This window comes from Xyrauchen texanus, chromosome 1, assembly GCF_025860055.1.
Source record: "Xyrauchen texanus isolate HMW12.3.18 chromosome 1, RBS_HiC_50CHRs, whole genome shotgun sequence".
NCBI lineage: Eukaryota > Metazoa > Chordata > Actinopteri > Cypriniformes > Catostomidae > Xyrauchen > Xyrauchen texanus.
Genome location: NC_068276.1, coordinates 63,906,477 through 63,978,565, shown reverse-complemented (window position 1 = coordinate 63,978,565; position 72,089 = coordinate 63,906,477). Strand labels below are relative to the sequence as shown.

The window sequence follows — 72,089 nt, the reverse complement described above, 5'->3', positions numbered from 1 at the left end:
TTAGTAATATTGTTATTTAACATTGTTCTTTAGGTTTTGAAACCAATAAAGTATTAATATTAGTTTTCCTGAGAAACTTTTGTCTCATATTCTACTCGCCATAGCCTGACGTGCACTTCTTCAAAAATGTAACTGTACGTTGCATCGATGCATATCACACGTCTCTGGTTACAAAGTGCACCAATCACAGCTGATGTGGTCCATTATATAGGCCTTTATCACAGCCCGTGTCGTCACTTCCAGCTCTGAATAGAAGCATAACCAAACATACAAACATACATTATCATTGTACTTAAACACAAAGATATAACTTCCTGTTTCAAAGGGGTATAAATATGAGGTAACACACAGGCCAAAATTCCCTTAATCATCAATCACAGTGGGTTAGACTAAAGAATATAGTTCTGATGTGCGGCAAAAGCTTGTTGAGCTTCACAAAATGGAAAATGGCTATAATGGCAAATGTAAGAGAATGTACGTTTGTTAGTTCATACAAAATCTCATGATGTCATGTTGAAGGGAGATGCTTAAAGGAGTAGTTCACACAAAAATTCACTGTCCTTTTTACGGAGCCATTTTGTTGTCCGTCCGACGTCTACTCCAGTCCGACCTACACCACACAAGTCTTGTTTCTGCTTTTATATGGATGGCTGTCTACTTGCAAGTTCTCTTCAAAATTAGATGTATGCAAATATAACTTGAACTGCAAAAGCAAAGATTTGATCTAGTTGCAGAGAAACTCTTAAAGGTGCAGTGTGTAAGATTAAGAAACCCGTGTTATTAGTGACACCTGTGGCCGTTAGGTGAACTGCAGCAGCTCCTGTTGCTCGTGATCACGCACACACTCAACAGAGACACGAGCATCGACCAAAACAATGACGTAATGTCATCATTTTCTCACCCTTATTCCATCCCAGATGTGGGACTTTCTTCTTTTTTTTTAAGAATATTTAAACTCTGTAGGTCTGTACAATGCAAGTGAATGGTGGCCAGACTTTTGAAGCTCCAAAAAGCAGATAAAGGCAGCACAAAAAGACTCCAGTGTTTAAATCAATGTCTTCTGAAGTGATTCGGCCAGTTTTGGGTTTGAACAGACGAACATTTAACTCCTTTTTCTCTGTACATCTTGCCAGTGCAGTCTCTATGCAAGACAATGATTTCTAGCTCGATTACACTGCCTAGTGCTTGATGCATGCACAGAGCTCTAGATGGCGCTAGGAAGTGTAATCGATCATGAACTCATGATCGTCAAGGAGACTGCTGATGTCAATTTGTCTCACGCAAACCGATTGGATTGCTTCAGTAGATGTGGATTTAAACACTGGAGTCTTTTTGTCTTTTATGGTTACTGCACTAAAATCATCTGTCCACTTACCACTCAATTAAATAGAAAAGAAAGATGCAAATAGTGACTGAGAATGTCAGTAGATTATGTAGATAAGTTAAAATGAGACGGTGCTTAATGCAGAATGGACCACAAAACAGCGCCGTGATAAGCAGAAGAGGACAGCGAACACCCCCCCACCCCGCACAACGACCTTTGGGCCAGTGGCCATGTAAAATCCGGGGTGATTTCTTATTTCTATAAATAATCAGAATGAACTTTATTGCCAAGTATGAGGTTGCAGATTCGATCTCGGCCTTCATTAATATTATCAGTGCAACACTTTAGTGTCCATTTGAGGTGTAAGACAGCAAGTATTTAAGGGGGCATCTGTGTATTCACATGTGTGTGTGTTCGGTGTGAACTGGAACATATAATCCAGCAGAGTGTCCATGTTAACTTGTGCCTCAGTTTACAAGCTGACGGTCTGAAATATGAACGTCATTTTCTCAATAAAATAAAAATCAATAGACAGTCAACATAACTTGAATTACATAACTGAACTTAAACATAAACACAGTGTGGCCGTGTGCGTCTCTCTCTCTCTCTCTCTCGAGCAGGCGTCCCTGGCTCCTCTTTATCCCTCTCCCGCTGATTGGGCTGATTCAGCATCGGGCGTCCAACGTTACGGGCCGGCCACGCCCTCCTCCTCATCACAGAAGTATATGTTTCTCTGCAGAGCCTCGGTCTTATAACCGTAAAATACGCTTTGTTTTGTTTTTTTCCCAGAAAGAGACTGTAATAATTGATTATATAATGCAATATTGGAATAATATTATAGAGAAGCTTTGGCACAAGGTGTGGTCCTTGCCTCGAAATTATCTGCTTATAAAGTAAGAAAACATTAAGTTTAAGTTGATCATAATAATAATAACATTTTATTTTATTGCACTTTTTAGCAAATTAGGACAAAGTGCTTCACAAATCAAAATCAAAACACAGATCCACAAGTTCTAACCAACTAAAGCTTTTATTAAGTGATGCAAATCTGAAATTGATAGAACTTGTGTGGAGCTAAAATCATGACTAAAGTCTTCGAAGCATAAAAGCATGTTGAATTGCTCTAATAATAAAAAATAAATAAATACTTTGTATTATCAGTGCTTGCATTTAAATGCGTTTGCAACATGACAAATCCGGGGCCCCATTTAGAAAAGATTTCGCTTAAAAAAAGTACATTAAATTGATTTTAAATCATAATTTTTTTAATTATTCTAAAATTACCAAATTAAACAGTATGTGTAAAAAAATGATAATAAATAAAAGCAAAATGACATTTGAACATTTTTGATATTGCAATTGCATTTATTATTAACGCAGCAGAACTTCATGACAATACAGAAACAGTTATATGCACTTATACTACCAGTCAAAAGTTTGGACACATACTCATAACACAAACAGAAGTGCGGGACACACACACACACACACACACACACACACCCGCTCAACAACTATTGACACACCACACGGCATTTGTGTCATAATGTTGATTACCACAAAAAAATATATATATAAATAATATTAACAATAATCTTTTGACTCGTCCCTCCTTTTCTTTAAAAAAAAGCAAAATTCTTGTTTCCAGTGAGGCACTTACAATGAAAGTGAATGTGGCCGAATGTTTTAACATTGAAATACTCACTGTTTCAAAAGTACACTGAGGTAAAGACAGTTTCAGGTTGGATATTTGACGGATATTCACGCTGGCAAACCTCAGTAACCTTCAAACCAGTTGAGCCACATAATCCAAATAAGTGTCGTGATGTTGGATTATTGTGCACAACATTGTACAGGTCTTATTTTCATGATTCTGACATGAATTCACTTTCAAGCGCTAATAAAACATGTGAAGATGTGAGCAGCTTTCCATATTCCTCGTTGAATTCATTAGGGATCGTAATTTCAATTTCAGTAGCTCCTTGGTAATGTGACCTACTGACCTCAAACAAGAGACCATGAATTTACATTTTATTCATGTGAGATGAAAAACGACAAACTAAAGTGCGTGCAATATAAAAGTGTAGTCAGTGTATACTCTGAACCTTGTTTGAGGTCAGTAGGTCACATGGCCAGAGAGCCAAAGAAATTTGCAACTATGAAAAATATATAAAAATTAATGTAAAATCACCCAAGATGAAAATGCACAAACTAAAGGGTGTGCAATATAGAAGAGTAGTCAGTGGATGTTCTTAAAGTAGTTTGAGGGTTGTAGGTCACATGACTAAGCAGCTATTGAATTTAACCAATTTTAATAAATCATTTAAAACAAAGTGTGTGCATTATGTTTCTCTTTCTCGGAAAGTTTTTGGAGTGATGGGTAAAGAGCTATTGAAATTTGAAACATCTGATTTGTCACTATGTTGACGGTCCTTAATTGCTGTTGGCGAATATCCATCGAATATCCACCTGAAACTGTCTGTACCTCGGTCAAATGTGTAGACCATAAAGATATGAGTTTAAAAATGATTGAAAATCACTTTCTAGTCTTTTTCTGTGTAAAGTTATTGCCAATTTTACAACTTCGTTACATGAAGATGTAATATCAACAAACCCAGAAATGACTGAACAAAATTTGATTTTAACAACTTAATGTAAGTGCTTGTATAAAATTATAAGCTTCAAATTTCCATTTAAACCCTCTAAAAACTGTCCGCATGTAATTCAATAGAAAAGATAAGTTCTTGAGGCAGTGATGAAGACCCAGGTTGTCGAAACGTTGTCTTTTCTAATATAAATACATGGGAGCATTTATTTCAGTGTGCCGTTCTGTCCATGTTTTATGAATGTGTGCATACCACTACTTAAGAAACACATTGTAACAATTGTATCTGTTCATATTTATTTGCACAGATTCTTAGAAACTTTATTGTTCTGATACCACCTCCTCTGAAAGACATTTTCCCCAGACATTCTCCATGACATAGTGACACCTTCTGGCAAACCGACCTCCTTCAGTTTCTGATCTATCTGAAGACCATAAACAAACTTTTATTACTTTTGGTATGTACAGAATCAATGTATAATCAAATATATCATCAAAATTAATACAGATCAGCCACAACATTAAATCCACCTGTCTAATATTGTGTAGGTCCCCCTCATGCCTCCAAAACAGCACCAACCCACGTCTCAGAACAGCATTCAGAGATGATATACTTCAGCACAATTGTACAGAGTGGTTATCTGAGTTACTGTAGACTTTATCAGTTCAAACCAGTCTGACCAATCTCTGTTGACCTCTCTCATCAACAAGTGTTTCATCCACAGAACTGCCGCTCACTGGATGATTTGTGTTTTTGGCACCAATCTGAGTAAATTCTAGAGACTGTTGTGTGTGAAAATACCAGAAATATTCAAACCAGCCCATCTGACACCAACAATCATCAATGTGATTGTCTAACCAGACAATCGTGTGGCAGCGGTGCATAAAATCATGCAAATACAGGTCAGGAGCTTCAGTTAATGTTCACATCAACCATCAGAATGGGGAAACATGTGATCTGAGTGATTTAGAGTGTGGCATGATTGTTGGTGTCAGACGGGCTGGTTTGAGTATTTCTGGGATTTTCACACAATGATGCCTATAACACAAATCATCCAGTAAGCGGCAGTTCTGTGTATGAAACACTTGTTCATGAGAGAGATCAACAGAGAATGGCCAGACTGGTTTGAACTGATAAAGTCTACAGTAACTCAGATAACCACTCTGTACAATTGAGAAGAATATCATCTTTGAATGCTGTTCTGAGATGCAGGTTGGTGCCGTTTTGGTGGCACGAGGGGGACCTACACAATATTAGACGGGTGGATTTAATGTTGTGGCTGATCGGTATCCTGGATATATATATATATACACAGGGTTGGGAGAGTTACTTTTGAAATGTATTCCACTACAGATTACAGATTACATGCTGTAAAATGTCATTTGCAACGTATTCCATTATATTAGATTACTCAAATTCAGTAATGTAATCTAAATACTTTGGATTACTTCATGGATCATGAATGTAACTGTATTCTAATTACCAATTATTTAAATTGTAACTGTAGTGCAATACAGTTACTTATATTTTGTATTTTATATATGTAATCCATTACATGTATTCTGTTACTCCCCAACCCTGTATGTACAGTATATACACTCACCTAAAGGATTATTAAGAACACCTGTTCAATTTCTCATTAATGCAATTATCTAATCAACCAATCACATGGCACTTGCTTCAATGCATTTAGGGGTGTGGTCCTGGTCAAGACAATCTCCTGAACTCCAAACTGAATGTCAGAATGGGAAAGAAAGGTGATTTAAGCAATTTTGAGCGTGGCATGGTTGTTGGTGCCAGACGGGCCGGTCTGAGTATTTCACAATCTGCTCAGTTACTGGGATTTTCACGCACAACCATTTCTAGGGTTTACAAAGAATGGTGTGAAAAGGAAAAACATCCAGTATGCGGCAGTCCTGTGGGCGAAAATGCCTTGTTGATGCTAGAGGTCAGAGGAGAATGGGCCGACTGATTCAAGCTGATAGAAGAGCAACTTTGCCTGAAATAACCACTCGTTACAACCGAGGTATGCAGCAAAGCATTTGTGAAGCCACAACACGCACAACCTTGAGGCGGATGGGCTACAACAGCAGAAGACCCCACCGGGTACCACTCATCTCCACCACAAATAGGAAAAAGAGGCTCACCAAAATTGGACAGTTGAAGACTGGAAAAATGTTGCCTGGTCTGATGAGTCTCGATTTCTGTTGAGACATTCAGATGGTAGAGTCAGAATTTGGCGTAAACAGAATGAGAACATGGATCCATCATGCCTTGTTACCACTGTGCAGGCTGGTGGTGGTGGTGTAATGGTGTGGGGGATGTTTTCTTGGCACACTTTAGGCCCCTTAGTGCCAATTGGGCATCGTTTAAATGCCACGGCCTACCTGAGCATTGTTTCTGACTATGTCCATCCCTTTATGGCCACCATGTACCCATCCTCTGATGGCTACTTCCAGCAGGATAATGCACCATGTCACAAAGCTCGAATCATTTCAAATTGGTTTCTTGAACATGACAATGAGTTCACTGTACTAAAATGGCCCCCACAGTCACCAGATCTCAACCCAATAGAGTATCTTTGGGATGTGGTGGAACGGGAGCTTCGTGCCCTGGATGTGCATCCCACAAATCTCCATCAACTGCAAGATGCTATCCTATCAATATGGGCCAACATTTCTAAAGAATTCTTTCAGCACCTTGTTGAATCAATGCCACGTAGAATTAAGGCAGTTCTGAAGGTGAAAGGGGGTCAAACACAGTATTAGTATGTGTTCCTAATAATCCTTTAGGTTTATACACACACACACACACACACACACACATACATAAATACAGATCCCTTTTAGTGGACCCCATTACCTTCTTTAAAATGTCAGTCTTCACACCAGGATCATTTACATTTTGACTTGATTTCACCTCCACTCTCACCAACTGTCTCTTCCTTTCTGTGCACACACACACACACACACACACACTTGAGTAGTACATGCTTTCTTTTTCACAGAGGAACTTTATCGTACCCAGAACAATCCAACATCCATTTATCCATCCAACATTGGCACAATGGCGTGCATGAGGCTCATGATCACATCCTTGATCACGACACTAGACCACTTGCCCTGATTAATTTCAAAATATGTTGTGATCTTCACCTTTCTGCCATTTTTTTTAAATTTTTTTAAATAAAAGTGCTTCAAAGCAAACTTCCCTGTTAAACAATAAAAAACAAACAAACTAGTGTGTGATTTTTATAGCACAGATGTTTTCTTATGGTATTTCATTTAGTCAAAATAACCCATAAAGAATGCTTTTTTCACTCAAAATCTGAGGTATATGAGCTCAGGTCAACGAGGCCTATGGTCAGTAAGTTCCCAACAGAAATACAAAACCTGTCCTAATTGCAAGACAACAAGTTGACAAAAATATTGAATCCAATATTTGGTGATAATATAGCATAACAAGAGATTTATAAGCCATTTTTAACAGGCCGGTCATTTTTGACAAGGAAGAAAAAACGAGGTTAGTATTTAAAGACAGCACAAGGGTTAATAGGATCCCAACAGCAAGTAAGTAACCCATTGTCCAAATGGAATTAATGATGCCTTCGAGGGCCCTTTGAAGGGGTCATGCTGTAACATCATTCTCAATGCAAAACACTTAAATAGTGAGTTACGAATGATCATAATGTTTGAGCCCCACACCTTTCAGCCCTCCAAGCACTTCTTCAAGTCTGTAAGTTGGGAAAGTTATACAAAATGAATTTGTAATGTCATGTGTTGCACTAGTCTACATATTTATTAAATGTAGAATAACATAAATTCTCAATTATTCAGTACTAATAGAAAGAGAGCATTAGCACAAAAGAAACATTTACTTATTTGTGTGGCTGCTGCACATGGGGGTTATTTAAAAATGTCTTAATACTCACCACCGTAGCAGACAGATGCGAATGCAGTTGCACAGTGCAGATCATTCAGGAATCCAGAAACAGGTAAAGCTGCCACACATAACTGCATTCCATTGACATTGTTGGGCTGTCCATAATCCCACTCTCTATACGTGGAGTTGCTCTGATCAGACCAGATCAAGGGAGTAGTACTGCCCATTCGATAAAGTCCAGTCCACATATAGTTCATAAAATTGCTGGGTATAGCTTTTGTCATCTCATTAACATCTGCCAGGCCATCAATGGTGGCCAGATCGGTATATTGTTGCCTGCAGTACTTCTGTGCAGCCGTCCAGTTCATTGGCACAGACACAAAGTGATATACACGAAGTGGAGAGCTGACACGGGGGCTCAGAACTGTGGAAAGATTATACATTGAAACTGACCTGATAACAGCACAAAAAGATAATCACTGCTCATAATGCTGCACAAATACAGATCACATGAATATACAAATACTTTAACTTCTCTTTACCGAAAGGCTGTGTGTCTTTTCCACTTTGCAGATTCTGTTTCATGAGAATGTGATGCTCTCTTTTTTTTTAAGTGACGGTGGCCCATCTTGGTTCAAGTACGCATTTCCCCCAGTGAGCCTTCTTGCACAGGTGCTGTGCAAGGTCAAGGAGGACAAGGAACAAGTCACACTAGTGGCTTCCTATTGGCCCACCCGGGCCTGGTTCTCAGACCCCGTACTCCTCGCGACAGCTCCTCTCTGGTGAATTCCCCTGAGGAAAGACATTCTTTCTCAGGGGCAGGGCACGCTCTGGCATCCACACCCAGACCTTTGGAACCTCCACATCTGGCCCCTGGATGGGACGCGGAAGATCTAGCTGGTCTACCACCTACCGTCGTAGACACGATCAACCAAGCCAGAGCCCCTTCTACCAGGCATCTTTACGCCCTGAAGTGGCGCTTGTTCGCAAATTGGTGTTCTTCACGGGCCGAAGACCCGTAGGGGTGCGCAGTTAGGTCAGTGCACTTATTCCTGCAAGAGAGGCTGTCCCCTTCCACCATAAAGGTGTATGTCGCTGCTATTGCGGCCCACCACGACGCAGTAGACGGCAAGTCTATCGGTAAGCACGACTTAATAATCAGGTTCCTAAGAGGCGCCGGAGGTTAAATCCCTCCCGGCCAATCACACCCAGGCCGTGCCCCCCCCCCCCACTCCTTTGCAAGTCCGAGCCCACTCAACAAAGAGTGTTGCATCCTCTTGGGCACTGTCCAGCAGACATATGTAGAGCAGCGGGTTGGGCACCACCTAATACCTTTGCGAGAGTCTACAATCTCCGGGTTGAGTCAGTTTCGTCCCGTGTTTTCTCAGGTCTGAGGCAGTAGAACTCGGTAACACACTGACGGACTGACCGGGTGGATCGCTTGCGCCTAGTGCCCTTTCCCTCGCTGAGGTAAGATTGTGCAATTTTTCTCCCAGGAGATCCCACTCCTCGGATCCCTGGATGATTCTTCCCTAGCCCTTGTGGGTCCACAGTTCAGCAGAGGAATTCGCCGACCCAATCCACTGCGGGTACTTAATCTACCCTGTACTGGAATAGGTGCTCCACATGGCAGGACTCCTACATGGACTCCCACTGTGTGTATTTTCCACGGTACGGTCCCCTTGCGAGTGGACCCGCGTCTCCCTTAGGCAGTCCCAGCTGCGGTTGCCGTGTTGTAGCAACTCCCCCCACCTAGTGAGGCTGGATCTACCACTGCGCCATTTCCACATGCCGCCTAAAAAACCCATGTGTTGTATTCACCACTCTTACCTCCCCTTCAGGGTAGGTGTGGTCTCCGCAGGGTCTTTTCCCCCTGAAAGAATAGGAAACCGGGTAAGACCCCTTTCCCTCGATGCATGTAAGGGCCCCGGCCGTTTATTGCTCTATGGGGAGAAACATAGAGAGAAAAGAACTCTGCCCGTTCTCAGGTTGGCAAGCGTCACCTTGTTCCCCTGTTTAGGGTAACCAGAAGGACTCCGACGACATTGGTGCATTGGGGAAGGGTACGTGCAGTCTGACACAGCCGGTTGCCTGTGCACGTCAAAGACCTGCCTGCTCCTGTGTCAGCAGTTCACATACACAGCTCAGCGCATGGCTTGATTTAAATTGGACCCCTAGTGACGCTTCTCCGACACAACATCGAGAGAGCGACATGTCTAGGTTACGGATGTAACCTCCATTCCCTGATGAGACGTTGTGTCCTCCCGGCCACGTCACTGAGCCGAGCCACTGTAGTGGCAGGGCCATTTCCGGCTCCTCAGAAAAATCCTGAATGAACTCAACGTATTTCTCGTATGTCCGGGTATGCAAATACTGTCTGCCAACTTCTCATTGGCCTTTTTTCATAGATCAGAGGCATATTCGGCGCTCAAGAGAGACCCCTAGTGTTGCTTCTCCGACACAACGTCTCGTTCCCTCTATCAGGGAACGGAGGTTACATCCGTAACCTAGACTTATATTTCTATAGTACAATGACCTTGTATATGTCAAAATTAGGGATGGGAATTTTAAGGATTCTTTCAGTAATTTCGAGCATAATAATTTGGTAAGGTTCCTACACAGCAGATTTAAGAAATCAGATATAGCCTAACCATCACGCAGTTCTTGTAAAACTGTGTGTAACTCCACGCACATAACAATACCAGCGCTCGCTGCCTCACGGAAATGTGAACCTGCCCGGGCAGAATTAAGCATTTTCCATTGATTAAGAATACAGGCCAATATGTTGCAGGCAGTAACAGACAGTTTTTGTTTGACTTTAATGTGATTTTATCATTTGAAAATCTTTGCACTTTATTCCCTTCTAATTTGATTTTGTATTTGACACATTCATGGCTACAAACTTTCCAGGTCTCGGCAAATAACAGGATAACCATGTGTGAACTCTAGCGGTTAACCAAATATCGCAAACGGTACCGTGCACATAGTTAGGCTATTAAGCCATCTTTTGATTTTTCAGTTAAAATGTAATGCATGGATGACATTATAAAGCCCTCCATTTAAACCATCAGCTTTGTACACAGCCTGGATAGACTGCAACTTGTCTCTCTGTTCGGAAGCGGTTTGTGAATCTAAAGCCGTGTCTCATTTCTAAGGCGGCGTTCTAGGTAGGATGTGTCCTTTGAAGGCTGCAGTAACAAGCCTAGTTTAAACGAGTCGGCCTTCATAGGACAAACAGAAACGTAACATGGTTGCTACGACAGCACACCACTCTTTATCAAGCGCGAGCACTTTGAGCAAGAGGTGAACAAAGTTTTAATTATATATTAACATAATTAGACATATTCTATACTCTGCACCCATCTACTGAGGTACTTCAACTTGGGAATTATCATTACTTGCATTTGAACATCATATTTACAGGCAAATTGGAGTCATGTTTTTGGACATTTCCGTTGAAGCAAAGAATTGTGGGTTGTGAATGCCTACGAAGGATACATCTCATGCATCCTCCGAATTTCCGTGAAAGAAGGTCGCATTTGAAGTGTCTTACTCGCTTTTTTGACAGCCTCAATGATGTATGCAGCCGATAAATGCGACGTCCGCAGGACACAACCTTCCAAACGAGACACAGCCAGAGGTTGTTCTCTGTAGTCCTTCAAATAAACGTGCTGCACCGGTGCGATTTCCTGAGTGCGTACTCAAGTTCCTGTGCTCACACCGCTGTCGTCCAGCATATATTCGGCCGACCAAATGCTATTTCATATAAAGCTGACATTTATACCCTTGGGTTAAGGGGCCTGTACTATTTATTTGAAAATAGATCAAGTTCTAAACAAGATTGTGTAAGTAATAGCACACTCTTAAGAAAATGAATGGCCTAATTAAAACTGTATTAAACAATTGTGATATTTACTTTGTTGTTTAGTTATAAATCACCAGCAAAATCGTTTGAAAATATTAAGTATTCTATATATTGGCAGTGTATAGAAACAAACTGTATTTAAGGTTTGTGCTTGTGTTTGCAGTGAGTTTTAATAGTATCAATCTCTGTATGGTTATTTTGGTAAAATGAAAACCCATCACCCATGCAGATTTAAAGATGCACAATTCAAACTTTATTCTTGTTCATTAATTACTTATTCATAATCATTATAACATTTAACCATTTTTAACATTTGAGGTTAAACAAACAATTCCAAAACAATGACACTGACCTGAGAACAGCACAATGAGCAAATCACTCCTCATGATGAGACACCAACACAAAACAGATCACTAACCGCTCTTTACAGAAACAAGAAAGGTTGTGTAGAGTCTTTTACACTTTGTGAAAGTCTGTTTCATGAGTGTGTGCAGCTTTCTTAAGTAACAAATGTTTGTTAACACCTTTTTGCATGTTTTACATAGAAAATAGAACGCAAATATTGTCTGCTGACACAAGGAGGAGATGACAATGTCAGTCAAAGTCAGCCAATTTGGAATGCCCAATTCTCAATGTGCTCTAAGTCCTCATGTTGGCGTAGTGACTCACCTCAATCCGGGTAGCGGAGGACGAATCTCAGTTTCCACCACGTCTGAGACGTCAACCCACACATCTTATCACGTGACTTGTTGAGTGCGTTACCACGTAACGCGGAGACATATAGCACGAGTGGAGGCTTCACGCCATCCACCGCAGCATCCACACACAAGAATGGTCTGAAAAGGTTACTGCTGAAATTTCAAGAAAACATATATTCCCACCTCAGGCCCAATCATGGGAAGTGTAGTGCTTGACAATTGACAAGTGAAACACGGGGCAGACAACAGGGGATCGTGACAGCATTATTATTATTATTATCTCTGTCTTGTTGCTGTATTGTACATGTTGTGCACTGGAAGCTTCTGTCCCCAAGACAAATTCCTTGTATGTGTAAGCATACCTGTCACTAAAGCTGATTCTGATTCTTAATATGAATAATTTCTTTAAATTATTTTGTGTAATCATTAGAAATCTTCTGGTGTATATGTATTGGCTAATACGTTGAAAATCAAGGATTTTTATGTTTTTTGTTTCCCTTGCAACAAAGGCAAAAATGTAATGACAAGAAGGTACACGGATCCTGGTTACACTTTGAATGTTATTTTCAATGCAAAAAAGATGTCCACTAAGATTGGTGCCACTTACATAACCAGAGCACATTCTTGTGAATCAAAGTATTAGATAAAAACATTATTCAGATGTGTTTGCTTTGGTTTATGCTTGTGTACCTATAAATACTGCATGAGTTACAATGCAAATATTCAAAGGAGGTGAGAAGGGTCATCGAGGTGTTTCTCACCTTCACTTTTATGAATGTTTAGAATTCAGACACCCGATTCCATCAGCATACTGGCATTGGCAAACTATATAGAAGAGAATTATGCATATTCAGATGAGTCCAGTGTGAGATTTAAGATTAATAAAGTGCAGTGCTGATGTACGTATATTGATCATGAGAGATCAAGAGTTCAAAAGTCTGATTGCTTGGGGGAAGAAGCTGTCATGTAGACGGCTGGTGCGGATCCTGATGCTGTGATATCGCCTGCCTGATGGTAGCAGTGAGAGCAGCCCATGACTCGAGTCTCTGATGATTCTCCGAGCTTTTTTCACAGACCGCCTGTTATAGATGTCCTGTAGGGAGGGAAGCTCACCTCCGATGATGTGTCAGGCAGTTCGCACCACCCTTTGCAGGGCTTTGTAGTTGTGGGCGGTGCTATTGCCGTACCAGGCGGTGATGCAGCCAGTCAGGATGCTCTCTACAGTGCTGGTGTAGAACGGTGTGAGGATGTGGTGGTTCATTCCAAACTTCCTCAGCCGTCTCAGGAAGAAGAGGTGCTGGTGAGCCTTCTTCACAACGGCCTCAGTGTGGACGGACCATGTGAGTTCCTCAGTAATGTGGACACCGAGGAACTTGAAACTGCTGACTCTCTCTACCGGTGCTCCATTGATGGTGATGGGGCTGTGTTCTCCGTCTTTCCTCCTGAAGTCCACTACAAGCTCCTTGGTTTTACTGACGTTGAGGGAGAGGCTGTGCTCCTGACACCAGCATGTCAGAGTGTGCACCTCCTCTCTGTAGGCTCTTTCATCATTGTCAGTGATCAGACCTACCACCGTTGTATCGTCAGTAAACTTAATGATGGCATTGGAGCTATGTGTTGCCACACAGTCATGTGTGTTCAGGGAATACAGGAGTGGGCTGAGAACACAGCCCTGTGGGGCTCCAGTGTTGAGGGTCAGTGATGAGGAGATGTTGCTGCCCATTCTAACCACCTGACGTCTGCCTGACAGGAAATCCAGGATCCAGCTGCACAGCGAGCTGTTTAAGCCCAGAGTCCGGAGTTTCACATCAAGCTTGGAGGGCACTATGGTGTTGAATGCTGAGCTGTAGTCTACAAACAGCATTCTCACATATGTGTTCCTTTTTTCCAGGTGGGAGTGAGCAGTGTGTAGTGTAGATGCAATGGCATCATCAGTGGAGTGGTTATTGCGGTTAGCAAACTGCAGTAAGTCCAGTGAGGTGGGCAGCACAGAGCACCTCTCAAAGCATTTGCTGATTATGGGGGTCAGAGCAAAAGGATGCCAGTCATTTAAACAAGAGATTTTGGATTGCTTTGGTACAGGCACAATAGTGGACATTTTAAAGCATGTGGGGACCTCAGACAAGGAGAGGGAAAGGTTGAAAATGTCCATAAAACACCAGCTAGTTGGTTTGCGCATGCTCTGATAAAATGGCCAAGAATGCCGTCTGGACCCGCGGCTTTACGGATATTCAACCGTCGGAAGGATCGGGTTATATCCGCTACAGAGGTGGAGAGTGAATCAACCTCTGTAGTTTCAGCTGCAGGAGTTCTCTCCATGAGGGTGGTGTTATTTCCCTCGAAATGAGCATTAAAAAGTATTAAGCTTTCATATCATCACGTCTCGACTGCTGTAACTGCCTCTTTACTGGCCTACCAGCTAAATCTATTGCCTGATTTCAATACTTTCAAAACTCAGCAGCGAGAGTTCTCACTAACACCAAGCGTTCTGCACACATTACTCCCATCTTGTTTAGTCTTCACTGGCTGCCTGTCTCATGTCATATTAAGTTTTAAATTCTTCTCCTGACATATAAAGCTCTCAATGATCTGGCACCTTGTTATATATGTGATCCATACACACCAGCAGGCACTCTTTGTTCTTCTGATTCCAAAATGTTGTCTGTCCCTAGATTTCGTCTATCCACTTTTGGTTGGAGATCCTTCAGTATAGTTGCACCTAAACTGTGGAACTCTCTACCTCAGAGCCTCCATGACCTCTCCTCTATTTCTATCTTTAAATCTCATCTTTTCTCAGCAAATTATCTGTCTATTGCTGATTGATGTTTTATTTCCCCCTTTGTAATTAAGATTGTATCTTCTGTTGAAATGTATATTAATGTACTTTGTCCTGTTAAATGTATATGTAGTGTAAAGTGTCCTTGAGCTTGTGGAAAGGCACTATATAAATAAAACGTATTATTGTCATTATTATATTATTTCTTCTTTTTATTTAGTGGAGGTATTTCAGAAAAATGCATAAGTGTCAAAAAACATATGGAATATTTTAAAAATATAGGGGCGAACTTGCCTTAGCTACAGTAGTGCCATATTTTTTGAGAGCTACAATGAAGGGGAAATAAAATTTCAGTCTGTTCCTCACACAAAACTATCGTATGGAAACTATGTTTGGAATCAAATACTAGCTCACTTCTTAATACTAGGCAGAACATTTTCCCTCCATTTAATTTTGTAAAAACATTCACATTTGTTCCTTTATAATGTATGTGTATTTCTACGGTGTATAATTTTGACAACATATTTCCCCAAAATAATATTAAAGTTAAAATTATTAAACAGGTCACATTGTAAATGGTTATTGTACAATTGTACAATTATTAGGACCAGAAGTTCCACATATGTACTCAACTGTATGCCAGGTTATAAGGCTAAGGCGAGTTAAAAAAAAAAAAATCTAAATGACTAAAAATACTGACTGCTTTATTAGTATTCAAATATTACAGGATTTTATTGTACTTTCTTCTTGTACACACTGCAGGCACTGTATTAAGCAGCACATAACCTTTTCAAATGAACAATGTTTCAATCATCTGAATTCCACTTTGCCTACAATAAAGCAAACATCGCACAATCGTCCATGACTGATGTAGGTTCAGCATGTGAAGAGAACGCAAATAATAAAATATTATTATGTGTGACATGTGATTTAAAATACATTAAATGTGATATTTACATAGTTAATACTGTGTATACCATAAAGTGAATTTGTACGATTTTTGATCAGGCACTGAATAGAGTACCCATTACTAGCTGTTTGAGCCAATGGAATGGCTGTGATGTCATATGGGGACTCGATTTACCAGGCGGACTCAGTTGATCATGAAACCGGCAAATCAAACACAAGGGCTTTTTAATAATACCACCAGCTGTCACATACATGCCTTTAACTTCAGATGTTCACCACCAGAATTATACAGGATATAATTTTGTAATAGTTTATTGTTCAATGTTTACTTCCATTAGGCTTGTCTGAAATGTTGCTTCCTCACTAGTGCATGCATAAATGATCTTCCCCTTTGACATCCAACAACACATCAGTGTTAAGTATGTATTTCACAAACTTCAAAAATGCATCTTTAAAAAATAGGGCTATTGGTTTAATGCATTCATTTTGTGTGGTTAATTATATGAAAAATAGTGCATTTAATACACACACACAATGAATTATGCCCCCAAATTGTACACAAATGATGTAATGAGTAAGGTTCCTACCACTGAAGCAATTCAAGCTTAAGATACCACCTTGATGCAGAAGGGGGCAGTCAGAGATCCATTTACATGCAACAGACCAAGTCAAACCAATGAGCAGCCAGCACAGCCTTCCACAGAAGCGCTTTTGCACTCAAAGAAATCTGGACAGAGGACTGCATGTTTGAGCAAAGTCATGGGAAATAACCACAACATTCCTAGGTTTTTATTCAGTACAGTTGCAAAATTAACAAGAAAAGCTTCAACCGAACCAGATATTTGATGGCAATACATTAGTAATGACTTTATACATTTCTTAACTGATCAAATTTAAACCATCACTAGTTGAGAGCGCTCTCACAAAAGGATGATCAATGCGCTAGATGTAAATGGTTTGTCAAAATGACAGACAATATTGGAAATTATCCATCAATTTTTTACATTTCTTTAATTCATTTAATGACATAAAAGATGCGCTAGTTGCAGATGCACTCAAATTCATCACATAGATGACAAATGCCTTGCTTTCAATGCCAGACGATGACTGGAAAGAATGAAAGAGCAAAAAGGACTTTAAATAGACCAGTTGGTGATGTGAAGTGAATCTGTCAGCTAGTGTTTACATACAACAGCTCTACTTGATTGCTTGTATTACTACTACACTACTAAAGCTGGGAATAGCTTTAAATGGCTTTAAACGAACAACTTCAGCATTAAGGCTCATTACAGCTGATAAACTCAAGGTGCTTGCTCCAGTTCTGTCGTGTATAATTGTACTAAATGGCCCTAAATCAGCCCTGCTGTAATTACCTATGGTACTCTCATTGATTTAGTATTTAATATTTTTTTATTTCTTCCATTTACTGGTTTCCTGGTATATTATATATTTTTTTAACCCATGTAGTATCGTGTCATTTTGTTTGTTTTTTCAGATGCAAATTATATGCAAATAACTCACAAAAAACAGCCCTTCAGCTGGTTTTAAATCAACCCATTACCTCAAATCAGAAACTAGGATTGTGCAAAAGGAAAACTGCACTGTATTATTGTTATCATTATTATTATTATTAGTGCAATGCACATACAATACTAGTCCAAAGTTCGGACACAACTACTCATGAGCTTGTTTAGTGTATATTCCAGCTCTGCACACTGTTCACTCTCTCAAGCAACTTCCTGAGATGCTTTTTTAATGGTATTGAAGGAGTTAACATGTATGCTGGACACTCGTTCTCTGCTTTTATTTCACTACTTAAACTAAAACATATTAAAAATATTAAAATTTAAATGTTCAACATTTGGCATATGTCTAAAAACTAACGTTAAGCGTTTAAGCATATGTCTCAAATCAAAAGGATTTTAAGATGATAAGAACATTAATTCAGTCGAGTGTTTCCATCTGCAATATTATCAGTTATTGTTTTTCTGGCACAGCTTCTTAGAAACTTCATTCTTCTGATACCACATCCTGTGAAAAACATCTTCACCAGACATGTTCCACGACACTGTAGCATCTTCTGCCATACCGACCTCCTTCAATTTCTGCTTTATCTGAAGAATAAAACAGATTGTATTATTCAATACTCTTGGCAAGTACTTCCCCTATCAATATATGTTCAATGTAATGTATATGCATTTACTCACCGTCTCTAAAACCTTTGCATTCACATCAAGACCATTTACAGTTTGACTTGATTTCACCTCCACTCTCACAATCTGTCTCTTCCTCACTGTGTGAACACAAAAACACAAAGGGGACATCGACGGTTGTTTGTAGACAAAGCTAATTATATCTCCTTTTCATCAAATTAATAAAATTACATTTTCATTCAGACAATAATTAGTATGTTTATAAAGCTTTTTTTCTATGTGGGAAATTTGGCTGCTCCCCCGATGATTTCAGGTGTTTACATCCTCTTGGTGTATATTTGCTTACACAATCTAGGCCAATCTGAAGCATTTACATGTTTCCATTGATCGTGGTTTATATAATTGTGTTGGGGGGTATTTTCATATGTAATAAAGCATATGGGGGGGTCCTAAAGAGATGAGGAGGGGTTGATGGTATTCCACCATTCTTGGAGGAGATTTATGCTGGTTCCAGTCTGTAAAAAACGTCTTATAATATTGTGTTACTCCTTAAAACAGTAACTAAATTCATTAAAAACTGACTTTTTCTGGAAAGTAAAGCACTACATTACTTTTGATTTTTTTTGCATTACTTTTTTTTCTCACTGCCACTCTCTTCTGCAATGCTATGCATTCTATACAAATACAAGAGATACGTAGAGATATTACAGTTCATGCTAGCTAGCCAGAAAAACATTTCGTGGACCAGTGATTGTCCAACCTTTTTCACCACTCATAAGTTTGTATCCTTATAATTTGCTGTGCCATTGCAATGATTAATTTACAAGAACATGTCTAAAAATTAGAAAAGAAGCAAATGTGTTGTTTTTTCATCACTCAATTAGCGCTCTCGCCACCTGTGACCTCATTATACAGCATACCTACGTGACTTGTGTTTGTTGCATTGCCGAATTTTAAACATTACAAGTAAACATTCTACTGAGACAGACAGAAAACATGGTCTTTCTTAAAAATGAAAACTACTGACGATGGTTATGTGTGATACTGGTGTGTCATGGTACTTCTTATTTGTAAAAAGTGTGCCAAGGCAGAAAAAAGGTCGGGAAACACTGAATTTGAAATTTGCACCCTTAGACTCGTAAGCCAGGGCGATCACATCACCGCTCCAGTGAGAAACTCTTTCATGGAGACGGACCTCCATAGCACACAAAGAGCTTGTCAGACAGTCTGAACTGGTGGGTGCACTCAACGTATGTGTGGAGCGCTCTCACAGAGTATAACAAATGCAAGGACTGTTCCTCATCCGATTTCAATGGAGGAGGGAAAAAGGCTTGAAGGTGAACCACCTGAGCTCTAAACGGCGTGGATAAAACTTTAGGCACACAGCCTTTTCTGGGTTTGACAGTGGCTTCTGAAAGACCCGGACCAAACTCCAGACTGTCAACTGATCGCACTTGCAAATCACCGACCCATTTCACTGAGGCCACTGCCAGCAGTAATGCGGCCTTAAGAGAAAGCACACACAATTCAACAGAGTCCAGATGCTGGAAGGGGGCCCAGTGAGTTAGGTCCCAAGTCAGGACTGTGGGGCGAGGACGATTTAGCCGCCTCGCTCCCTTAAGGTACTTTATGATCAAATCATGTTTGCCTATAGAGGTGCCGGCTTCAGGTGCGTGACACGCAGAGATAGTTGCTACATTAACTTTGAGCATTGACTGAGTGAGCCCTGCGTCCAATCGCTCTTAAAGAAGTGTAAGAATTTCAGGTATGGGTAAGTTCACTGGGTCTTTGCCACGTGAAAAACAACAATTAGTGAACACCTTCCTTTTCAGTGCATAAAGGCTCTTATAGACGGCACTCAGTAAAATGGTGTTCATAACCGAGTCAATTCTGGCACGTTTTGCATGCTCCGTTCAGGGGCTACAGATGCAGGTTCCACAGCTTGTACCCTGTGCTTGAGAGAGGAGTTCCCTCCTCATCTGTATTTCCCATTGAGGGCCGTCCAGAATCTCTATAATTTCTGGAAACCGGGACTGATTTGGCCAACTCGGTGCAACCAATAGAATTGTTTTCATGTCCTCTCTGATTTTTGCATATGACAGAGGCCATTTTTTTTCACAGGCCATTTGTGGGTCCTTGCATCCACTCCTAGCAGAGTTAGGGACTTGGAGTACCAGAAGGTACAGTGGCCATTCTCCATGGAGGAAAATAGATCAATCTCCATTTTGCAGAATATTTCCCATATCCTCAAGACAGTACGAGGATGAATTCTCCATTCGTCCGGCATTGATCGTTGGCATGACAAATGGTCCGCACCATAATTCAGACGGCCTTGGACATATGTGGCCCACAGGGAGAGGAGATGGTGGTCGCTCTACAGGAGGAGGCGCCTTGCCATGCTCATCATTGACAGCAAATAAATTCCGCTCTGGTGATTTATGCACCACCTCCATGTTGTCTGACTGAATCAGCATATGGTGACTGTATCTCAGAATAAAAAGCCTTCAGGGCTAGAACGACAGCTAACAGTTCCAGAGGGTTGATGTCACGCCTTCTTCGCATGTGTCCAGGTGCCGAAGGCTAGACGTCTGTCACACAACGCACCTCAGCCTGCATTGGACATGTCCGTGGTCACTAGTTTCTGCTTGAAAACCTAACCCAGCATAACACCCTGATGGCAAAAGGCTGGAGTTACGGCAATGCGGTGCTATGTGTGCCACGGCACATGAGGAAAAGTTTGCTCTTCGCTCAGTTGAAATTGAGACCCAGACTGTTCAATTGCTGAAATACTAGATGTCTATGCTTGCACAATAGAGCCTCTGATTAAGCTAGCATTAGCCAATCAGAAGTAATTCAGAATGTGTCCACTGTTCAGTTTCAATGAGAGTGCCACATTGATGCACTTCGTGAACGTACGAGGAGCTATGGACAGACCATAGAGCATTACAGTTCTAAACAATCCATATTGCATTTTCAGTGAAGAGATTGTTAATTTTCTGCACACCGCACCATCACACCCCATTTTTCAATGGGACTATGAATAATAGGACACCATTGGTGAAATATGACCTTTTTAGCATTCCATATTTGAGCGTGTAGCACAGGGGTTCTCAACCTTTTGCAAGCTGGGCCCCCCCAAAGCTGGTTCATTGCAGTTGGGGCCCCAGTGCCCCCTGCCCCGCCCCATGCTTTATTGTTGTTATTATTAGTATTATTATTATTATTATTATAATTGGCAGTAGCACCAGACTTCTAATGTGAGCTTGCAGGCATTATTATTATTATTATGAGTAGAAGTAGGCCTATCATCATTACTAGGCTATTGCTATATAATTATATGAGGTTACATGCTTTATTGTTGTTATTATTATTATTATTATTATTATTATTATTATTATTATCATCATCATCAGTAGGCCTATTATCATTACTAGGCTATTGCTATAATTGGGAATTGGCACCAGACCTCTGATATAAATTTATGCTTTATTATTGTTATTATTACTAGGCCTAATAGTAGGCATCATCTGCATTTTTACAGAAGCTTGCTGGTAGGTGATGTTAATGTGAGACCTGAGCCTGCTTTGCCTTGCAAATATCCTCAATTCTTGGCTCAATGTTTGATAAACATAGCCTCAAATCATCCTCGATTTGTGCATGATTGCGGTATTTCGTTTTGAGTGCAGTCATTTTTGAGTATCCTGCCTCACACAAATATGTCGACGCGAAAGGAAGGAGAATCTTCAAGGTGACGTCACAGAGTTCAGGGTATTCCTGCATCAATGCTGCCCAGAATGACGAAAGAGGGCAGGAGCTAAAGAGTTCCTTCAGTCTACTGTCACTCTTCAGCTCAATAAGCTGTTCCTGCATATCAATTGATAGCTCGTTTGCTGTGCACACAAACAGATCTCGAACCCACGCAAAAGAGCGATAATATGAGTTTCGCGGCCTTGCAAAGACAGGTTGAAATCAAACAAATGAGCGCCGTTTTCTAAAGTCTATGAGCGCAGCACACACAAATAAACTAAATTAACATACTGCAGTTAAATTTCAAAATGTGGTGTTTTTATATTTATAACATTTGAATACAGTTCAGCAACATACATCACACGACCTGACGACCAAGAGAGCTGACAACTGACCATCACTTAATTTACCATCACCTCACGATTGAAAATGTGACACTGATTTCATATGACAGTTCAACAAACAAGTTAATAATATTAAGTCACTTACATTTTAGACGAAATAATGACTGTTTTGGTCTATTTTAGCAGCGAAAATAGATCCGATGAATCCAAACAAAGATCACAGATAGCCATAGCGCATCTCACAGCAATACTCAATCGTGTTTTGAATGATTCAGTGTTGTGAACGAATCGGTTGAGTCAAAGATTCAATGACCCATTCACAAACATCTGTCTCATTCTTGATGAATCGGCCGTTTGAACGAATCGTTTGAATGAACGACTCAATGACTCGCTTAATGAAACCGCTTATCACCTGCATTTGCGCTCACTATCGACAAACCAATCAAATTTGTTCAAAACTTTTTTTTTTAAATCAGTCCAAACACATTTCAATATTTATTCAGGAGTTATGTATATACAAAACTATAACTTTTTTATGACAGTAGTTTAGTGATAAAAAAAAATGTGCCCAAAAACTTTTTTTCCAGTTTTTTTTCCCTTCCATCGTAGCCCCCCCGGGAGAGTGTCCGTGGGGTGTGCCCCACCGGTTGAGAACCACTGGTGTAGCAGAATGTGTGTGCATCTCATGCAATGAGTGATTTGCTCTTTTGTGAGAATGTTCTTATTGAACACAATACACACAAACAACAATTTGAGTAACATCCTGGTCCTGGAGGAAGGAAATAATAGGGATGTCACAGACCACACAAGCATCCAATATAATCCTCAAGTGTGATTAGTAATTATTAATTTCCCTACTTAGTGAATTCAAAATCAAGCAGCCGTGTCAGACCATCTTTAAACCCAGTCAGACATGGCGATGAGGGCCCGCCACATAGCGGGAAACTGGCATGTCGTCTTGCTCGCTAGATGAAACTGAGTGGCGCTCGCCACCAGGAAGCAGTTGTGCACAATATTCATTAATAAACCTCAAGTGTGATTAATAATGATTCATTTCCCCACCATGTGAATTTGGGAGGGAAGACTAATATCAAACTGTGGGTGGCCGCCGTGCAAACTGAAACGTGTTGACCCACCACACATTCGCAGAGCAGAATAAAGGGCGCGTCGGCTTGCTCTCTTGATGAGACTTAGTGCTGCTCGCCACCAGGAAATGGTTGTGCACAGTACACATAATTTTAGGAGGGAATCACTCGAGACTCCTTCAGGGCCCATTTTTAGTCTCTGATTCTGCGAGTGATATGGCATCATCTTCATCGTCAGAATCGCTAAACGTAATGAGGTCCCGCACTCCAACAGAGGACCGGAGCTCATCACGCATATAATAAATAGGTAAAGCTGCTTCAAGAGAATATCAAAATATTTTTTCTTCAAAAGAAATGTTTTGAAAAAGGGTGTTTGCGCACCCACTTATATACTGGACAGCTTTGCGCCTAAAAGGTCTTAGAATTGCTGTTATTGCAGAAGGGTTTCAACTAGGTCATCGAGAAAGGATTTTCTCATATACGTCAGCATGACACAATATCAAGTGAACTGAATCGTAAGGTAACAAAGTGAAAGCAGTGCAAAGCCCAAAGTATCCAACTTATTTCCCAACGTGGAAGCAAGCGGCATCGGCTGTCAAGTGTGACAAAGTTCCACTGTCATTGATCACAATGTTAATAATAATAAGAATAAGGATAAGGATACCAGAATTGTATGATATGGGCTTATAAACTATCACACAAGTACAGGATGTGCAGCAGAATAAAATCCAAATGTAGGATAGTTTTCTAACATCAGCATTTATAGTAATAGAGTACCTGACCTGCATTCACTTGTTGCTGTGTGTTGCTATTGAAGAGAAGAAAATAAAATCAGCTTCTTACTTAACAAGAGCATCACAGTGCAGTCTTTTAATGTCGCCATGTGAACCTCTTTGTATTTATCTGCAAAACTTCCGATGTTGCCTTTATTTATTTCAAAAGGTGGCCAGCGCCTGATCTCTCATTCGCTCTGCCTGTGCAACAGTGTGTGATGAAACGATGGCAAAATGCGATAAATGGACAAACTATTTCCACAACAAACCAAGGTGTTAATGAACATAATGATTAATGATAACAATATGATGACATATATTACCAGCCTGCAATATAAAGCAACATAATGTAGTATTTTTGTGTCCCTAAAATAGCTTGAGGTGGCTTATACAGGAAGAGGTAAACATTCAAGGAGTATAATGGCAGCGCCCTAGTCACACTGAAAAATAAGTACAGGACATCTGATGCAAATCTCATCATCAGCACAATGCTTAAGCACTGAGCGCGTGCAGCCCAGTTTTTCTAACCGTGCGTCTTTGAACGCGCATGTGCCTGGAACTATTTGCACAAATTAGTGGATACACAATGTGGCAACACTCACTGTTGAGCCTTTGCTATCATGAAGAAGCTAGAGGAAGATGTAATCTCCAGTAAATAAAAATAAATGAAGGTAAAAACTACAACAGCAGATGTGCAGGCCAAGAGCACGTGTGTGAGCAGGTCAGGAAATACCTGCATTTGTATAACTTAAGTCTGAAGGAATATAAAGACGTCTTTATGAGTCTAAACTCCAGAAGATAAATAGACCAGTGTCTTATATCAGTCATCCTATGCATGCGTCAACCGCCTGTGTATTTGCGCACTGTAAAATGGAGTATACTTTGACTTGCTTTCGACTGAATGCAGACGTTGAATGTCCACGTCAAAATCATATTATTATTGGGCTTTAGTTTATAGAGGTCTAAGGGACCTTCGCTTTGAAACTCACACATGCTTTGTACGTGTCCATTAAATAAAAAAGTTTCTAACGTGCAATTACAATCAAGATGCATACAAGTTTAATGTCCATGAGGTAAGCAAGGGCTGACTTGACACTGCATTTGGCCCAGCCTTTGCCCTTCCTGATGCAGTTGGGGGCAACACTTGAGTGAGCATTTAAAGAGCTCAGGAGAATGACTCTGTAGCATGAATATAAATAAATAAATACTTTTTTTTTAAAGCCATACACACATACACAACAATTGGCATTTTTGTTTTCATTATATTTTATATCCAAACCTGCCTTCTGATTACTACTAAATCCAATGTTAAATGTATTAGCAACTTAATACATCAAATGAAGCTACAACAAATTCAGTTTTTTGCTGTTGTTCATATGCAGTATTTTCTATTTTTTTCCCCAATTAATTTAAAATAAAACTGATCATTTTGTATTTGAAGTATTCTACATCATATTCTTCACATTAACATTAATATTTTACAGTAAATTAATTTGCATTCGCATTGCCATAACTTGCAGATGTCTGGATGCTATTGCACCAGCAAGCGGTTCTGTCAGTACGTTCAGATGGACACCAGAAAAGCGGGTTATTGTGAGAATGTGGCTTACTGTGAGAAAGCTGAGTTCCTGTTAAATGTACTGGATAAACGGTGTACACTTTACTCTCGTATATGTGCAGCTCATAAGAAAGCAGCGTCCCCGTAGCAATGTAATCCCCATGAAATTTCTGTAAATAACAAACATGGCATCCAAGAAAGACTTTGCTAGCTGAGGTAAGGGACATCCCATCATTTAAACTGGTGTGTATAAATGAGTATTAGTTTTTAAAGAGCTTAAATATTCGAATACCAAATTATTGATGAATGCCCATCACAACTTACAAGCTATCAGAGCTGCCAAACGCCAGCATAGGGACAAGATTGAAGGACAGTTCAACAGCGAATCTAGAAGCATGTGGCAGGGAATTAATATCATCACAGACTTCAAAGGGAATCAACAACACCGCCCTCACTGAGAGAGCTCTCATGGCCAAAGCTACAAAGCATAGTTCACACTCTGTCTCTGTAGCAGACTTAACCTGATCCTTCCGACGGGTGAATAGGCGGGATTCTGGGCCGTGTCATCAGAGCGGGAGTGAACCAACTGGCTGGTACTTTTACAGACATTTTCAACCATTCCCTATCCTTGTCTGAGGTTCCCACATGCTTTAAAACGTCCACCATTGTGCCTGTACCAAAGCAACACAAAATCACTTGCTTAAATGACTGGTGTCCTGTTGCTCTGACCCCCATCATCAGCAAATGCTTTGAGAGGTTAATCAGAGATCACATCTGCTCTGTGCTGCCTGCCTCACTGGACTCATTGCAGTTTGCTTACCACAACAACCACTCCACTGATGATGCCATTGCATCTACACTACACACTGCTCTCTCCCACCTGGAAAAAAGGAACACATATGTGAGAATGCTGTTTGTAGACTACAGCTCAGCATTCAACACCATAGTGCCCTCCAAGCTTGATGTGAAACTCCGGGCTCTGGGCTTAAACAGCTCGCTGTGCAGCTGGATCCTGGACTTCCTTTCAGGCAGACATCAGGTGGTTAGAATGGGCAGCAACACCTCATCATCACTGACCCTCAACACTGGAGCCCCACAGGGCTGTGTTCTCAGCCCACTCCTGTATTCCCTGTACACACATGACTGTGTGGCAACACAATGCCATCATTAAGTTCTCTGATGATATGATAGTGGTAGGTCTGATCACTGACAATGATGAAACTACAGAGAGGAGGTGCACACTATGACACCCTGGTGTCAGGAGCATAACCTCTCCCTCAACGTCAGTAAGGCCAAGGAGCTTGTGTTGGACTCCAGCAGAAAAGACAGAGAATTCAGCCCCATCACCACTAATGGAGCACCAGTGGAGAGAGTCAGCAGCTTCAAGTTCCTCAACGTCCACAATTAGGGCAGTATGAATATGGCTCACCAGCACCTTTTCTTCCTGAGATGGCTGGGGAAGTTTGGAATGAACCACCTCATCCTTGCACGGTTACAGTGGATTTTTATTGTATACAGTCTACTTATTTTGTGTATACTGTATATTGAATATTATTAGGTGTATATCGTATATTGTGTTGTGTAACAAGATGTGTAAGATGTGTTATGTGTAAATACTTGTCATACTGCTATGATGTTTGGAACAGCACCCAAGACTTTCACCAACCGTTGCACTTGTGTATATTCTTGATTGACAATAAAGGGAATTTTTTTATTTATAGAATTTTCCTTTTTTGAGCTTCTCTGAGATGGTACTGGAGTGCCTTTTGTGTTTTTGATTTAATAAAGACTCTGACTGTTTATCCTCTCCATTTGGGTCCTGTTTCCCCAGCACTGTGAAAGAATGATCTGACTATACATGGACCCAGCGGAGGGATCATATCTACGCTCCGCCCTCTTGCAGCGAGAGGCCCAGCTGTGGCAGCACCACATCCATATCTCCACTCATTCTGGGGAGTGTGGCATCGCAGCTGGCGGAGCTCACCGTGGCGGTTCAGCGGCTCTGCCCATGGTATTTTCCCTGGCTCGTCTCAGGACACACCCACTAAAGTTTCAGAGGCTCCCTTTGCCCCTTGGGGCAATTTCCATGACACTCCCTATGGCCAAGACCAATGAGCCAATGCTTGAAACCTGGTCCATCCCAGAGCCCACACTTGAAGCCCATTCCATCCCAGAGCCAGCACCTGAAGCCTCAGCTGTGCCACGTTCCAGCACTCAGAGCCATGAAGGCTGTTTCACTGCTGCCACTGCCAGCACCCAGAGCCACGAAGGCTGTTCCCCTGCTGCTGCTACCAGCACCCAGAGCCACGAAGGCTGTTCCCCTGCTGCCTCTGCCAGCACCCAAATCCATGGTGGCTGTTCCCCTGCTGCCGTTGTCAGCACCCAGAGCCACGAATGCTGTTCTCCTGATGCCACGGCCAGCACCCAGATCCACGAAGGCTGTTCCCCTGCAGCCGCTTCTCGCACACTTAGCTCCTAAGTCTGCTACAACTCCACTCCTGCTCCCTCCTGATTCCTGTCATGCGGCTGCCACCCTGAAGTGCCTGTGTTTCGTGAGAATCACTCGCCTGGGCTTGAAACTCACACACCCATCTCAAGGACTCTCGTAACCTTGCCCGCTTAGCGGTTTTCCTTGCTGCTAAGTGCTGGTCACCTTTTGTGTTTTTTTATTTAATAAAGACTCACTTCTGACTGTTTATCCTCTCCATTGGGGTCCTGTTTCCCCAGCACTGTGAAAGAATGATCTGACTATACATGGACCCATTGGAGGGATCATCTCTACGCTCCGCCCTCTTGCAGCGAGAGGCCCAGCTGTGGCAGCACCGCATCCATATCTCAACTATGAGCCTCATTCTGGGGAGGGTGGCATCGCAGCTGGCGGAGCTCACTGTGGCGGTTCAGCGGCTAAAGCCCATTCTGGTGAAGCCCATTCCATCCCAGAGCCAGCACCTGAAGCCTCAGCTGTGCCAGCGTTCCAGCACCCAGAGCCACGAAGGCTGTTCCCCTGCTGCCTCTGCCAGCACCCAAATCCATGGTGGCTGTTCCCCTGCTGCCGTTGTCATTGACTCTCATTCCTTGCCCGCTTAGCGGTTTTCCTTGCTGCTAAGTGCTGGTCACCTTTTTTGTTTTTTATTTAATAAAGACTCACTGGCTCTTTTTCCTCTGCGTTTGGGTCCTGTTTCCCCAGCAACGTGACTGACATGTCTCATTCTATAAAACTACCATCAATCATTTAAACAGACATTTAAATTCTTCAATAGACACATTCTATCAACTACTTAGACTCACTTCATGTTTGTTCTGTGGTGCAGCCTACACCAATTTTTTGTTTAAAATAAAATGATGTTAAAATAGGAATCAAGTGTACTTGTATTCACCATAAAATTGTAATGTATTATCACATGTAGGTACTCCATGAACACACATTCTGTTAATGACTTGGACCAGCTGTGTTTAAATCCATTTGTCCATTCTTTTTTTTTAAGGGTTTTTTTTATTTGGAATGCCCAATTCCCAATTCGCTCTAAGTCCTCGTGTTGGCATAGTGACTTGCCTCAATCCAGGTGGCGGAGGATGAATCTCAGTTGCCTCCATGTCTGAGACCGTCAATCCACGCGTCTTATCACGTGGCTTGTTGAGCGTGTTATTGTGGAGACATAGCACATGCGGAGGCTTCATGCTATTCTCTGCAGCATCCACACACAACTCACCACGTGCCCCACCGAGAGCAAACCACATTATAGTGACCATGAGGAGGTTACCCCATGTGACTCTAGGCAATAGAGTGACTCAACAGTTCTGGCTGGAGTCACTCAGCACGCCATGGATACAAACTCAAGGCTCTAGGGGTGATAGTCAGTGTCTTTACTTGCTGAGCTACCCAGGCTCCCTGTTTGTCCATTCTTAAAAATAAAAGTATTACATTGTTTAAACAATGTAAAATTATGAAAGTTACAATAACAACATTTTCCGTATAAAATTACAATTGCAGAATTGGGGAAATGTTCTTTAAAAATATACTTAAGTTATTGATGTTTCTGGCAGTTTGGCGATCTTTCATGCGCACACATAGGCAAAGCACACAGAGAGATTGAAAAACAAAAGTACGCTGACTACGCTGTCATCCAGAATAATCACATAATCACATGTAAACACGTGAAACGGATGCACATTATTAAATAGAATGTAGAATAGTCCTAACTGTAGAGAGCACATCAATATGACGATAGAGCCAAATCTTGGCGATTTTTAGCCAATTTTGAAATACTGGCAGGCACTTTTTTTCAAGTCTGGAAAAGAGCCATTTCGACCAGTTTCCCCTCTTGCTGAGCTGCTGCCTAAAGACAGCTGCCTAGTTTTCTTGCCCTGACATGTAAAAGAGGAATGCTCAGGTTTCCTTCAAAAAGGCAGTATTTTGCATCTTTTTTGAAAGAAACCATTCTAGGAAATGTATTCCAGTTGACAGATCAGCTCACTCAAAATAATGTTGGAGACCCCTGGGTCAGAGGGTAATACAGAGCGCTTGCTAGAGTAATTTTTCGGAATATAGCAAGCTAACGTTAGCTAGCAAATCAAGAAAAAACAAACCTAAGCATGTTAACTTAGGTAACTTAATCACATTTATTATGAACGCAATGCACCTCAGACCTCTGCAAATGCTAACAAACTTAGCAAAAATACTTTTTGACAGTCTCTAATATCACATACAGACAGTAAATGTTTAACATTACATACCTGGCTTGCTTGGAAACGTAATTTTTTCTTTGTCGTTTCTGACACAAATAACAGACAATGTGTTAAAATAGTGATAGCACTTTTTTTTATTATTTAACACATTATTTAGGTGTAGGTATAGCCCTTATTTGGATGGCCCACCTGCGGCAGTGCCCCAGAGCACGATTCATTGTAGTTTTTTCTTAGTAGCTTATAGTGTCACTTGTCAGGATGCTGTCACCTCTGTTTAGTCTTCACCTTCGTGGCAGGACCCTGACATCACTAAATTACATTCTCTAAAGAATAGCTGGAATATAGTTTAGCTATGTTAAATTATGAGTAGTTTGTGACTTGGAAAACTAAAAATTTTAAATTGTAGTTTTCAGAACTTCAACACAGGACCATTGCAATGAACAGGCAAAAGATCAAGATTAAAAGAGGTGGAAAAACTTCAAAGAAATGGTGACCATTTACAGAAACTTAAAATAAATAAATAAATAAAATGTGCATTTATATGAATTTACTTGACCTATTTGTCAACTATCCTGATGTTAAATACTCACCACTGTAGCAGATAGATGTGAATTTAGCTGCACATTCAATATCGTTCCAGGATCCAGAAATGGTAGTTGCCGTACAGAACTGTTGGCCACCATAATTGTTTGGCTGTCCGGGACCCCACGATCTATATGTGGAGTTGCTCTGATCTGACCAGATCCAGGGAGCAGAACCAGATGTCCGATACAGTCCAATCCATATATTTCCTCCTGTATCTTTGGGTACAGTTTTTAACACATCAGCAACATCCGTCAGTTCATTAATGGTGACCAGATCAGTGTAATGTTGTCTGCAGTATGTTTGTGCATCCGACCAGCTCATTGGCACAGGCACAAAGTAAAACAAATGTGGCAGAGATCTGACACTGGGACTCAGAACTGTCGAGAGAAGAAGAGATTAAAACATGAAAATGATTTCGTAATTTCCTCAGCCTCATGACCTTCCAAAGTCATATGTCTTACTCTCTTGTGTGGAACATAAAATGTGAATTTTTTAATTAATATTCTACAGAATGGAGACTGGGAGTTTAAGTGAGACAACTCGTTTTTAGTAACAAAATTCAGAATTCACAACCATCAGAACGGGGAAACATGTGATCTCAGTGATATATTTAAAAGTGCACTCTAAAACAGTTTTGGTTGAAGTTTGTTCTAAAGTATAGCTTTCTGCAATATAAAACCTTGAAAGCTAAAGTATGTGTACTTGGACACTAAATCTAGTTTCCCTATCTATCACTCACTCGACATGTGTCGATGTTGTGACACTAGGGTTCGCTCTTGAGAGCCCGAGACACCTCTGATCTTTGATAAAAGGCCATTGGGAATTGGCGAGTGGTATTTGCATGCCACTCCCCCGCACATACGGGTATAAAGGAGGCGGCGTTCATACCGCTCATTCAGATTTTCTCTTTGGAGCCGAGCGGTCGCTATTTCATTGAGAAATTCCCACAGCTTCCATTCACCTCTGCTGGATTCTTACGGCGCATTACAGCGGCTTTCTCCCCTCTCTGAACGGGTGTACTGCAGAGATCGCCCCTGGGCACTTCTGCAAATGATTTAGAGTGTATTCTAAAAAAGTGAGTGACAGATAGGGAACGTCCTGGTTACTTCCGTAACCTCTGTTCCCTGATGGAGGGAAGGAGACAATGTGTCCCTCCTGCCACAATGCTGAACTACCTGCTGAAATAGCCGGGACCTTATTCTCGGCTCCTCGGCACAAAATATGAATGATCACCTAGCATCTGAAATTACACATCAGAATCATGCATCCTTTACACAGCTTCTGTTCCACCCTCTCTCTCTTTCATTGATGGCCTCTTCAGCCAATAAAATCATCTTATGCCCCCCTAGTTTTGTCATCACCGTCTCCCTTCCAGCTGGCCACCTTGGCCCCAACTTGCTTGCCTTTTTTGGTGACATTGGCATTATTAGCACCAGTCTGTCTCTGTATTTGCATTGTGTCTTGTAAAATGCAGTATAATGTAGAAAGCAACATGCTCTAGGAACATACTTTGCATCACCCAATTAAATTCCTGTAAATTTCATGTAAAACACAGTAAACTTGGTGCTTGCAACATCAATGCTGCATGTTCACAAAAACAGTCGAACTGATCAAACATATAAGTTGATGCTCTGGAAGTTGCTCTGCATAAAATCTGCAGAATAGATGAATGTAAATGCATCTAAACATTGCATGCAATTTCATCGCTATCACATTGTACCAATGTGAAAATATAAATGTGAATGCATGAATACAGTCAATGGTTAAAAATGTCACGCATGAATATAAGACACAGTTTTTAACATTTAGGGGGCAAAAACATTTCCAAGAACAATGAAACTGACCTGATAACAGCAGAAAGAGGAAATCACCCCTCATGACGAGACCAACACGAACACGCGAAAGCTGTTGAACTGCTCTTCATGGAAAGGTTGTTTGGAAAGTCTGTTTCATGAGAATGTGATACTCTTTTTGATAAGTGATAGTGACACATCTTTTGTGTGTTTTTAGTGACACATTTGCATGTTTTACATTGAAAATAACATTGAAAGTGTGTAAGCTGGGATTTACATATCCACTTGCATTTCAGGTTGCTTCTCACCAAACCTAAGTATACTGTAGATATTATACACAACAGCGCTGTCTTTGATTTTGACAGGAATGAAAAGGAGGCTGTGAGGGATGCACGGTCTGTTCAATGGGCTGTACTGTTGTTGAAAGTGCATATAAGCTGCTTTCTGGTGTCCATGTAAATGCAGTCACTGAGCCCGTTTCCATGCACACCAATGTGCTGACTACTCCCACAAATCAGCATATTTAAATAGACAGATAAACAAGAATATCACATTTACATGATTTGATGTAAGATTTGAAATAATCTCCATATTCTCTGCTTTTGACGATCGGTTTATTCTTACGGCGTTATGACCTTACACAGATCACACTGTTTAATGCTTTTACATGACCAAACACTTTATCGGCTTATTAAACTATCGATGTACTGTAAGAACGTGCATATAAACGCACTCTATGTCACTATCGGTTGATATTGTGCTGATAAAGTTTAGAGGAATTGATTGATAGCGATGCAGACAATTAGATCACATTGACATTTATTTATTGGTTTATTTTATATGCTCAGATTCACAAATCTATTACAATCTGATTGAGAAAAGGCTTTCAAAACTCAAGTTATTTTATTTGTATAGCACTTTTCACCGAACAGGCTGACGTCTGTCTTATCAAATGACAAAGAAACCAGTAAAAATATTTTTATATTTTAAGTCTGCTCTGTTGGATCATTCATCTGATTCTTCTTTTGGAAGATTTCCATTTGATTGTTTTTTCCATGTCAGTTTTGCATATTCTGGCAACACCCATTCCTTCAGGATCTGCTCTATCAGACATTTATTACTCAACACTCTTTGTATTTCCCCTATTAATACATATTTACCATCCTGTACAGCCACTTTAGCCATTTATAAACACACATTTATAAACTCACAATCTCTGTCGTTCTTTCTCTAGAAACTCATCAGTCAATCGTTGTTTTGAGGAATGAAGGCGATATAATGCTTGAAATTGCCAAAAAACTGAAGATTTCATACAAATGTGTCACTATAATCTTCAAAGACAAAGGACAACTGGCTCTAACAAGGACAGAAAGAGATGTGGAAGACCAGATGTACAACTAAATAAGAGGATAAGTACATCAGAGTCTCTAGTTTGAGAAATAGACGCCTCACATGTCCTCCGCTGACAGCTTCATTGAATTCTACCCGCTCAACACCAGTTTCATGTACAACAGTAAAGAGAAGACTCAGGAGGCCTTATGGGAAGAATTGCAAAGAAAAAGACACTTTTGAAACAGAAAAACAAAAAGAAAAGGTTTGAGTGGGCAAAGAAACAGACATTGGACAACAGATAATTGGAAAAGAGTTTTACGGATCTTAACCCCATTGAACTTTTGTGGGATCAGTTAGACTGTAAGATGTGTGAGAAGTGCCTGACAAGACAGTCACATCTATGGCAAGTGCTACAGGAAGTGTGGGGTGAAAGGTCAAGTGCTACAGGAAGTGTGGGGTGAAAGGTCAAGTGTTACAGGAAGTGTGGGGTGAAAGGTCAATTACTACAGGAAGTGTGGGGTGAAAGGTCAAGTACTACAGAAATGTGGGGTGAAAGGTCTATTGCTACAGGAAGTGTGGGGTGAAAGGTCAAGTACTACAGGAAGTGTGGGGTGAAAGGTCAAGTACTACAGAAATGTGGGGTGAAAGGTCAAGTACTACAGAAATGTGGGGTGAAAGGTCTATTGCTACAGAAAGTGTGGGGTGAAAGGTCACCTGAATATCTGGACATACTGACCGCTAGAATAACAAGGATCTGCAAAGCTGTCATTGCTGCACGTGGAGGATTTTATGATGAAAACTCTGAATATTTTTTTCAGTTTGTAATAGTCATTTATCATGTTATTAATGTCCTAAATATACATTGTGATCAGCTGAATGCCACTTTGGTGAATAAAAGTACCAATTTCTTTCCATAAGAGCAAAATTTGTACATTATTCAAAACTTTTGGCCACCAGTGTGTATGTGTGTGTGTATATATATATATATATATATACGGATGTACAAACGTACAGTAATATGATGTATGACATATTACTGTAGCACACAATGGTTCAAAAGTATATAGATATTTATATATATATATATATATATATATATATATATATATATATATATACACTCACCTAAAGGATTATTATGATGGAGATTTGTGGGATGCACATCCAGGGAACGAAGCTCCCGTTCCACCACATCCCAAAGATGCTCTATTGGGGTGAGATCTGGTGACTGTGGAGGCCATTTTAGTACAGTGAACTCATTGTCATGTTCAAGAAACCAATATGAAATGATTCGAGCTTTGTGACATGGTGCATTATCCTGCTGGAAGTAGCCATCAGAGGATGGGTACATGGTGGCCATAAAGGGATGGACATGGTCAGAAACAATGCTCAGGTAGGCCGTGGCATTTAAACGATGCCCAATTGGCACTAAGGGGCCTAAAGTGTGCCAAGAAAACATCCCCACACCATTACACCACCACCAGCTTGCACAGTGGTAACAAGGCATGATGGATCCATGTTCTCATTCTGTTTACGCCAAATTCTGACTCTACCATCTGAATGTCTCAACAGAAATCGAGACTCATCAGACCAGGCAACATTTTTCCAGTCTTCAGCTGTCCAATTTTGGTGAGCTCTTGCAAATTGTAGCCTCTTTTTCCTATTTGTAGTGGAGATGAGTGGTACCCGGTGGGGTCTTCTGCTGTTGTAGCCCATCCGCCTCAAGGTTGTGCGTGTTGTGGCTTCACAAATGCTTTGCTGCATACCTCGGTTGTAACGAGTGGTTATTTCAGGCAAAGTTGCTCTTCTATCAGCTTGAATCAGTCGGCCCATTCTCCTCTGACCTCTAGCATCAACAAGGCATTTTCAGCCCACAGGACTGCCACATACTGGATGTTTTTCCCTTTTCACACCATTCTTTGTAAACCCTAGAAGTGGTTGTGCGTGAAAATCCCAGTAACTGAGCAGATTGTGAAATACTCAGACCGGCCCGTCTGGCACCAACAACCATGCCACGCTCAAAATTGCTTAAATCACCTTTCTTTCCCATTCTGACATTCAGTTTGGAGTTCAGGAGATTGTCTTGACCAGGACCACACCCCTAAATGCATTGAAGCAACTGCCATGTGATTGGTTGATTAGATAATTGCATTAATGAGAAATTGAACAGGTGTTCCTAATAATCCTTTAGGTGAGTGTATATATATATATATATGATCACTCTTGGATGCTTCACTGTGTGTATCACACCACCACATTAACCTTTGAAAACATGAGGCTCGCGACACTTGATACATCAAAGTTGTCCTCAGTGGACATGGCAAATTATACTTTTTAAACAATATATAATTTGACCTGAAGTAAGAAAGCTCGTCAGGCGAAGAAAAGTGTGTGATGGAAACCGGATTTAAAAGCACAAACTTCAAGAATTGTAACCGTCGCATCTAATGATTTAGACAACTTGGAGAAAAGCCGACATTAACCTAACACTGTGCGGCAAACACTGTGAGCTGTGAATTGTACCAAAACTTGGTTAGATTATAAAACAGCTCACCATAGATCTTAAAACCTTTGAAAGTCATAACAAAGCTCGAGATTTTTATGTGTCCATTTGGACGAATAAGGGAGAAATGTACGGCATTATCAGTTATCTCAGTCTGTTGGGTGCATTGAATCGACACATCAATGAGCCTCCTCTTAGCTGTGGATTTAATATAATGCAAGACTCCGAATTCACGCCAACCAACAACATTTTTAAACGCACTAGGCTGTTGTCAATGGCTGCCAGCATGTTTGTTCCTTTTCTAATGCTTTCAAAAAAAAATCTTATTGAATGAAAAATATAAACGAAAATGGTAATACTTATCAGACCATATTTTTTATGAGTTAAACTGTTCCATTTTTGTTTATGGAAGGATGGAAAAAATATAACCTATATGTAAAATAAAATAAATACCTGACCATATTGCATATAAATTGTCAGTTGTTAAGTTCTTGTTCATCGATGGATAAAGAATATATAAATAATGTTTTAATTGACTGTGGCTCAGGTGGTAGAGCGGGTCGGTCACTAATCACAGGGTTGGTGGTTAAATTCCCGGCCCCCGCGACTCCACATGCCGAAGTGTCCTTGGCCAAGACACTGAAGCCCAAGTTGCTCCCAATGGCAGGCTTGCGCCTTGCATGGCATCTCTGCTGTGAGTATTTGGGTGAATGGGTGAATGAGTCACAGTGTAAAGCACTTTGAAAACCGCTATGTAAGTCCATTTACAAAAGCAGTTTTCGCGTGATCATGACTTAAGCCTTAGAGCCTTCACTTGGTATTACACATTTATAAACACTTTAGTTAAAAAAGACAAAAAACACATAATAGCATTGATAATACATTTTATTGCAAGTTGTGCAATGTGGAAATTTACTGACACCACCAGATGGCAGTAAATTGAACCTTGTATAGAATCTTTGAGTACAAACCCAATTTTCACATGTTTGTAATGAAGCCCTTTTGTCAGAAAACTTATTTTTCCATGATCATTACTCCATGGATACCGGATTATGACTGAGAGATGCAGGTCAGCAGACTTGCGAGTTAATAGATAAAGCTAAAATCTCCTTAACCTAGACAAGCCTACTGTTGCGATAAACAGAAATGAAGGTGCTGTGCCTGTGATATTATGAGCTGCTCCAGGTGCCAAAAGATGTTTTCTCATGGGAACTTTGTCAAAATCACGAGAAAGCAACACAGAAAAAAGTTAAAAAAAAGTCTGGTGCACTGCGAAGATGCCATCATACTGCGTGCGGCGATTGCGGCCCTTTTACTCAAAGACGCAATAGAGCCTGTCCCTCCAGCTGAGATAAAGAAGGGTTTCTACAACCTTTCTACCAGGCCTTACACAATCAAAATGCTCACACAAAGGTTTGCAGCGGTAGACCTGAAGGACGTGTACTTCCAGGTCTCTACATTGCCTCAACACCGACCCTTCCTCCGACCAGGTGTATAAGCTCTGAGAGATCCGCCGTTATCAGAAGTCCACTGAGCTGCTGATTCACAAACTGCCTTTCCAGCGTCTGCCCTCAACACACACGCAAAACTCTAAACCCACCCGAGTTGCACCAAAATTAACCAAATGGCCATGTAGGCCATAAATCAAGTAGATATTAGACGGACCGCTGAGGAGGGATCTGCTCTCTCATGCACAGGCAGTCAAAATCCCCACTATAAATCAAATGACTTCTTGGAATACAAATTCTGACCTCGGCTAACATGGCAAAACAAATTTTACTAAAATTGTTAAGAAAGACCTAACTACGAGCTTTGGTTCCCTTGCATATATCGGTGGTAAAGATGAATATTCTTTGGATATTAGTTAGACAAGTAGAATGAGCAGACAGGTGATGACAAAGGTAGAGGGAAAGCGGTAAGGGCACTTACACCTGAGCTAGATTATGTCTAACACCTGTCTCTAATTCCAGTGAGAGAGCGTTGGGGAGAGTGGCATATAAATGGCCACATCACCAGCAGAGAGGAAGAGAGAGTCTGGCACAAGGAAGCCTATGATGCTTGTGAAGCTAATGAGTTTCTGTTGTGAAGCTAAATGAGCTTGACTATATACGTGCCTCTGAGTCTGTGAAAGTTTAAGCATTGAAGTGGCCTTACCTACTGAGTCTGGAAAACCCCCTTCCCTGTGTCCTCCATGGCTATGTTCTCGCACTGAGAACATAACCATTCATAAAACGTTTCCTGCGTGTGATCGCAGCCCAGGTACGCAAGGCAGCTTTTATGACCGTCAGAGGTGGGGAGAAATCAACCGCATCCAGAAAATACACAGGGGCGGAAAAACGTCTTTAAAAAGACACGTCCAGAAAAGGACGTTCAACGCCGCTGTGTTTTGCTCTTTTAGAGGAAATTACTCTTTTAAATAAAATCACGCTTTTATAGAATAACTCTTTCGATTTGTCTGCGCTGTCGAAGCACCCAGGGGCAACAATGCACAGCCATGCCATAAGGAGAAAGCCGCTGTTATGCACTGTCAATCCAACAGCATGCAGATCGTCAGAGGAAAAAGCAGGAACAGGTGTGTGTGACTCGCAGCAGACTGCATGCACTACCATCGACTCCAAATATATTTTCTGAATTAACTCACCATATTTGCCCGCCTAAATACCCGTATGTCCAGGGGCGGGGTATGCAAATACTGTCTGCCAACTTCTCATTGGCCTTTTTTCTTTAGTCAGAGGCATATTTCGGCACTCAAGAGAGACCCCTAGTGTCGCTTCTCCGACATAACTTTGAGAGAGCGACAGAAGGGGAATCAACATTATCCCACAAATGCTGTTGATTGAGCTTCACTTGTAATGGGAAGAAAAAATAAGACTTCTGTTGTATCTTACACAGTTTTGCATCTCATGTAAATGAATTCTCGTTATAAGATGGTTTTAGATATTTTCTTAGATATAAAGTAAAAAAAATTGATTTGATTAGATTTTTTGGCAGAAAATGTATTACAGTTTGAGTCTGTCTCAGTATTTGCATTGTGTCTTATAAAATGCAGTATAATGTAGAAAGCAACATGCTCTAGGAACATACTTTGCAAGTAAATTCCTGTAAATTTCATGTAAAACACAGTAAACTTGGTGCTTGCAACATCAATGCTGCATGTTCACAAAAACAGTCGAACTGATCAAACATATAAGTTGATGCTCTGGAAGTTGCTCTGCATAAAAGCTGCAGAATAGATGAATGTAAATGCATCTAAACATTGCATGCAATTTCATTACTATCATGTTGTACCAATGTGAAAATATAAATGTGAATGCATGAATACAGTCAATGGTTAAAAATGTCACGCATGAATATAAGACACAGTTTTTAACATTTAGGGGGCAAAAACATTTCCAAGAACAATGAAACTGACCTGATAACAGCAGAAAGAGGAAATCACCCCTCATGACGAGACCAACACGAACACGTGAAAGCTGTTGAACTGCTCTTCACGGAAAGGTTGTTTGGAAAGTCTGTTTCATGAGAATGTGATACTCTTTTTGATAAGTGATAGTGACACATCTTTTGTGTGTTTTTAGTGACACATTTGCATGTTTTACATTGAAAATAACATTGAAAGTGTGTAAGCTGGGATTTACATATCCACTTGCATTTCAGGTTGCTTCTCACCAAACCTAAGTATACTGTAGATATTATACACAACAGCGCTGTCTTTGATTTTGACAGGAATGAAAAGGAGGCTGTGAGGGATGCACGGTCTGTTCAATGGGCTGTACTGTTGTTGAAAGTGCATATAAGCTGCTTTCTGGTGTCCATGTAAATGCAGTCACTGAGCCCGTTTCCATGCACACCAATGTGCTGACTACTCCCACAAATCAGCATATTTAAATAGACAGATAAACAAGAATATCACATTTACATGATTTGATGTAAGATTTGAAATAATCTCCATATTCTCTGCTTTTGACGATCGGTTTATTCTTACGGCGTTATGACCTTACACAGATCACACTGTTTAATGCTTTTACATGACCAAACACTTTATCGGCTTATTAAACTATCGATGTACTGTAAGAACGTGCATATAAACGCACTCTATGTCACTATCGGTTGATATTGTGCTGATAAAGTTTAGAGGAATTGATTGATAGCGATGCAGACAATTAGATCACATTGCCATTTATTTATTGGTTTATTTTATATGCTCAGATTCACAAATCTATTACAATCTGACTGAGAAAAGGCTTTCAAAACTCAAGTTATTTTATTTGTATAGCACTTTTCACCGAACAGGCTGACGTCTGTCTTATCAAATGACAAAGAAACCAGTAAAAATATTTTTATATTTTAAGTCTGCTCTGTTGGATCATTCATCTGATTCTTCTTTTGGAAGATTTCCATTTGATTGTTTTTTCCATGTCAGTTTTGCATATTCTGGCAACACCCATTCCTTCAGGATCTGCTCTATCAGACATTTATTACTCAACACTCTTTGTATTTCCCCTATTAATACATATTTACCATCCTGTACAGCCACTTTAGCCATTTATAAACACACATTTATAAACTCACAATCTCTGTCGTTCTTTCTCTAGAAACTCATCAGTCAATCGTTGTTTTGAGGAATGAAGGCGATATAATGCTTGAAATTGCCAAAAAACTGAAGATTTCATACAAATGTGTCACTATAATCTTCAAAGACAAAGGACAACTGGCTCTAACAAGGACAGAAAGAGATGTGGAAGACCAGATGTACAACTAAATAAGAGGATAAGTACATCAGAGTCTCTAGTTTGAGAAATAGACGCCTCACATGTCCTCCGCTGACAGCTTCATTGTATTCTACCCGCTCAACACCAGTTTCATGTACAACAGTAAAGAGAAGACTCAGGAGGCCTTATGGGAAGAATTGCAAAGAAAAAGACACTTTTGAAACAGAAAAACAAAAAGAAAAGGTTTGAGTGGGCAAAGAAACACAGGCATTGGACAACAGATAATTGGAAAAGAGTTTTACGGATCTTAACCCCATTGAACTTTTGTGGGATCAGTTAGACTGTAAGATGTGTGAGAAGTGCCTGACAAGACAGTCACATCTATGGCAAGTGCTACAGGAAGTGTGGGGTGAAAGGTCAAGTGCTACAGGAAGTGTGGGGTGAAAAGTCAAGTGTTACAGGAAGTGTGGGGTGAAAGGTCAATTACTACAGGAAGTGTGGGGTGAAAGGTCAAGTACTACAGAAATGTGGGGTGAAAGGTCTATTGCTACAGGAAGTGTGGGGTGAAAGGTCAAGTACTACAGGAAGTGTGGGGTGAAAGGTCAAGTACTACAGAAATGTGGGGTGAAAGGTCAAGTACTACAGAAATGTGGGGTGAAAGGTCAAGTACTACAGAAATGTGGGGTGAAAGGTCTATTGCTACAGAAAGTGTGGGGTGAAAGGTCAAGTACTACAGAAATGTGGGGTGAAAGGTCAAGTACTACAGAAATGTGGGGTGAAAGGTCTATTGCTACAGAAAGTGTGGGGTGAAAGGTCAAGTACTACAGAAATGTGGGGTGAAAGGTCTATTGCTACAGAAAGTGTGGGGTGAAAGGTCACCTGAATATCTGGACATACTGACCGCTAGAATAACAAGGATCTGCAAAGCTGTCATTGCTGCACGTGGAGGATTTTATGATGAAAACTCTGAATATTTTTTTCAGTTTGTAATAGTCATTTATCATGTTATTAATGTCCTAAATATACATTGTGATCAGCTGAATGCCACTTTGGTGAATAAAAGTACCAATTTCTTTCCATAAGAGCAAAATTTGTACATTATTCAAAACTTTTGGCCACCAGTGTGTATGTGTGTGTGTATATATATATATATATATATATACGGATGTACAAACGTACAGTAATATGATGTATGACATATTACTGTAGCACACAATGGTTCAAAAGTATATAGATATTTATATATATATATATATATATATATATACACTCACCTAAAGGATTATTATGATGGAGATTTGTGGGATGCACATCCAGGGAACGAAGCTCCCGTTCCACCACATCCCAAAGATACTCTATTGGGTTGAGATCTGGTGACTGTGGGGGCCATTTTAGTACAGTGAACTCATTGTCATGTTCAAGAAACCAATTTGAAATGATTCGAGCTTTGTGACATGGTGCATTATCCTGCTGGAAGTAGCCATCAGAGGATGGGTACATGGTGGCCATAAAGGGATGGACATGGTCAGAAACAATGCTCAGGTAGGCCGTGGCATTTAAACGATGCCCAATTGGCACTAAGGGGCCTAAAGTGTGCCAAGAAAACATCCCCCACACCATTACACCACCACCACCAGCTTGCACAGTGGTAACAAGGCATGATGGATCCATGTTCTCATTCTGTTTACGCCAAATTCTGACTCTACCATCTGAATGTCTCAACAGAAATCGAGACTCATCAGACCAGGCAACATTTTTCCAGTCTTCAACTGTCCAATTTTGGTGAGCTCTTGCAAATTGTAGCCTCTTTTTCCTATTTGTAGTGGAGATGAGTGGTACCGGTGGGGTCTTCTGCTGTTGTAGCCCATCCGCCTCAAGGTTGTGCGTGTTGTGGCTTCACAAATGCTTTACTGCATACCTCGGTTGTAACGAGTGGTTATTTCAGGCAAAGTTGCTCTTCTATCAGCTTGAATCAGTCGGCCCATTCTCCTCTGACCTCTAGCATCAACAAGGCATTTTCAGCCCACAGGACTGCCGCATACTGGATGTTTTTCCTTTTCACACCATTCTTTGTAAACCCTAGAAGTGGTTGTGCGTGAAAATCCCAGTAACTGAGCAGATTGTGAAATACTCAGACCGGCCCGTCTGGCACCAACAACCATGCCACGCTCAAAATTGCTTAAATCACCTTTCTTTCCCATTCTGACATTCAGTTTGGAGTTCAGGAGATTGTCTTGACCAGGACCACACCCCTAAATGCATTGAAGCAACTGCCATGTGATTGGTTGATTAGATAATTGCATTAATGAGAAATTGAACAGGTGTTCCTAATAATCCTTTAGGTGAGTGTATATATATATATATATGATCACTCTTGGATGCTTCACTGTGTGTATCACACCACCACATTAACCTTTGAAAACATGAGGCTCAGTGACACTTGATACATCAAAGTTGTCCTCAGTGGACATGGCAAATTATACTTTTTAAACAATATATAATTTGACCTGAAGTAAGAAAGCTCGTCAGGCGAAGAAAAGTGTGTGATGGAAACCGGTTTAAAAGCACAAACTTCAAGAATTGTAACCGTCGCATCTAATGATTTAGACAACTTGGAGAAAAGCCGACATTAACCTAACACTGTGCGGCAAACACTGTGAGCTGTGAATTGTACCAAAACTTGGTTAGATTATAAAACAGCTCACCATAGATCTTAAAACCTTTGAAAGTCATAACAAAGCTCGAGATTTTTATGTGTCCATTTGGACGAATAAGGGAGAAATGTACGGCATTATCAGTTATCTCAGTCTGTTGGGTGCATTGAATCGACACATCAATGAGCCTCCTCTTAGCTGTGGATTTAATATAATGCAAGACTCGAATTCACGCCAACCAACAACATTTTTAAACGCACTAGGCTGTTGTCAATGGCTGCCAGCATGTTTGTTCCTTTTCTAATGCTTTCAAAAAAAATCTTATTGAATGAAAAATATAAGCGAAAATGGTAATACTTATCAGACCATATTTTTTATGAGTTAAACTGTTCCATTTTTGTTTATGGAAGGATGGAAAAAATATAACCTATATGTAAAATAAAATAAATACCTGACCATATTAGCGTATAAATTGTCAGTTGTTAAGTTCTTGTTCATCGATGGATAAAGAATATATAAATAATGTTTTAATTGACTGTGGCTCAGGTGGTAGAGCGGGTCGGTCACTAATCACAGGGTTGGTGGTTAAATTCCCGCCCCGCGACTCCACATGCCGAAGTGTCCTTGGCCAAGACACTGAAGCCCAAGTTGCTCCCAATGGCAGGCTTAGCCTTGCATGGCATCTCTGCTGTGAGTATTTGGGTGAATGGGTGAATGAGTCACAGTGTAAAGCACTTTGAAAACCGCTATGTAAGTCCATTTACAAAAGCAGTTTTCAAGTGATCATGACTTAAGCCTTAGAGCCTTCACTTGGTATTACACATTTATAAACACTTTAGTTAAAAAGACAAAAAACACATAATAGCATTGATAATACATTTTATTGCAAGTTGTGCAATGTGGAAATTTACTGACACCACCAGATGGCAGTAAATTGAACCTTGTATAGAATCTTTGAGTACAAACCCAATTTTCACATGTTTGTAATGAAGCCCTTTTGTCAGAAAACTTATTTTTCCATGATCATTACTCCATGGATACCGGATTATGACTGAGAGATGCAGGTCAGCAGACTTGCGAGTTAATAGATAAAGCTAAAATCTCCTTAACCTAGACAAGCCTACTGTTGCGATAAACAGAAATGAAGGTGCTGTGCCTGTGATATTATGAGCTGCTCCAGGTGCCAAAAGATGTTTTCTCATGGGAACTTTGTCAAAATCACGAGAAAGCAACACAGAAAAAAGTTTAAAAAGTCTGCTTTACCTCGGTGCAGGGCAAAGATGCCAACATACTGCCTGCGGCGATTGCGGCCCTTTTACTCCAAGACACAATAGAGCCTGTCCCTCCAGCTGAGATAAAGAAGGGTTTCTACAACCTTTCTACCAGGCCTTACACAATCAAAATGCTCACACAAAGGTTTGCAGCAGTAGACCTGAAGGATGTGTACTTCCAGGCAGGGGCGGATCTACCAGGGTGGCATAGGGTGGCAAATGCCACCCTAAAAGAATACCTTGCCACCCCTGCTGCCACCCGAGTTGGCAGCAAAGAATTAAAAGTTATGGCCAATTTGACAATTTACGAGCGCGAATCTCCAATGTCCAACTGCACAGAATGCAGCACGAGATGGCGCCAGAGCGGCAAGAGACTGATCAGTTTGGAAAAATGTGTGTTCTGAGTAAACAATTAAAGCGATGTCCAGTACCTCGTTTGAGTGCCGTGACCTATTTATTTCCACAGTGTATTTATGATCACTTTAGTACAGCTCAGTCCATAGATCTTCATGTGTAAATTTTACTTTGTATAGTTTCTTCTTGTACAAATGCTGCGTGTGTTTGCTTCCCCTCTCACACATCTGCCTGTCATCACCTGTCTTACCTTAATGCTTTTCCGGTAATAATGCCCTTACTTAAATCATACTTCTATCTCCTATTAAGTGAGATCACATTGTATGGTCACTTATTCCTAATATGAACTATTTCACATGAAACCTCAAATGCAAGACATCGATTGCATGAGATTAAGTTTGTCTGTATGAGTTTGTAAATGGCAGCCTGTGCCCTTTTTTAGTGTGTACATACTATTTCTCATCAAACTGTGATAAACGTGATTTAATTAAGTATATATAAGTCTGCCATATGTTGCCACCCCTCAAAAATTCCTGCCCCCCTCTCGCCACCCCATAAATATTTGTCTAGATCTGCCCCTGCTTCCAGGTCTCTACATTGCCTCGACACCGACCCTTCCTCCGACCAGGTGTATAAGTACAAAGTCCTCCCCTTTGGCATGTCCCTGTCCCCTCGCATCTTCACGAAGGTCGCAGAGGCAGCCCTTGCCCCGCTAAAGGAAGTGGGCATTCGCATACTCAATTACCTCTACAACTGGCTCATCCTAGCCCACTCTCGAGAGTCACTATGCGCCCACACTATGGGACCAGTTGCTCAGCACCTCAGCCGTCTAGGGCTTCAGGTCAACTGGGAAAAGAGCAAGCTCACCCCGGTTCAGAGCATCTCTTTTCTCTGCATGGCGTTAGACTCAATTTCAATGACTGCGCGTCTCACCAGCAAAGATGGGGCAAGCATGTCTTGATCCGATCAGACAGCACTGCTACGATGGAGTACATAATTCGCCAAGGCGGCGTGGCTCTCGTTATATGTCACAGCTCACCCCCCATCTCCTCCTTTGGACTCAACACAGCAGCGGACACGCTGTCACGACAAGGTACGCTCAGTGGAGAGTGGAGGCCCCACCCCCCAGGCAGTCCAGCTGATTTGGGAGTGGTTCGGCAAAGCACAGATAGATCTGTTTGCACATATAGATGCTCAAATACGCATTTCCCCAGTGAGCCTACTAGTCTACAGATGCTGTGCAAGGTCAGGGAGGATGAGGAACAAGTCACTCTGGTGGCCCCCTATTGGCACACATGGACTTGGTTCTTGGATCTCACGTGAATTCCACTGAGCAAGGACCTTCTTTCTCAGGGGTGGGGCACCCTCTGGCATCCACGCCCAGACCCCTGAAACCTCCTGCTGTCGTAGACACGATCAACCAAGCCAGAGCTTGGTTGATCGTGTCCATGGTGGTCCATGGAGGATGTTGCAGCCCCTCCCCCCAGCAAGTTTTGTTTGGAGAGGAAAAAGCTTTTCTTCCTCTCCAAACAAATTCACTCGCCATGATAACCGCGGATGATTGGTGTCAATTGTTAGCTCGTTCGAGCCTTTACACATGATCGGTAGAGCACCTCCAGGTATCTCAGAGATAAATAAACCCACACTCCACACTATATGCTCCCATCTTATAAATGGCAGCTGCCCTCAACACAAACGCAAAACTCTAAACCCACCCGAGTTGCGCCAAAATGAACCAAATGGCCATGGTTTCCGTAAATCAAGTAGATATTAGACGGACCGCTGAGGAGGGATCTGCTCTCTCATGCGCAGGGCACGATTTGCATGTCCTGCTGGCACTCAAGACTGCAGCTTTCACACCAGTCCTTAAACAGCCTGGGTTTGATGTGTCTGACCTGTCAAATTACAGGCCTAGCAGAATTTGATCCAGCTATGTGGGGCATTCTGGGACCAGTATAGCTGAACAAGCTAAACTTTGCTCTTAAAGAAAAACTTGATAGGGACCTTAGTATCACTCTATTTTCTGTCATACAAATGTCTGATAAAGATCCTTTAGATTATTCCAAATTGCCCAATTTTTTTAATTAATGCAGATGTGAAAATATTTGCTTACATTTTGGAACATAGACTAGAGAAAGTGATTGAGAAGTCAATACACTCAGATCAAACAGGATTTATGAAAGGGTGCCTTGAGTAGGATAATATAAGAATGCTTTTACATTTTGGACCACACTTCATGTGCTCTGCTTTTTCTCGATGCCAAAAAAGTCTTTGAGTTGCAATATCTGTCGACAGTTTTAAGGCTAAAATGTATCAAGATGATTCCATTGTTATACTCCAATCCATCAACTCGGTTTGTATGGGAGGTTTTTATTCAGAGATAAGTATGATATCCCGTGGGACTAGACATGGTTGCCTGTTATGTCCACTGATTTTTTATCTCTCAGTGGAACCACTAGTACAGTATATTCAAAATAGTAGTTTGATCATCTCTATTAAAATAGGATGTACCTCTCACTCTGTATTATTATGTGCAGATTCCCCTGGAAATCCCCACTATAAATCAAATGACTTCTTGGAATACAAATTCTGACCTCGGCTAACATGGCAAAACAAATTTTACTAAAATTGTTAAGAAAGACCTAACTACGAGCTTTGGTTCCCTTGCATATATCGGTGGTAAAGATGAATATTCTTTGGATATTAGTTAGACAAGTAGAATGAGCAGACAGGTGATGACAAAGGTAGAGGGAAAGCGGTAAGGGCACTTACACCTGAGCTAGATTATGTCTAACACCTGTCTCTAATTCCAGTGAGAGAGCGTTGGGGAGAGTGGCATATAAATGGCCACGTCACCAGCAGAGAGGAAGAGAGAGTCTGGCACAAGGAAGCCTATGATGCTTGTGAAGCTAATGAGTTTCTGTTGTGAAGCTAAATGAGCTTGACTATATACGTGCCTCTGAGTCTGTGAAAGTTTAAGCATTGAAGTGGCCTTACCTACTGAGTCTGGAAAACCCCCTTCCCTGTGTCCTCCTTCCCTAGTTTTGTGGAGTCTTTCACAGTCCTTAACACCAAGCATTTATAAGCCTCCAATTTGGAGGAACAACAATTTGTTAACTGGCATCAAGCACTTTATTCAAAACTCCTGGCTAGGCAAAGGTATAAGGGTGTTAGCAGAAATTAATGGTAGGAATTCAATACATAATTTTGGCAACCTGGTCTCACGGTGTGTATCGCATCTCACACAATATTATTATTATTATTTTAGACACAGATCAGCACTTAAAACACATAATATTGCAAGGTGTCCTAACACTTAAAAGAGCATTCAGTAGTTGTCTGGATTTCAAATAGTATATTTTTTGGATAATAAATACATTTCTTAAATGTCTGTTAAAATCACTGGTCAGAAAGAATAGGATAGGATTATAATTCAGAAGCAGTGGTGGTGATTTTGATTCTTGTCAGTGACTCGTCTTTTGAATCAGTTCACCAAAAAGATCTGTTCACATTTGCTCATTGATTAGTTCATTGACCAATTCTGTAAATTATGTCATTGCACCTATAGATGGCAACAAATTACCATCTTTGAAGTAATTGCATTGAACCATGTTGAGTCATTCGCAACCAGACCAAGTCTAATCATCCTTAAATAATATGTCCGTCTACAATTCTACTAAGAGACATCAGCACTGCAGCGTGTTTAAGCATCATAAGCATTTACCACAAATTAAAACAAAGCATATCTCTCATATTCTGAACTGCTGAGCACAATGTTTTAGAAAGCTATGCAAGAAACACAACAATACTGGCCTAAATGAACATGAATATAAATAACAGCTGTATATCATTGTGATGTGAAGTCATCACTCACTTTTATTCATAATTCATCCAGCCCCTTTTCTTGTTGAATGAGATTCCAGAACTAAATGAATGACATGAGAGGCTCAAGGGGCAGAGTCGATGGGGCTGAGGACAAAAGTGGAGTTGTAGGGATGGAGGTCGCCTTTGGAGCAGAGGCAGGCCTGGACCGTGGAGCGGAGGCGGGCCTGGACTGTGGAGTAGAGGCGGGCCTGGACTGTGGAGTAGAGGCGGGCCTGGACCGTGGAGCGGAGGTGGGCCTGGACTGTGGAGTAGAGGCGGGCCTGGACTGTGGAGTAGAGGCGGGCCTGGACCGTGGAGCGGAGGGGGGCCTGGACCGTGGAGTAGAGGCGGGCCTGGACTGTGGAGCGGAGGCGGGCCTGGACCGTGGAGTAGAGGCGGGCCTGGACCCTTGCTTATGACATGGCATGGAGAAGTCTGTGGTTCGCCTGTGACATGGCATGTAGTGATGACGATGACGATGAAATGAAGAACCCAAGTAATAAATGTGAAAACTATAAACCTTAACTCTAAACATGAATACAACAAACTGCTTTCAAGAAATCATATTTTGCCACGTCATATAACCACCTCATTGTAAAAGTTTTTGTGGACATAAAACAATGATTGTAGACAAAGAGTCATTTATGGGGATAAGTCGTTTTTATTTTAAAGTGACCAGGATAAAACTTCACCGCTCATGCCACAATGACATATATTCACTATTTATTTTTCTTTCTTTTTTGATCATTTTCAAATAGGTTGCACCCTTATTTTGAATTTTGAATGAGTTTTAAGCAAAAAGTTATTTTGCCTAAGTGACTGATTGACAGACTCATGTTTAATGATCCGTGCTGTTTGTGTATGTTGTGACCTATAGGAGTTTTTGTAATCTTGCCTGATTATTACATTTAATTTTAACACCTTACACTTAAAAAAAAATCTAGTTCTACAATCTAGTTGTATCAAGGTGCTTTTCACAACTAAATGATCCAGTCAATGTAACATATTAAGTTGTGATTCTATCTACTTTAGTTGAATCAACAAATGTATTTGTCCGACTAGAGATGCACAGTCGGATAGGTCCTTTCCTTCCTGCAGGAGAGGTTGGAGGCCATGTCGAGGAACTCTGGCTCGGCTTGGCGGCCATGTCGAGGAACTCTGGCCCGGCTCGGCGGCCATGTCGAGGAACTCTAGCTCAGCGGCCATGTAGAGAAAGTCTGGCTCGGCTCGGCGGCCATGTCGAAGTAGTCTGGCTCGGCTCGGTGGCCATGTCGAGGAAGTCTGGCTCGGCTCGGCGGCCATGTCGAAGAAGTGTGGCTCGGCGGCCATGTCGAGGAAGTCTGTCTCGGCTCGGCAGCCATGTCGAGGAACTCTGGCCCGGCTCGGCGGCCATGTCGAGGAACTCTTGCTTGGCGGCCATGTAGAGAGAGTCTGGCTCGGCGGCCATGTCGAGGAAGTCTGGCTCGGCTCGGCGGCCATGTCGAAGATGTCTGGCTCGGCTCGGCGGCCATGTCGAGGAAGTCTGGCTCGGCTCGGTGGCCATGTCGAGGAAGTCTGGTTAGATGACGATGAAATGAAGAACCCAAGTAATAAATGTGAAAACTATAAACCTTAACTCTAAACATGAATACAACAAACTGCTTTCAAGAAATCATATTTTGCCACGTCATGTAACCACCTCATTGTAAATGTTTTGTGGACACAAAACAATGATTGTAGACAAAGAGTCATTTATGGGGATAAGTTGTTTTTATTTTAAAGTGGCCAGGATAAAACTTCACCGCTCATGCCACAATGACAAATATTCACTATTTATTTTTCTTTCTTTTTTGATCATTTTCAAATAGGTTGCACCCTTATTTTGAATTTTGAATGAGTTTTAAGCAAAAAGTTATTTTGCCTAAGTGACTGATTGACAGACTCATGTTTAATGATCCGTGCTGTTTGTGTATGTTGTGACCTATAGGAGTTTTTCTAATCTTGCCTGATTATTACATTTAATTTTAACACCTTACACTTAAAAAAAAATCTAGTTCTACAATCTAGTTGTATGCTTTTCACAACTAAATGATCCAGTCAATGTAACATATTAAGTTGTGATTCTATCTACTTTAGTTGAATCAACAAGTGTATTTGTCATCCTAACTCACTTAACAAACATAGATTTGTCAGCTCCCAGCATGCATTGCTGCATGAATAAATAATGAGGTTAGTGTTGTCAGCTAATAATGTTTTTGTTTTGTTTTGTTTTTGCAATTTTCAGACTTTATTTGTGCTGCTGTCATTTTATTTATTTATTTATTTATTGTCATTACTGTTTATTAATAGATGTGGTGATGTTAAGAGCCCATGTTTTACTTAATGGTGTTTGTTGAGTATAACCATTACTGAGTTCCTTATCTGTCACTCACTCTATATTATGTGTCGATGAAGTGACAATAGGGGTCACTCTTGGGAGCCCGAGACATCTCTGATCTTTGACAAAAAAGGCCAATGGGAATTGGCAAGTGGTATTTGCATACCACTCCCCCTCAAGTACTGGTATAAAGGAGCTGGCGTGCGAACCGCTCATTCAGATATTCTATTCGGAGCAAAGCAGTCGATGTTCACTGAGCTGAATTCCCACAACTTCCCTACTCGGTGATTCCCCCAGTGGATAAGGTGCTCACGGTGAACCTATGCCCATAGAGCGCCATCACCCTGCGTGGCCGCCCCAAGCTTGCGTCCAGAGCCTGTAGGTTCACGTTGACCCTGACGGCCAAGGCCTACAGTGCTGCTGGACAAGTGCTGAAAGAACTGCTCGAGGGTTGTTCCGCCCCGTATTGATGCAGGAGCTGCGCTCGGCAAATTACCTTACCCTCCAGGCGACGAAGGTTATTGTGCGGTCTCTCAGGCGGACGATGTCCACTTTATATGTCCAGAAGCACCACCTATGTCTCAACCTGGTCAAGATGCGAGAGGCCGAAAAGACAGGATACCTGAATGCCCCCATTTCCGAGGCTGACCTTTTCGGCGACACCGTCGGGGACTTTGCCCAGCTGTTTTCAGCGGTGAAGCAGCAAAAAGATCCCGTCAAGATCCTGCACCCTGTCTGCGAGTTGCCAAGGCGAACTCTTGCAGCGGCCCCAGCCCAGGCGTCGAACCCCAGAGGCTCCTGGGGCATATGGCATCCTCAGCGGTGGCCGCACTGCTCTGGTTTATGCATATGAGTCCGCTTCAGCACTGGCTCCGGACTCGAGTCCCGAGATGGGCATGGCGCCGTGGGACACGTCACGATCTGTCGTCGCCTCTTCAGCCCTTTACAGACCTCACGTCGTGGTTATGACCAACGCATCCAAGATGGGCTGGGGTGCTGTATACTATGGGCACGCAGCCACCGGTTCCTGGACGGGCCCATGGCTACGTTGGCAAATCAACTGCCTCAAGTGGTTGGCAATAATGCTCGCCTTCTGGCCCTTGATCCAGGGCAAGCGTGTGTTGGCTCAGACAGACAACACGACGACGGTGGCTTACATCAACAGACAAGGTGGGTTACGCTCCCGTCGTATGTCACAACTCGCCTGACGTCTCCTCCTCTGGAGTCAGCGACACCTTATGTCGATGTGAGCCACTCACGTCCCGGGCGACCTCAACACTACAGCAGTTTACCCACAAGGGAGAGTGGAGACTCCACCCTCAGGCGGTCCAGCTAATTTGGAGTTGATTCAGGCAAGCACAGGTAGACCTGAATGGGACGCAGAAGACCTAACTGGTCTACCAAAGGCCGTGGTAGACATGATCATGCTCCCTCAATGAGGCACCTGTATGCCTTGAAGTGGCGTCTGTTCTCTAAGTGGTGTTCTTCCCAACACGAAGACCCCCAGAGATGCGCAGTTGGATAGGTCCTTTTCTTCCTGCAGGAGAGGTTGGAGGGACAGCTGTCCCCCTCCATCTTGAAGGTGTATGTAGCCGCTATAGCAGCACACCATTACACAGTGGACGGTAAGTCATTAGGGAAGCACAACCTGATCATCAGGTTCCTGAGAGGTGCCAGGAGGAGGCAGACCCAGCCTTGACGTTGCTGTGTTCACAAGATGTGTTCCCTGAATTACTTCCTCCTAGCCCTGTGGCAGACGATTCTGCGGAGAAACTTGCTGCCGGCTTAGTACATGTGCTAACTAAGCCCTGTACTGGGGTAGGTGCTCCGCATTTGCCGGTTCCCGATAGGTAACCCCTTGCGACATATATCTTCTGCAAAATCGTTTTGCTGTTGGTAAACTTGGGCCCCCCTGCCCCAGTCACAATTTTTGTAGAAACTCCTCCCCTGTTGGGTAGGACCTACTTCTCCATATGACTCACTTCCGACGAAAAAGAGTTGGCAAGACTATGTGACATATTTCCACTCAAAATACCCCCACCCATCTCCTCTCTCTGAGAGGTGTGTGGTCTCCACGTTGTCTTCCCTTTGGGAGTGACACCCCCCCACCCCCTGACATGGATACTGGCAGTCCCAGTTGGTTAAAAAATGTTCACTCTTTTCGGGGAGAAAAATTAAATAAGAGGGAAAAGGCACGACTGGGCTAGCCTGCCCCTATTCTGTCCCCGAAGAGTTGTTTGATGCACATAACAGTGTCGGGGGAGGTTACGTGTCGGCCTGGTGCGCTGGCTACGAGGCACACAGTAGTCTGCCTGTCTCAACCCGCCAGCTCACGGAACACAGTCCAGCTAGTTGTGGAGTTTGTGTAGGGGACCCCTAGTGTCACTTCATCGACACAACATCGAGTGAGTGACAGATAGGGAACGTCCTGGTTACTTCCACAACCTCCGTTCCCTGATGGAGGGAACGAGACGTTGTGTCCCTCCTGCCACAATACTGGACTACTCGCTGAAATGGCCGGGACCTTCTCTCTCGGCTCCTCAGCACAAAACCTGATTGAGCGGTTCGCACGCCAGCTTCTTTATACCCATATGTGCAGGGAGTGACATGAAAATACCACTCGCCAATTCCCATTGGACTTTTTATCAACGATCAGAGATGTCTTGGGCTCCCAAGAGTGACTAAAAGTTTATCATCGATATTGAGGATTTAGTTTAGTTTTTTAGAGTAATTTTCTAAATTTAGCCTATGTTCTACATCTAGACCAGGGATGCTCATTACATCGATGGCGATAGGAAGACAACCACTGGTTGTTCTCAATAAAATATAAAATATTTACTTTTTATTTCCTCACTTCTGTAGCCGCACGTGTTTGATTGACAGGCTGCTAATGTTTGTGCGCTTTACACGTGTGTGTGTGTGCTCTGCGAGCGCTAATGCGGGTACGTGCCTAAACGATCAAGAACACTTCATAATGCAGGCAAACTCCATCTTGACGAGGTATTAATGTAAACACAGTCAGTTATGTCTAGAGTCAATGTAAACACAGTCAGTTATGTCTAGAGTCAATGTAAACAGTGGGACTAAAAGCAGATCTGTATCAAAATGTTGCACTTGAAGTGTTACTGTAACCAAATAGACCATTGTCTAATGTGTCATAAAAGGCTATTAATCAAACAACATTAACAAGAAAATGAGAAAACCACTCACTGCTTTTGGCTGAATATCGTTAATGGCTTTAAAAGTATTAATCTAATATAATAAAACTGTGACATTTTAATAATATAGTTCATTTTAAATAGTATCTGCCCCTGATAGAGAGAGTGTTCATTTGAATTACCAGGAAAGAAGAGATGATAAAATAATTTATAATTATGTTTAGAATTTATCAAGTTTTTCTAATTCCTGATAGAAAAGTATCAACTTATGTAGAGAATTACTTCAGGCAGAATATTTCCATCAGTCACAAATACACTTCAGAAAATTGTGCATCGTACATGAACACAAATATTTCTGGGCTTAAAAGATACAAGAATGACATACATTTGAAACATCTCAAAAGGAATAGAATGTGACCCCCCATGTACCACTTAAAGTCTTCCTTAAAGACTCTTTCCACCCCTGATTAATTCACAAACTCCCTTTTTGTGTGTTAATCAACATTGAACTTGTATTGAATCTGGAATATTTCTAAAAAGAAAGTGACTCCCTTCAGATCTCTGCTACACTCGTGAAAATAGACACTCCGCTAATATATTTAAGCTTGTAAAAACATTTTCCGTCTTCCATGGAATGACTCACTATTAAAGAATAATTTAAGGTCAATATGGCAGTAGAAGTTTCCTATTAATATAGTATTACTTTCTCCAACAGATAAAGTCTATCATATCTTTTACAAATCAGCCAGTAAAGTTTTATTCATTCATTTGTTTTACTGCAAATCTGCTCAGCGGCATCACTCTCCCGATACTTCTGGAAGATATTTCCATCTGATTGGGTTCTCCATGACAGTGTTGCATTCTCTGCCAACCCCTTCTCCTTCAGTTTCTGCTCAATCTGGAGAAAACAAACAGACTTTTATTACTCAATATTCTGTATATCTTCTTACTATATCCTTTTCTTTGGCTTGTTCGTGCATTTCCTGTAGAACTCTTGCACTTCCCGTTCTAACCTGTGCTGTGTTGAAGTTGCATAAACATAATTTTCACAGGCAATTCTGTTTCAGTGTCCTTTATGTTGAGACAGGGTTGTAACAGCGCTTTAGCCACTTACTGTATGTACTCACCTTCATTAAAATCTCGTTCTTCACTGCAGGATTATTCACATTTCCACTTGATTTCACCTGCACTCTCACAGTCTGTGTCTTTCTGTCTGTGACCAGAAATAAAGATGTAGATTAAATGTTAACTAAACTACGTGATCTGTGTGAAACTGGTGAAATGTGCAATAAATGTTCAATTCTCACCACTGTAGCAGAAAAAAGTGAATGTAACTGTGTCTTTACAATTCCAATCATTCCAGAATCCAGCAGCAGATGTTGCCACACAGATTTTGATGTCATCGAAATAGTTCGGCTGTCCGCTACCCCATGATTGGAATGTGGAGTTGCTCTGATCAGACCAGATCCAGGGAAGAGTGTAACCCATCCGATAGAGTCCAATCCAGATCCAGTCGTCATTGGGAAAATCATTGGGTACAGCTTTTAACAACTCTAACAAATCTGTCTGATCATCAATAGTGGCCAGATCAGTGTAATGTTGTCTGCAGTATGTTTGTGCAGATGACCAGCTCATTGTCAGAGGAACATAGTAAAACAAATGAGAGCCGACACGGGGACTCAGAACTGTGGAAATAATGAAGGAATAATTCAGGATAATAATCTATAATATATACATGCACACATACATCTATACATAATCTTACAATGCAATGAAATCTTGTTAAAACAATTCAGTTGAGATGAACATTTTTACACTGTTATCTGTAATAGAGTTAGCTTTCTACAGACCATTGCATTTCTTATATTTGCATTTTTTAACTATTAATAATACATTGAAATAAAATGACAATATTAAGCTATACGAATAGTCCAACTGCGTTAAGTTAGAAAATGGTTGAATGTAAAACATGAATACAGCTGTTCATTAATTTCTCATTTATACTAAATTTGCCATTTATAACATTTGGGGGAAACTTTAAAAAACGGACCTGAAAACAGAACAAAGAACAGATGAATCCTCATGATGAGACACCAACAAATGATCACCCAAACTCAGAATAAGACCGCTTGTGTTGAACTGTTTCCAGTTTGTCTGTTTCATGTGAATGTGTCGCTCTCTATTAAAGGTAAGTGACAGTGACACGTCTTTGACGACACATTTTTGCATATTTTACATTGAAAATAAAGGGTTTCCATGCCTACAGAAAAGTCTAGAATCTTCATGTCCAGCAAAAAATGTCATTAAAAGTGTATCATATTATGTGATTATTTACTGTATTGTGTGACTAATAACTAAAGATATTTTGAAATGACTACTGCTTTCAAGAAATCCTATTTTGCCACGTCATGTAACCACCTAATTGAAGAAGTCTTTTGTAAAATGTTTTGTAGACAAAGAGTAATTTATGGGGATAAGTCGTTTTTATTTTATAGTGGCCAGGATAAAACTTTATAAGATGACGCAGGTGAAATCAGTTCTTATAATCAACAGTTATTTCTTATTCAGTTAATAATTGTTTACCTCTCAACAGCGTTTACCATTAAACTACAACCACCTTAAAAGTTAAAGACTGATTGATTATAGATTGGAGAGATCTGAACATAACCAGGTGTTAATCAGATTCACCATTCATGCCACAATTACAAATATTCACCATTTATTTTTCTTTCTTTTTTGATCATTTTCATATAGGGTGCACCCTTATTTTGTATTTATCTTCTTAACAAATGAGTTTTAAGCAAAGAGTTTGACTGATAGACAGAACAAATGAGCTATGTCTAATGTTTAATGGTCCGTGCTGTTTGTGCATGCAGTGATTTAAAGATAGCTTGTGACTTTTTCCAGTAATGCCTGATTATTACTTTATATGGAACGGAACACTTAAAATTACATAGATTTAAAGCAGCACAGTCCACCTGAAAGATGAAAATGAACTGAGATGAATTGCTGATAATGACATTCTGTTGCACGTCTTTTCCTGAGAATGTTAGCTTCAGTCACCATTCAGTATAAACAATGTAGTATCATAGAATGAATGTTACGACAACAACATTTTTGTTAGTCTAATTATGCTTTCTGTGACTGTTGTTAATAGTTGTGATGATTTTAAGAGCTCATGTTTTACTTATGATGTTTGTTGAGTATAACCATTACTGAGGTTTGTGTGTCAAGTGTTGACATCAATGTGCCTCCATATCAATCTATTTTAACTTGACAACTAAAGTAAGGTTCCCCATCTGTCAATCACTCGACGATGTATCGACCCAGACCCAGACATCTTGAACCTCCATGTCTGGCCCTTGGACGGGCTGCGGAAGATCCAAGCAGCCTATCACATGCTGTCTTTGACACGATCAACCAAGCCAGAGCTCCCTCTACCAGGCAGCTTTATGGTAGAGGTATGCAGTCTGGTCAGTGCTCCCATATCTGCAGGAAAGGCTGGAGGGAGACTTTCCCTCTCCACATTGAAGGTCTATGTAGCCGCCATGTCGGCTCACCACAATGCAGTGGACGGCAAGTCCTTAGGGAAGCACGACCTGATCATCAGGCTCCTTAGAGTTGCCCAGAGGCTGAACCCTCCCAGGCCATGCCTGTTCCCCTCATGGGATCTCTCCATGGTCCTTTCAGGCCTTCATAGACCTCCCTTTGGGCCACTAGAGTCAGTCAAGCTTAGAGCTCTCTTCTTGAAGATAGCCTCCTGATTGCGCTCGCTTCCATCAAGAGAGTTGGGGATTTGCAAGTGTTCTCTGTCAGTGACACTTGCCTGGAGTCTGGTCCGGCAGATGCTCATGTCATCCTAAGACCTCAAACGGGCTACATGCCCAAGGTTTCTAGGACTCCCTCAGAGATAGTGAATCTGCAAGCGAAGCTGCCCAGGAGGCAGACCCAGCCTTATCATTGCTGTTTCTAGTGCGTGCTTTGAGTACCTACGTGGACTGCACACAGATCTTTAGATGTTCTGGGCAGCTCTTTGTTTGCTGTGGCAGACAGCGGAAAAGGGCGCTGTCTCCAACAGAAGTTGCCCACAGGGTCGTAAATGCCTTGGCTGGCCTATCAGACCCAGGCCTTTTCCACTCCCTTGGGGGTTCGAGCACACTCTAAGAGCAGTGTGGTGTTCTCATGGGCACTGGCTAATGGCACCTCCCTAGCAGACATCTGCAGAGCGGCGGGCTGGGCAACACCCAATATCTTTACGAGATTCTACAATCTCAGGGTTGAGTCGGTCTCGTCCCGTATTTTCTCAGGTCCAAGCACTTAGAACTCGGTAATGCTGAACGGCTGACCGGGTGTTCCACTTGCACATCGCGCCCTTCCCCATGTGATGTATAGCCACATTTAATCTCCCCCCAGCTTGGGCAGGATGTGGTGTCCGAGGGGTCTTTTCCTCCTGAAAGAATAGGAGTTGAAAAAGAATGCCTTACCAGATGCTTGTTATAGCGTTAAATGGCCCCAGCCACTTTAATTCTATGTGAGAAACATAGAGAGAGAAAAGGTGCGGCTAGCGTGGCGTGCTCCTATGATTGGCACGTCACTAGTGTCGCTTCATTCTACACAACGTCTCATTCCCTAACGGGGGTTACAATAGTAATCTAGATGTTCATTGAAGACTTACTTTACAGCAACAGGCCTTAAAATGTATTAAACTGAAGGGAAATTGATACACAGAAGGTAAATCTCAAAACTCGCCTGTGACACGGTGTAATTGGTACATGTAGTACGTGTCCTTCAGATCTGTTGACGCAAACCAGTCCTGAGGACGGATGTGCGATAAGATCTGTTTCTGAGTTAACATACGAATGGGCGTGTCACTAGTGCACAATTCAAGCGTCTCAGAACTAGAACGGGCCAAAGCCCGCCGTCCTTCTCCAGAGCACGTAATAACGGTTGTAAAATCCACTGTGTGTGTCACAGTCTGGAACAGTCTCTATCGCATTTTTTTGTGAATCTCTACGTGGTCGGTCCACAGACTGCAAAGCACCAGTGAAGCGATGGTGGCCGGTGTACAGACTGAATCGTATCGATTATTATCGTATCATAACACCCAGTCTGACATGTTCATGAGAGTTTGTCATGCATTCACGCAATGGGACAGCAGGCTTATTAATTCATCTGAAACAACCTCTATCAGGTTTTTTTTTTACGAGATGATTCTGTATTTCGGCCTGTAACACCTGCGCTTCTTCAGAAGGAACAATGGAATACAGAACACCATTGAAACGGGGTGGCCGACATGCAAATGGATTATATAACCATGTTCGATCGTCTTCAGCACCAAATCGGAAATGCCAGTAAGGGCTCGCCACACGTTCACAAAAGGGACAGAGGGCAATTTGTTTAGTTAATTATTTGATATAATCTGTCGCTCACCATTGGGAAGAGGTTGTGCATAATGTGTGGGCTTGAAGTGTAAAAGAGATTTTATTGAAAAAGTGTGAGCGTCTCGTGCATGTGCAACAAGCGCTGTAATATTTTTGCTTCTTTGTACGTTCATTATATGATATAACGCACCGCTCACCATTGGTAAGTGGTTGTGCATAATGAGTGGGCTTTGAAGTGGTGTAGTGGGCTAAAGCACATATCTGTTATTCAGATGGTCGCTGGTTCAAGCCCCACGGCCACCACCATTGTGTCCTTGAGTAAGACACTTAACTCCAGGTTGCTCCGGGGGGATTGTCCCTGTAATAAGTGCACTGTAAGTCGCTTTGGATAAAAGCGTCTGCCAAATGCATAAATGTAAAGTGTAAATGTAAGTGGAAAAGAGCTCTTTTTTGAAAAAGTGTAAGCATCTCGAGCATGTGCAATGAGCGCTTTTATCTTTTTTGTATTCTTTATTGCATGTTTTTCAATGTGAGACACAAAAACTAAATTTTGAAAAACAATATTCCTTTCCCGACAAACAGCAGTGGGGAAGAGGGGAACGGCATTTTGTGTCTCCAATCAAACATTCTTCAGCCTGTTATTACTAGACGTTTTGGACAATGTTATCAGCCTGTCTTTTAAGGACTGAGTTTAATAACAGGCGCAGACAAAATGGAGAGCCATTAAGATTTTTGGCTAATGACATTGAAAGCCTATGCAAACGTGCCTACGCTGACATGCCACCCACAGTCCAGAATGAACTAGCTTGAGACGATTTATCCAAGCCCTGAGCCCAAGAGAACTACGTATTCAAACGCAGCTGGCTCACCCTAATACTTTAAGTGAAGCTACATCGGCCCCTATAGAGACAGTAATAACAGTGGGGTGGACTTATGTTGGAAATTTCTGCCACATACCAATTTTAGTGGAGGGAGTCGTGTGTACAGCCCTGGTCGACACAGGATCAAATGCAACTTGATTCTGAAGAGCTGGTCCCAGAGGGGACTGCAGTAGGACCGACATCAGCTCGACTAAAAACTGTGACTGGTGATTTCGCCCCAATAAAAGGAAAGGGGACCTTTCTGTTCAATGTCAGAGGCCTGTCTGTGTCGTTCCACACATGGGTGGCTGAAGTGCAAGACCCCTGTATACTTGGCTTAGACTTCCTGAAGGTTATAGGTTGTGTAGTAGACTTAAGCAGAGACTTACTTGCTCTTCCTGATGGACTCTGTGCAAATGACCCCACCCTCCCCTTGCCTGGGTCCCTCGCCCATATCTGTGTACGCTATGGAGTCCTCAAATCATTCCCCTGCTGCTGTGTCCTCAGACCATAGCCTTTCACTGCACGTCATGACACATCCAACAACCCTCCATCAGCAGCTTGACCCAAATTGCTATTCAAATACAAAACACGTGCTACCCCAGGTTGGCCCAGCCCAAAGACCCATACAACTCAGTGAGTAGGATTTGGAGCAGGTTTCGGCAGTAAGAGACATGTGGGCTAAAAACTGATGGGCTGAACCAACAGCAGCAGGTAGACTCATGTCAGATTTCAAAGACATTTTTGCTCTTAATGATGATGAAGTAGGCCTCACACATCTTGTGAAGCATATTATTGATACCGGAGATGCCCGGCCCATCAGAATGTGACCACGGTGTCTTCCCCTTACATGACAGGAGGCAGCAGACAAAGAGTTAATGTTGAAGGCAGGTATAGTTGAGCCATCGGAAAGCCCTTGGGCCTCGGCAGTTGTCATGGTGCCCCGGAAGAAAAGTTCCAGATGGCAGTTCTGTATAGATTACAGGCCACTAAATAAAGTAACAAAAAAAGACTCATATACCCTACCTAGAATAAACGAGTCAGTCGACTTAGTGGCCGGCTCATCCTGGTTCTCCACCCTTGACCTTCGAAGTGGCTATTGGCAAATGCCACTGTCAGCAGAGTCTGCTCCAAAGATTCTGCACAAATAAGGGTCTCTGGCAGTTTAAAGTTCTCCTTTTCGGCCTTTGCAATACCCCTGCAACATTTGAGAGGCTCATGGACAAGGTATTGAGTGGAGTTCCCAGTCAGGAGTTCCTTGTGTACTTGGACGACCTTTTAATCCATGGTGGTTCGTTCGAGGCCGCCCTCGAAGCCCTGCGGCGAGTGCTGGAGAGGGTGGCGGCAGCCGTCCTGAAGTTGCACCTTGATAAATGCCACTGTGGCAGGACGGAGGGCAGGGCCGGGTCGTGATTATACACATCCGGTCCCTTATCAGGCTAATTAAGCCTCCGAGAGGGATAAAGGCCGATGGCAGATGGTGGTGTGACGAGAGAGAGATTGTGTACGGACATGTCCATCATGTGTGTGTTTGTGTCGTTTGTTTAAGTTTATTACAAAAATATTATTTATATTATCAAGCCGGTTCTCGCCTCCTCCTTTCGACACTTGGCGTTCCTTAAATGTCTCTCTCCGTATCACTATAACAACACATGTGTTAGAGATAATTACAAACCAGGTAACAAGCCTTACTGCTCTCTCTCTCTCTCTCTCCCGCAGACCGACACACGACCATGCCACAACCACTTTATGAGAAGTGAGGTGGAGTTTCTGGGCCACAAATTAGGGAGTGAAGGCATTGGCACTTTGGAGGAGAAGATTTGTGCCATCAGAGACTGGCCAACACCCACTGATCAGAGGCAACTGAAAGGTTTTCTGGGGCTAGCCTCCTATTATAGGAGATTTGTGAAGGGGTTCTCTTGTGTAGGAGCGCTGCTCTTCTGCCTCCTGCAGAGAGACTGTAACTTCGATTGGTCTGAAGACTGCCAGGAAGCATTTAACACACTTTCAGACTTTCCTTGTTCCCCCTAACACTGCTCTGCCTTTTGTCATAGACACGGATGATAGCAATATTGGCATGGGGGCAGTACTGTTGCAAGAAGGACCAGATGGAGAGAAAGTCGTGGAAACAGCCCATACTTTTCTAGGGATCAGCATGAGGCAAAAGAGGAACTATGATGTCAAAAGTAGGGGGAGACACTTCCATGTAGGTGAGTCAGTTTGGGTATACAGCCCAAGAAGGAAAAAATGATGCTGCCATAAGCTAGACTGTCACTGGGTAGGCCTATGTCTGGTTCTGGAAAGAATAGGAGAGGTGGTATACAGGGTACAAATGCCACCTAAAGGGAAAAAGGTAGCCCTACATAGAGACAGACTAGCCCCATACAGAGGTCACTCCACCCCCTCTTTTCCCCCCAAAAAACTGTCCAAACCCCGTGACATACAGAACAACACAGGAAGTGACCCTCTACCCACATCAGAGATTTCAGTGGCCCAAAATGACCCTTCCAAAAAAAAATTCAACATGCAGCCACCTCACATGGACTATTTATGTGGGAGGAAGGGAGTTTCTTCTTTATGTTCATGACTCCTCCGGGAGAGTGTGTGTGTGTGTGAGAACACTGTGAGACAAGAGCTAGACGGCTGTGATATTGAGTGTAAAGGCGTGGGTTACGGCCATAATAGTAGCCCTATATTTGTGAAGTGTTCAATAAACACTAAAAGAGTTCAGTGGTCGTGATCTTCAATGACAAACGCTACAATATAAATGATTCAAAGTGCACTTGAACAGAGGTGAAACACTTTCTTATGATGTGTTACATTCATACGAGCAGACAGAGAAGTACGTTTGAAGTAAGTTTGGAGCAGAAGAAATAGAAATAAACCTTGTGTAAATGGTCAGCTTTATGCTAAGATAAAATGCTATTTCTAGCCATTTTACATGCACATGTTACCAGACACAATCATGTTTTTTATCAAGAAAATTCACATTGTATCATAATTACTTTTTTCTAGTAAGACCTTTGATATTAGTGCAAAAATCATATTCTTGATGATAATTTTTTTTTTTGTTTTTTTTGTAATCTGTAATCCATAGTGGAATATATTTCAAAAGTCATTCCGAACCAATATGTCTATGAAAATAATAATTCATGATAAAAACATGACATACATTGCCACACAGCAGCATAATTTAGCATTTTTGTATCGCTAAAATAGCTGCAAGTGGCTCATACCAAAAAAAAGGTCCACAAACGCCTCATTCAAAACAGTTCTGTAAAACAGCTAAAGGGAAAGGAGGCAAGAACCGGCTTAACAATGTAAATAATAGTTTAATAACAAACTTAAACAAAAAGACAAACAAAAACACATGCCGGGCAGCTGCCTGTAACTCTCTCTCCCTGGAACTGCTGCTCTTGCCACTCCTCCACCCTCTAGTGGATGACAGCCACCCCTCCCCGGGCGGATCAGAGGCAGTCCTGGTGTCCTGGTGGACAGAATGCCCTGCCGCGTTTCCACTGAATGGAAGGGATAACCCCCGCCCCTGGCAGCAGTTCTCCCTTTGAAGGCAGTCGGACAGGAGCCCCTCCCTGCTCGCGGTCAGTGGTCCTCTCGACCCCACCGCATTCTAGCAGCTGGTAGGGGTCTCCTCCGCCCCTGGCAGTGGCACTGACCACTCCGGGCAGTCGGCTAGGACCCCTCCTCCCCTCACGTTCCTCCACACACAGGTGGCCGGGCTCCTTTGTCTCCCGGTGGATGGTAGTGGCGACAACTCCACTACGGCGCATCCCTCCTCCTTCCCAGGTTGCGACACCAGTGTAACACAGTTAAAGGGAAAAGAGGACACGAGAACTGGCTTAACAATGTAAAAATAGTTTAATAACAAACTTAAACGAAAAGACAAACACATGCCGGGCAGATGCCCGTAACTCTCTCTCGCTGGAACTACCACCTCTAGGCGTTTATCCCTCATGAGGGCTTGATTAGCCTGATTAGGGGCCGGGTGTGCAGCATCATGGCCACGCCCCACCCTCCTCCCTGCCACAAGCGCCATCTTTGATTTTAATGGGAATGATATGAAGCTCTGAGGGATAGACTTACAGTCTTTTCAATTGGCTGTATGAATGAAAGATCGATACCTTTCCTACAACATTCAGTTGACAAAAAAACTCCAGACAACATGAGCTGTGGAAAATCAGATGGGACCAAAGAACTTTATAGAGCATTATACCGTACGTGCCATTGAAGAGACTGTACGTACATCCCTTACAGCCTCATTTTCATTCAAGTTAAAAATCAAAGATGACGTTACTGCGAATAAGCTCTATTCAAAGATGATGATGGCCGTGCCCTAGTTACATTGAAAATGAAGGTGGATAGGGTGCATCCTTGTTTTGATTTTATCTTCATAACAAATGAGTTAAAAGCAAAACATGTTTTTTGCATAAGTGAATGAGACAGAACAGATTAGCCATGACTTACGATTAATGATCCATATAGTTTCTAATGTACGTGCATGCTATGACCTCAGATAACCCAAGACTTTTTGTGCCTGATTATTACTTTCAATAAAATAAAATAAAAAAACATAAAAATTTCATCCATTGTGCAACACCTGAAAGTCTGCATGAGCACCCCATTGATGGTAAGCAAATTGCATGCATTACTATTCACGAAAAAAGACTAAAGTTAATTTCTGATGATGGTCAGATTCGGATCATTTCGATTTGCAAACCTGAATAATTGTATTTATTTATTTTTTTTATTTTAGTTTTAGTGAATTTTTAGTTTTTAATTAAAAGCACTATTAGTCACAGTTTAGGTTTTTGTTGGGCTTTTTTCTTTTGAATGTTACTCTGAACCACATTGAGTGCCATTAACCCTCAAATACTGGGAAATACTAAAATATAGAGATGCATACACACACGCACATACAGGTTACTTTTACTACTGTATATTAGTGATCTCTCATTGACCTCCACTGATTTCATATCAGGCTAATGAAAATGTGTATTTCCAAATTCTACCCCTAAACCTAACCATCATACAAACATGGCACTTATGGTACTTATGAGGACATTTGTCCTTGAAAAGTTTAGACAAACCTGTCTATATATAAACACTCCACTCGGGTCGAAGTCTGAGTCTGACCCCTGTGTGAGAGTTTGTGATGGAATTTGTATGTTTGACGTTTGAAATAAATGACAAGTAACACAATTATTACTTTGTCTTTTCTTTGTTACACAATCAGATTTGACTGTGGAGCATTGTCCTGTTTTACAGTATAATGAAGACTGTAAAAACATCAAAATATGTCATACATTGGGAGTCTCTGGAGCCATCTACTGGCCATACTTGTCATTTCATGTAATTATTATTTTTTTCTTTATTCCAGCAGATGTCACCAGAGACTCACAATGTATGACATATTTTGATGTTTAAACACTTTCAATTTACTGAAATTAAGGTTTTTATTGAAGTGAAGATAAACTAATATGTGCTTATTTTATTTGAATGTGAATGGTGTAATTTAGTCATTTAGAGCCAAAAAATGCACAACTATTATTTTTGTTGTTGTTTTACTTTATTGAAGTTAGTGTTATTATATATTTTCATAAAAATAAAAGGATTACTAGTTTATTGTTTTCTGGTCAAATTTGAAGAGTACATTTATGCATTTACATTTATGCATTTGGCAGACACTTTTATCCAAAGTGACTTACAGTGCACTTATTACAGGGACAATCCCCCTGGAGCAACCTGGAGTTAAGTGTCTGTAAAACAGTTAAAGGATGGGCAAGGAGGAGGTGAGAACCGGCTTGTCAACATAAATAATATTTAATGAAACCTCAAACCAAAAGCACAAACATAAACACACGACGGACATGCCCGTAATTCTCTCTCTCTCGAGCCATCGTCACCGGCCGCCTTTATCCCTCGGGCGCCTCATCAGGCCGATTGGGGACCGGGCGCGCGATATTCCGACCCGGCCCCGCCCCCCTCCGCTCCACAGTGTCTTACTCAAGGACACAATGATGGTGGCTGTGGGGATCAAACCAGCAACCTTCTGATTACCAGTTATGTGCTTTAGCCCACTACGCCACCACCACTCTATTCTAAAATGAAGATTGCACAAGGGTTAAAGAAATAATCTGAGACTCTTTTCACTTAAACTTGTGGAAAATGTGTTAAACATTCGCAAGCTTCAGGAAAATATTCAGAGGAGTTTTTCTGCAGAATCACTATAATTTAAGCATATGTTCAATTATTGCCGGCCTATTATTCCCCAGCGGATAAAGGCTTAATCTAATGTTCTTATAAAGCAAAGCAGTAAAACGGCAAGTCTGCTCAGTTGTATGATTCATCTGATTCTTCTTTTGGAAGACATTAGGTGGGTGTGGTTCAGGAGGTACAGCGGGTTGGCCACTAATTGCAGGGTTGGCGGTTCGACATATCGGCCCACATGACTCCACATGCCAAAGTGTCCTTGGGCAAGACACTGAACCCCAAGTTACTCCCAATGGCAGGCTAGCGCCTTGCATGGGACCTCTGCCGCCATTGGTGTACGAACAAATGGGTGAATGAGTCACAGTGTAAAGTGCTTTGAATACCGTAAAGGTTAAAAAGGTGCTATATAAGTGCAGACCATTTCAATCTGATTGTTTTCTCCATGATAGTGTTGCATCTTCTGCCAACCCCTCCTCCTTCAGTTTCTGCTCCATCTGACGAACATAAACAGACTTTTATTACTCAATACTCTTGTTAAGCACTTCCCCTGTGCACATATACTCAATGGGTGTGTCTCGTTTAACAGGCTGCATTTTTCGGCTGCTAGCCGTACGTCATAGAAGCGGTCTCATTTCAGAAAAAGCAAGTAGGACTCTTGAATGTTGCCTTCGAACGTGACCTTCTTTCACAGGAATTCAGATGACGCAAGACGTGTTTCCTTTGTTGGAAGTCAAAACGCACAGTTCTTTGCAGCAACATAAATTAACATTATATTTCTGAAAAAATGGTGCAGATTTACCCGAAGATATGATGTTTAAATGCAAGTACTGTTGATTCCCAAGGTATAGTACCTCAGTAGACAGGTGTAAAATGAATAATGTGTTAAATTATAATAATTTAGAATGTAAAATATAATAAATATAAAATTACGCCCGTTAAATCCATTTTCTTTTCTCACTACATCGTTGTACTGTTACTCTTCTAAAGTTTAGAGTTTCCCTTCTCACTCCGAGCGCTCATGCAGGTTAAGATACGGTCTCCTTCCGCTTGTCCTATATAGGCGATCGCGTTAATATGAAGCTTATTATACTGTAAGTTGAGGACCCTCTGTATACTGCTGCCTACAAAGTATGCATCCTTATAACGAGACACGCCTACTACACTTTACGAACTCACATGAGGTCTTGAGACAAGAATGTTCTACAGTTTAAAAACATTATCATCGCATATAGTCTACTTTTTCACTTTGGTTAAAGGGTAACTAAACCCTAAACCAACTTTTTTTAGTTAATGATCTGTAAGTATGGGGCTTTATTAGTACTGGTCATTGATTCAAGTAATTTTTTTGACATTTGTGTATAAAGTGTTTTAATTCTACAATATATGGTGTGCTGCCCTCTTCAGGTTGAACGGTGGCTACTGCAGTTGAATTTTCCTATTGGCTGTTTGTGATACTTCGTGACGTAAGCGGTGACAGCTGACGTAAGCAGGTTCCAGCTCACCACGCCCTTGGTACGAGCTACCACGCCCATGGCAGTATAAAAACCATCTCGTTTCGTCAAAACCACTGTAGCGAGTCAGGAGTTGGAATTGCGAGGATTGAAAACGATCAGGATAGAGTATTTTAGCATCTATTTAGCATAGCATTTATATAGTTATTTAGATTATTTCGTGTAGCCTAGGTAGTTAATTAGCATATTTGTTAGTGTAGTATTGTTAGAAGCATAGTTAGTTAGTAGCATAGTATTGTGTCAGTTAGGATAGCTTCAAGTTAGCATAGATTATCTGTATTTAGTACAGTGGTCAGGATGGTACGTAGGTGTAATGTTGCTGGTTGCAACAGCACTGCTGGACTGTATAGCTTTCCATATAGACTTGTAAATTAGGCGCCAGGGGTTGCACGTCCTTGTTCTGGAAGACCGCGAGTTCCCGCCTAGAGCTGGAGGAGTGTGCAAACTGCATTTTACGCGGGATTGCTTCTCCAACGCAATGGAGGTGGAAATGGGCTTCTCCAAACAGCTCGCGCTGAAAAGCGACGCAGTGCCTAACGCTGCTCCTCCTGCATGGACTCCACCACTGCAGCGGCGTCTTGAGGTGAGTGATCATATATATTTGAATCACAATTTATGGTTAGGCTAAAGTTAATCCTCTGGAGTCGACAAACGCGCGTTCGCGATGCGGGAGTGTTAAACGTATTGCACCCTTATACATTATATTATGGTATTGACTAACTGTATAGTTTTATTTGGAGGTATACGGTTTTGTACATGATGACGTTACGCTTTACGTCACATTCTTCTAAGTTGAGAGAACAGCTAACTGATGTTATGTTCAAGTGAAGCTTGCTAAATAAAAATCCTGCTAAAAGGATAAACATCACTGAACAGCGTTTCGTTTGTTTTTCCTGCACGCGAGTGAAGGTGAATGCACACTCGGATGCTCAACAGGGAGTTAAAACCGCAGTTTGAGCCAGCGGCTCGAATTGATATGGCTCCGGCCCTGTGTCCACAGACAATTCACCCTCCTCCACTTCAGGTGAAGGTGGGGGAGAAAAGTCCTCGACTTCAAAAGACCGCTCCGTGGCAAAGCTGCTGCCAGACTCTAAAATGGAGAGTGACTGGAGTGACGCAAGTAGCTGTCAATTAATCCCTCACTACGGGTCTCAGGTGCACGCCCCCCCCGCTCAGCCCCGCCCTCGGTTCGTCCCCTCTATCCCCGCTGGTGTCTGCCCACTTTTCGAGCATTTTTCAAATATTGCTAGTGGGTGGAGTCAGACTCTGAGCAGGGGTTTAGTTATCCTTTAAAGAGCAACATGCAGGTTGGACACCCCTATATAGCATAGTGTATGTTGATGATAAAACAACTAGATTTTCTGAACTGGAGTAATATATATTTAGCCATTAACGATATTTTGAGATAAATTGTGATAAAATAACTTCCGCGTCTATAAAGCACTAACCAGAAGTGACGATGGCCGAGGGAGTCTGGTCAAGTTCAAGCTCAGGTTACAATGGATGCGAATGAAGAAACCGAGTTCTCCGGTGTGGACTCTAGGGGATTTCTACACATTGAGTAATATATTTGGACCTTGTAATTTACTGGAGAGTATAACGTTAGCCTACGGGGATACAAAATCAGACAGGAGGGCGGCGGGAGAACAGTTTGAATTGAAATGCGGGGGAAACGGGAGAGTTGGGCTAGCTTCCTGCCAATAGCTATAGCATTGTGCAAACTACTAAATTCATTTCAGAAGTCAGACAATTACGTTACGACAACCTGTCCTAAAGCTCAGTCTATCTCCCTCTCTCTGTATTATTCTACTAAATAAATATTAAATATTTAATATTATAAAAAATATATTATATAAAAATATTATACTATTATTATTACGAAATTACACATTAAGAGTTAAAATAATTAAAAGTAAGACTTACTCTGCTAAGTCCTCGTTTTCGTTGCACAGAATGTCTGCTAACGTTAGCACTTGGTCCTAGAGTCCAGCCCACGCCAAAGTCCGGTGTACACTTTGACGGTGGACTTGATTCCATCGAGTGCACCGAGGGAACAGCATCAGTAATCAGCCTCACGTGGTCCTTACTCCGAAATCCCATCCGAGACTCCAACAAATCTCCAGGTCGATAATTCTCCGGAGTGAAATGTGCGCCACAAACGACCGAGTGTGTGGTAACAGACGCGGCAGTGAAGTCTGCTCTCTTCACCAGCACAAAACACACCCAAGACCGAAAAGCCTTGTTTTTCCTAGAAGGAAAATGATGGACACGATGTCCTGACAGACTGGAATTCGTGCAACCAGCACAAACACAATAATTTACCATTATGGCTTCTCTAAAACTCGATCTAAAACTTTCTGTCTCTCACTACTGCTCTAACTACATCAACACCCACAATGACAGCTGACCGCGAGCTCTTTTATTTGCCTCACCCTACGTCATATGATGCGTTGATAGCGGGAAAGGCGTATTCCAGAGCCTAGCACATTTTCATCAAAATCTCTACATCAAATGAGATTTCATTAGTAATTTCTACATATGTGTTTTTAAAAGACCTCTGCAGACAATATAAAGTATTAATTCAGTTATAAATTCAACCTGCAGGTTGCTCTTTAAGTCAATAGTAGACAGTGGGAACAACTGTCCACTACTATGAGAGAAAACCAACTGGCTGGAACATGTTCAGATTTCACTCACCAGTAATTGTGAATTATTCAGAAGCGAGATCCTTTCACAGTGTGTTGAGAGTAAAAGTCGTTCCGTGTAATGTGTGTCCAAAGACGAGATTCACCCATTTGTCGTTAATGTCTCTTTTATACCCTTTCTTTTCTTGACAGTCAGTTCATTAATGAATAATACAAACATTTAATACTAATCATACAAAGCACAGATGAGATAAAGCAGTTAGAGTCTCTCTCATTAACATGCGCTCGTCTACTAGCGCTCTTTACAGAAATGCCGGTTTTCTTAAAGAGACAGTACCAGTTTTAGCATGTGTGTAAATAGTAAATTATGCAATTGAACAATAAACATGTAAGATTAAGAATATATTCAAAACATGGATTTGTTCATTTTTAAAAAGCCAAAATGTGACCCAAATTATGAAACAGTATAAGTATTA

General features: G+C 41.5%; 2 protein-coding genes across 2 annotated transcripts; both read right to left on the bottom strand.

Moving 5' to 3' along the window:
* Positions 1-18,033: 18,033 nt before the first annotated feature.
* Positions 18,034-31,737, bottom strand: LOC127645786 (C-type lectin BfL-2-like). The gene is made up of 4 exons (XM_052129466.1): positions 31,731-31,737; positions 30,997-31,368; positions 18,268-18,353; positions 18,034-18,174 (listed from the first exon to the last, which is right to left on the bottom strand). Exons 1-4 carry the CDS (start codon positions 31,735-31,737, stop codon positions 18,034-18,036), a joined length of 606 nt encoding a protein of 201 aa, XP_051985426.1.
* Positions 31,738-55,038: 23,301 nt separating this feature from the next.
* Positions 55,039-57,347, bottom strand: LOC127643407 (C-type lectin mannose-binding isoform-like). The gene is made up of 4 exons (XM_052126117.1): positions 57,039-57,347; positions 56,296-56,673; positions 56,116-56,201; positions 55,039-55,886 (listed from the first exon to the last, which is right to left on the bottom strand). The coding sequence occupies exons 1-4, from the start codon at positions 57,070-57,072 to the stop codon at positions 55,749-55,751; spliced, it is 636 nt and encodes a 211-aa protein (XP_051982077.1). The 5' UTR covers positions 57,073-57,347; the 3' UTR covers positions 55,039-55,748.
* Between the last annotated feature and the right edge of the window lie 14,742 nt (positions 57,348-72,089).

Coding starts and splice junctions, on each gene's coding strand:
- LOC127645786 (XM_052129466.1), bottom strand. Junction 18,354..30,996: donor CACATCTATCTGCTACAGTG/GTGAGTATTTAA, acceptor GTGTTCACACAG/TGAGGAAGAGACAGATTGTG. Junction 18,175..18,267: donor ATGCAAAGGTTTTAGAGACG/GTGAGTAAATGC, acceptor TTTATTCTTCAG/ATAAAGCAGAAATTGAAGGA.
- LOC127643407 (XM_052126117.1), bottom strand. CDS start 57,072: ATGAGGATTCATCTGTTCTTTGTTCTGTTTTCAG. Junction 56,674..57,038: donor GTTCTTTGTTCTGTTTTCAG/GTCCGTTTTTTA, acceptor TTATTTCCACAG/TTCTGAGTCCCCGTGTCGGC. Junction 55,887..56,115: donor AGAACGAGATTTTAATGAAG/GTGAGTACATAC, acceptor TGTTTTCTCCAG/ATTGAGCAGAAACTGAAGGA.